The sequence below is a fragment of the Hippocampus bargibanti genome, linkage group LG11 (genome assembly GCF_051943395.1).
Source record: "Hippocampus bargibanti isolate YZ-2025 linkage group LG11, ASM5194339v1, whole genome shotgun sequence".
NCBI lineage: Eukaryota > Metazoa > Chordata > Actinopteri > Syngnathiformes > Syngnathidae > Hippocampus > Hippocampus bargibanti.
The window spans coordinates 23,446,128-23,504,993 of record NC_142744.1 but is presented as its reverse complement, the minus strand read 5'-3'; the positions used below and the strand labels follow the sequence as shown (position 1 = coordinate 23,504,993).

General features: G+C 43.7%; 3 protein-coding genes across 4 annotated transcripts; 2 read left to right on the top strand and 1 right to left on the bottom strand.

Moving 5' to 3' along the window:
* The first annotated feature begins 21,905 nt into the window (after window positions 1–21,905).
* LOC148891969 (transcription factor JunD-like) lies at window positions 21,906–24,496 on the top strand. The gene has a single exon (XM_089007903.1). It carries the CDS (start codon window positions 22,179–22,181, stop codon window positions 23,043–23,045), a length of 867 nt encoding a protein of 288 aa, XP_088864029.1. The 5' UTR covers window positions 21,906–22,178; the 3' UTR covers window positions 23,046–24,496.
* Window positions 24,497–31,290: 6,794 nt separating this feature from the next.
* LOC148891968 (ras-related protein Rab-3A-like) lies at window positions 31,291–42,825 on the bottom strand. 2 transcript variants are annotated; one of them, XM_089007906.1, is made up of 5 exons: window positions 42,234–42,699; window positions 39,857–40,081; window positions 37,602–37,720; window positions 35,913–36,037; window positions 31,291–32,792 (listed from the first exon to the last, which is right to left on the bottom strand). In XM_089007906.1, the coding sequence occupies exons 2-5, from the start codon at window positions 40,079–40,081 to the stop codon at window positions 32,602–32,604; spliced, it is 660 nt and encodes a 219-aa protein (XP_088864032.1). In that variant the 5' UTR covers window positions 42,234–42,699; the 3' UTR covers window positions 31,291–32,601. The 2 variants fall into 2 exon arrangements, with proteins under 2 accessions (XP_088864032.1, XP_088864033.1); XM_089007907.1 differs by lacking the exon at window positions 31,291–32,792 and adding an exon at window positions 33,671–35,485 and having other exon boundaries at window positions 42,234–42,825.
* A 6,664-nt stretch (window positions 42,826–49,489) lies between these two features.
* LOC148891967 (beta-1,3-galactosyltransferase 1-like) lies at window positions 49,490–53,248 on the top strand. The gene has a single exon (XM_089007902.1). It carries the CDS (start codon window positions 49,903–49,905, stop codon window positions 51,004–51,006), a length of 1,104 nt encoding a protein of 367 aa, XP_088864028.1. The 5' UTR covers window positions 49,490–49,902; the 3' UTR covers window positions 51,007–53,248.
* The last annotated feature ends 5,618 nt before the right edge of the window (window positions 53,249–58,866 follow it).

Genomic DNA, 58,866 nt, shown 5'->3' with positions numbered 1-58,866 from the left:
GTCATAGTTGTTCATGTAGCTCTAGGTCCGATGTGCATATGATTCCTATTCTGGTTATTCATCATTTTGTGCATTTGTGAATCGGGTATGTCTAATTTCGTTTTGGATTGGATTTAACTTAATTAGTCTCGCAGTGGAGCAATTTACATTTTACAGCAGCAAAGTTATGAAAGGAAGATGACAAAAACTACTTCTTTCTTTCCTTTAAAAAAACAATATGACAACACACTGCAATAGATGGACCAATTTGTAGACCCTTGTTTGTCTTTTTCTTCTCATCTTTGTGCTAGTGCTTTTAGTTTTCGTGTAGTTTGTATTTCCTGGTCCTTATTTGATCAGTGCTTTAAATTGATTTTTGTCTGTGCGGATTCACGTACCAGATTAAATGTTATTGTTCGGTCTGCCTGTCTCCGTCTGCTGTTTTGGGATCCAGCTACTTACTTTGTCTCCAAACGAAGCAAGATTTCTCTTCTTGAACTGCAGGGGGTGGTTGGGATATGTGCCTTTCCCACTGCGTTGTACCGGGGACCTGGATACAGGATTGTCGTGGGTGGAGCTGGCTGGTCACCCAGTCGTGTCCAGGTATTATCTGGATCGGCGAGTGGCAACGAGACTGTAGGAGTGGGATGACATGAGATAACTTTTATTTGTCTTATATCAGGACCACTCCCGGATTTGGCGGCACCAGCTGTATCAATGAAAGCTAGAGACTCTGGTTTTCCAGGACTAAAGATTATTGTGTCCATCTGCAGCTCAGCATTGCAGCTATGGTATAGTGTGGAGATTATCTGCTTCAGCTCAGAAATCTTCTCAGCAAGGCAAGTGCAGCTCCTGCAGCCACACAGAGGCAAGAGGAGGCATGCATAGAGTGTGGCGTCGGTCGACTGGTGGTTTGGTTAGTAGCAAGTACTGTACTTTGGCTAGCAGCGGGTCATTTGGCTTGCAGCAGGTCATTTGGCGAGCAGCGGGTCATTTGGTTTCCACCGCTCAGCCTCATTTGCTGGTTCTGTCACGGTTTGCAAGGTGGTGATGGCGGGTGCGGATCCCAAAAAGCAGGCAGGAGGGAGCAGCAGGTTGTTTGACAAATTGTATTAAAATAAAGTCAGCAGGAACAAAATGTAAAACATCAAAATGATCTGAATGGAAAAAATACAAAGTAGCAAAAGAAGACCAAAAGTAAAAGCCCGCCAAGGTTAAACAAACACGTACACAATGCATGCAGCAACCAAGCAGCAAACAAACAGTGAATTGGCACCGGATGGTCGTGCCGGGTGTCCTTTTAAGTGTCATTGATTATAACGACCAACACCTGCGAGGCTGCAGGCAGGGCTGACGTCGCTACCCGCTGGTCGCCAATCTGATCGGGACGACCAGCACCTGTGAGGTGTAGGCGGGGGCGACAGCGCCCCCCGTTGGTCGTCAACCAGATCATGACAGTACCCCCCCCTTCAAGGGGCTGCTTCCAGAAGTCCCAACAGTCTCCCAAAAAGGTCCACTCGCCAGGGAACGGTCAGTGGAGAGGGCAACCGCTGCCTCTCCAGCACACGACGGGCGGCGGCCTGATGGGAACGGGACTCGGCCTGGGGTGGACGAAGACGCGGCACGGATCGTCGTGGGCGTGAGTGCGATCCCTCTCGCACGTTCACGCGACGGCGCATGGCTCTGCGTGGACGTCGAACTGCCAGGCGAAGAATGGCACCCCGTACGGCCGTATGGGACCAGGTCTCGGCCGGACGCCGACGTGGGCGTGAACTGCCCGGCTCCGGTGGAACGAGACCAGTCCAGAGCCGCTCCAGGATCCAGCGGTGAGTGGGGTCTCGGACTGACGTTGACGCGGACGTTGCACGGCTCGTCGTGGATGAGACTCAATTCGTCATGCACGACGGCAGCGTGGCTGGACGTGGGCGTGCAATGCCAGTCACCCAGGGTCACCCTGGACGGCCACCTGGAAGGAGGTCTCGGCCGGACGTTTACGTGGACGTCGCGGCTCGTCGAGTGACGCGATTCAAACGCGACGAGGCTTGCGCTAACGTGGACGTAGCATTGCCAGGCACAGGGTGGAAATGAGACGGGTCCGATGTACCTGCGGGATCCGATAGTGGGCCGATTCATTCTGTCGCGATTTTGCGAGGTGGTGATGGCGGGTTCGGATCCCAAAAAGCAGCAGGAGGGAGCAGGAGGTTGTTTGACAAATTGTATTAAAATAAAGTCAGCAGGAACAAAATGTAAAACATCAAAATGATCTGAATGGAAAAAATACAAAGTAGCAAAAGACCAAAAGTAAAAGCCCGCCAAGGTTAAACAAACACGTACACGATGCATGCTGCAACCAAGCAGCAAACAAACAATGAATCGGCAACGGATGGTCGTGCCGGGTGTTCTTTTAAATGTCAATGATTAAACGACCAACACCTGCGAGGCTGCATGCAGGGCTGACGTCGCTACCCGCTGGTCGCCAATCTGATCGGGACGACCAGCACCTGTGAGGTGTAGGCGGGGGCGACAGCGCCCCCCGTTGGTCGCCAACCAGATCATGACAGGTTCATGTACTTGCTGTTAAAATGTTTTTTTTCCTCTATGAAATTAAGATTAAACTACCATAATCCTTTGTAATGTGGTTAAAAATAAACAACAAAAATATCATTTTATTTCAAATGTCAGAACATTTCTAAGTAACTTAAAACCTTTGAAAGGCAGCACATGTCTTGTATTGCTGATGGGTATGCTATTGTCAAACCTTTTGTTTACAACTCTCTCAAATAATTAATCAGCCCATCCACTGTGTTTGTGACTCAGATAAATTGGCTCACACCTTATTCAATACAACAGAAAGACAATTCAACAAGTAAAACACAAACCGGCAAATAAGACCTTTACTGTATTGCCACCAAGCTGGAGTTCCGAGCACGTTCTTCAGACAGCCGTAAGCCTGACAAACAAAGAATACTTACTAAATGTCTATTTTTTGTTGACCACACCATTAGATACAAAAGATTCAGGGGGACATAATATGAAAAATGATCTGGTCAATGTCTTGTACAAAAATAGCTTTGTGTCTTGAGCACGGACCATGTGTTAAGTGGGGGACGGGGGTTTGAAGTAAAATGGATCAAAGAAAGCATTCATCCCAGGCATGTATCCTATATCCATCCATTTTCCGGAGCGCTTATTCCTCATTAGGGTCGCGGGGGGTGCTGGAGCCTATCTCGGCTACCTTCGGGCACGAGGCGGGGGACATCCTGAATTGGTTGCCAGCCAATCGCAGAATTGAGACAATACAAAAAGTAAATAACAGTTCTTCTTCCTAAAATAAATAAGTTGCATTTTATGCCTTTTATAGAGTAGTGATCATAACATCATCTAAATTGCCACTTGTACTGAAAATGCTACTTATTCTGACAAATAATATTGCCAGTGTAGTCGTTCATTATGTGAAATTCTTCATTTATTACAATATCATTGTTTTTTTGCCCAATCTCATGGGCTGTTGCTATTGAATTTTAGAGAATAGGGTGCGAAGACCAGCGCCAGTTTTGGGGATCATCCACATGGCAGTGAACTTTCAATAACGCACTAAATGAGAAAAAGCTGAGTTGCATGTGCCTTTACTGCCATCCATTGCATCGGGATACGCACTACAACAAACGGTGCTGAAAAAGCAACTCAAAAATCACTGCTCAGGCGTGAGAATCCAGGGTGGGGAGGGGGAAGGGGTTCCAAAACAACAAGGGGTTACCTGTGACAGCACATCGGTCTATGCCAGGGGTGGCCAGCCCGTGACTCGCAAGCCGGATGCGGCTCTTTGGCTGGTTCAATGCAGCACACAACCAAACAAATTGGTGATGGCGCTTCCATTCAAACAACGGTGCTTAACCCTCATATTGTGTCAAGGGGCCAATTTTACATGTTTCAATTTCTGTCTTTACTAAAGCATTGGATATCCTTTCCTTTTCCTTTCTTCAAAACAGTTCTAGAGTTAGGATAGTCTCTCTTTTCAAGTATAATAACAACAATAATAATAAAAAATAATAATAATAATAATACATTACATTATAAGCGCCTTTCAAAGCTCTCAAGACACTTTACAGTCACAGACAAGCATAGATGCTATAATAAATAAAATACAATCACAAAATAGAACACAATAAATAAAATAGAATTATAAATAGAAACAAGAGAAAGAGCTACACAGAAAATGCTATTTTAAATACGTGGCTTTTGAGATGTTTATAACATCTCAGAAACAGTTGTTGCTGATGACACCTATTTGACTGTTTTATGTGGATTTTTATATATGGGTAAAAATGATCTACTTTTTCAACATATCAGGGTTGTTAAGAAAGTTATATTGTATCCTCATTTTGTGAAATGCTGTAATATTGAGCGGATCTGGCAACCCAGCCAAAACGCGACATCACGTGGTTTGACAGCAATCAAAGCCAGTATGTGTGTGTGTGTGTGTGTGTGTGTGTGTGTGTGTGTGTGTGTGTGTGTGTGTGTGTGTGTGTGTGTGTGTGTGTGTGTGAGTGACTTCTTGTACGACGGTGAGAGTAGCGGCTGCTCTCTGTGCTCCGGCAAATAAACATCCTACTTGTACGACCTAAACAAGAAGGACCATCTCGAGTCTTTATTCTCCCAAATGCATCGCAAACACGCTGCAGATCTCAACAAGTGTTAATGCACACAATGAAACACATCAGCCTATCAGCAAACCCGGACAGCCAACCAGATGATTGGATCACTGCTCATGCACAGACATCGGCTCAATGGTCATACTAAAATAGTCAGTCTGTGCAAGCTCTCAGTCGGACAGGAGTGCTCCATCGATGAAAAGGTTTCTTCAGCCGTCATCTGTACTTCTTTGAAGGTGTCGGACGTTTCGCTTCTTATCCAATGGTAGTTTTGCCCATATACAGTAAAGTCTCGTTATATCGATATCGGATATATCGGATATATCGATTCCAAACATTCCACTACGTTCCGACGAGTCAGCTGCCGTCACTCTCGCTCGGAACGTGACAGCTACGGATGACTCGGCTACAGGATGTTCTTTTCTCTTAAAAGATCTATCCAATGACACTTGCTCTCACGCCTACAGTCACATCACTAGATTTCACAGCCTCCTTATTCTTTAATATCGTACTGATCGTAGATTTCGCCATGCTGCATTCCCTTGCCAGATCAGACACTCACACACCTCCTTCATATTATGCGATTATTTCTTTCTTAAATGCAATAGTTGTACGCACTACTTTTCTTTTGTCACTTTAAGCAGTACTTACTTTCTTTGGCACGTCCGCTAGCGACAACAGTTGGTCATGAACAGAGCGATACACCCATGCGCCGCTCAGCTCCCTACCCTCGCGTACGCACTCACGCGTCGTATTGGCGTTCAAACACTGATTGATGTTCGAACGCCTAAGCAAGAATATCTCGAATATTTTGTTTGAACACCGATTTGTTCGAACAGTGAGGCGTTCGAGAACCGAGGTACCACTGTGTGTATATATATATATATATATATATATATATATATATATATATATATATATATATATATATATATATATATATATATATATATATATATATATATATATATATATATATATATATATATACACACACACACACATATATATATATTATGTAATGAGAGGCTCGCTCTCAGCGGGACAGGACAAGGAGTGCAATGGGCGACAGGTTTGAATGCAAACAAAGGTTTTAATAAAGGGTTTCAGGGGGAATTCACAAGCAACAAAGGTTTGAATAGTGTCTCTTCCAATACTGATCAAAATAAAGTCTCTTCTGCTACTTAAATCCAATTAAAGTCTCTTCTGCTCCTTAAATCCAAATAAAGTCTCTTCTGAGGTAAAAACTGAAGACGGGGTTCTTTACAAGAGTCTCTAGGCCTCACCCCTCTTGACGTCCTCGTCATGTAGCCTAGCCACCTTCGCTAGGTTCAAATCCAGTGTCCAGTCGTGTGGTCCCAACTGGCAATGACTTCCACGCAGCAATCAACTTCTCCACAGAGCACAGCAATCGAGCTTGTCTTTCCCCAAGCTGCACACTCAGAGGCTCTCTGCCTTAAGAGCCCTGCTTTCCAATCAAGCCCTGATCAGCTGCAGGTGTGTGGTTTGAATTGCTGTCTTCCACCAGCGGGAGCCAAGACTCTCTCTGGGTGGAGCCATCTTAGGGGGATGTATTTCCCCTCCAGGACACAGCCTCTCGTGACATCACTATATATATATATATATATATATATATATATATATATATATATATATATATATATATATATATATATATATATATATATATATATATATATATATATATATAATCTACTGTCCAGGCATATCATAGTAGGGGATGAGTAGGGATGTATATAGGCCCGATACTACCAGTAAGACTACTTCCCTGAAGAAGCCTCTTGGATAAGATGCGAAACGTATGACACATTCAAAGGACAGATGACGGCTGAAGAAACCTTTTCATCGATAAAATAGTCTGTGATATTTTAAGACCAAGCACCCGCCTTAAAAAAGCTCATGTATTTTGTTTTTCTATTTTCATTCCTTTCAGAACTTTGCTGCTGTGAAATGTAAATTTCTCCACTGGAGACTAATAAAGGCAAATCCAAACCAATCCAATCCAATACGTCGATCGCAATCGAGCAAGAGCCAGCATGCTGGTGCCAAGTCGACTACGAGCGGTGCGAGGATCAAATGGGGGTGGGGGTATTTTTATGTTTGTGATTTTAGGTTTCATTTATGTTCGGGCGCTCAGGTGGATGCGCGCGAGTGTGTGCGTGTGCACATGTGTGCGTGAAGTGTTTCGCTAGTCATTCTGGCAGCAGTCCTAGCGTTTTAATAGTAACCAAAATGGTAACTCTTCGTAGCGATTGAAAGTACTCACGAGAGAAAAATGATGCACAGCGGTGTCAATCATTGGTCTGGGAACTCGACAAACATTTTATTCTGCGCATGCGCTTAAAAAGGCTTTACAATTTCCGGGTATCACATAATCAGCTCGTTTCGCAGGTGATATCAATCATGAAATTTCCTCAATGGTGTCTTTGCCTCACACGCACATCCACACACGCACGCTCAACACTCCCACTCAGAAATTTTCATGCAGCAAACAAAAGGAAAAACACGAAAAACATTGAAACAAGAAATACATTGTTGTAAAAATAAAAACATTCCACATACTTGCAACACTCTACAAGCTTCAAAAATATTATAATATTCAAACAAATATCTCTTGAATCTTTCAAGTTTCACTTTTGTCACCGCCTTAGTAAAAACATCCGCAACCATGTTTTCTGTTGGACAATATTTTATAGATATTTTCCCCTGAGTGTGCGCAGACCGTACAGAATGATATTTAATATCTACATGTTTTCTTCTCTTCCCTACACACTGGATTTTTGGACAAAGCCATTGCGCCCTGATTGTCCTCATATATTTTTACTGGTACGGGACAGTTACTGCTGTCTATCCCTTTTGATAATTGGACATGGTACATGCTTCACAGGTTGATAAAGCCACAGTTGGCTGTTTTCTACTCTTCCGCGATATAGCTTGACGTTCCTTAGTTAGGCTAAAACAATACCGGTTGTGCTCCTCATGTCATTCCTTTCTGAAATTAAGTTATTGATCTGTAGTACCTTTTAAATCTTATAGTAAGTGTCTAACTGCAGTCCAATGCTGCTGTTTTGGTTCAGCTCGGTGTTGTGAGAGTTTGCTAACAACCCATCTTCAATCAGGTCTGGTACATTTCATTATGTATATTAAGATGCCCACTATCTCTCTGTACCCTGATGAGTTGATAACTTCACCTTCACTGTGAAAGTCCAATTTCTGTTCACACGGGGTGCTTCTTACTTTGCACTCGGCCATTCCAAATTTTCTCAACATTCTCTCAATGTATTTCTTTGGAGTTATTTTGATCTCTTTACTTTGTTTGAAATTGATACCAAGGAAGTGTCGAAGTGGACCCATATCTTTCATTTTGAACCTTCTTTTTAGCATTTCTTTTACTTCAATGAGTAGGGTATCTTTACTCGCCGCGATGATTAAGTCAACCACCCACACTAACAAAATGACCTTTTCATTTTCAGATTCTCTGCAGTAAACAGCATCATTTTGTAAAAAAAACACCATTCTTTATGAGGTGATTGTTTAGTAACATGTTCCAGTTACGCACCGACAGCTTTAAGCCATACAGTGATTTGTTGAGCTTACATACCAAACGTTCTCCTGTTTGTGACGTGGTCTCAAAACCTTCAGGTTGCTCCACATATAATTCACAGTCCATTGGGGCATGGAGATATGCAGTCTTGACGTCCATTTGGTGTAGGGTGAGATCTTCTTGCACAGCCACCTGCATCAGTGCTCGAATGGAATTCGTATTAGCTGCCGGCGAAAATGTCTCTCTGTAGTCAATTCCTTCCACTGGACCAAATCCTTTTGCCACCAATCTGGCTTTATAAGTCTCAGATCCATCTGGGTTTTCTTTCACCGTATACACCCAGCGACCTCCCACTGCTTGTTTGCCCTTCGGTAGCGGGGTCAGAGTGAAAGTCTCGTTTTCTTTCAGGGATTCCATCTCCTCTTCCATTGCAGTAGCCCACATTTTTGACTTTTCAGATTGCATAGCCTCTTTAAAAGTCCTAGGTACACCATATGTCACTTTGTAGAAATAGTCAATATTTTTGGCTTTGTCATCATCACACGTAGTTTTACATATGTACTCCTTTAAATATTCTGGAGCACTTTTTTGTGTTCTAGGAAACCTCCTTCCCTGTTCAGTCTGAATATTGCCTGTTTCTACTGTGTCTTCAGCACTCTGTTCTTTGCTTTTCTCAAGTTGATCTTGACTCTTGTCTGATTTCCTTTTGGGGTACTTTACTGTAGCTCTGAATATCGTCCCACAATCACAACCCGTTTGAGTTTGACCATCTATCCGCGTTGTTTTTCATTACAAATTTCACCAGTCTATGTCTCAGGACTTTTCTTGTCTCGGGGTAGTACACATTATAGGCTGGACTATACTTATCATAGCCTACGAAACTCCCCTTCTCACATCTGGAATCTAACTTCTTTTTGTCCTGTTTATACACATAACATTCACAGCCAAATATTTGCATATTAGAAAGGTTGGGTACCTTTCCTGCAAAAGCCTGGTAAGGTGTCTGCTGTAGTCGCTTATTGTAGCATCTGTTGCGAATTTGAGCGGCCGTTTGTACACCATATGTCCATAGTTGCTTGGGAAGGTTACCTTCCAACAGCATGCATCTAGACATCTCAAATAGTGTTCGCCAACCTCTCTCGGCAGTACCGTTCTGAGGGTGCACTCGTCTTATGCCTTATCCCATTCTTTCTTAGTAAAGATTGAAACTTTTGCCTAGTGAACTCTGTGCCGATGTTGGATCGGATGCATTTTATTTTTCCATATTTGCCTTAATAAAATGTGGAAAAATCATCCCACTGTAGTTATCAGTGAATCCTATTGAGTACCTGTAGCCATTCCCATCTGTCGGTTCTATAGGACCGCACAGGTCTGTGTGCACTAGCTGTAGCACAGTTGCAGCTTTAGCATCTGCATGTCTGTTCCTGCTCTGCGTCAGCTTGCCCTGTGTGCATATTTCACAGTTTTGATTAGGCTCGTGTTTCCCTCTAATAGACATTCCTTTAACCACTTTTTCTAATTTAGCAACATCTTCGAAGCTACAATGACCCAGTATTTTGTGCCAAGTTTGGATATCATAACGACCATACGCTTCGTCAACATTTTTCTCTTCTATTGTGTTTAGGTAATACATTCTACCAAATACAGTAAAGTCTCGTTATATCGATATCGTTTATATTGATAGTACTGCTTATTACGACACTATTTTCATTTCCCGTGCACATTTCTAGTCTTTTTATGTATAATTAGTTCCGTTTAGTACGATTCGTGGTTTTTACGATAATCCGACAGCCCCTCCCACCCCCTCCTGCCCATCCTGACAGCTCTGGGTAGCTCCTTTAGCCAGAGACTATTACACCCGCGCTGCAAGAAGGAGAGGTACCGCCGCTCGTTCCTACCGACTGCTGTCAGGCTTCACAATTCCCAATGGCACATTTCTAGTCTTTTTATGTATAATTAGTTCCGTTTAGTACGATTTGTGGTTTTTACGATAATCCAGTTACTACGGTGCTCTTTTTCATCTCCCGCCGGCCATTTTGCTATGTTTATATCGAAACAAAAGATATTTAAGATGAATCGATATTTGCTTAGGGGTTTCTATACAGTACCACCTTTATCGAAATCTGTATCGGTCGTGCCATTGGTCGATTCGGTCACGTGACTTGGTTACGTGAGTTTGTTACGTGACCAGCTCCCGTGTAGCAGAGCCATTTTCATTTTCAGACGCTAGCTCGTGTGTAGCAGACGAGTTTGAAGTGTTTGTGTTAAAAGGTAAAAATGAGAAGCAGAAGAAGATTGATGACTTTTTTAAATTGCATACATAATACAGTAAGATGTAAGCCAGTTGCGTCCAAACTACGGCCCGCAGGCCAACTGCGGCCCGCAGTCCATTTTTAATTGGCCCGCAAGAAATTTTATAAACAGAATGGAATATGGCCCGCACTTCAAATTTTGCCCGCACTTCTAAATTTTAACACCAGGGGGAGCTACTGTTGATCAAGGCAGTTGCTCCACCAAAAAGGCCAATCCCAGAAGAAATTTACCCGTTACTAAACATAGCGAAAGGTAGAAAGTGAGTGCACAAAATTTCAGACACGGTGGGAGAGTGAATATTTCTTCAAAGAATTCAAAGTCAAAGTCAGCTTTATTGTCAAATATGCTAATATGCATGACATACAGCACAGATGAAATTAATGTCCTCTCGGACCCAGCATGCAAGACACTAATAGTTGGCTAACGTGGCTAAAAAAGACATACAATTGACAACAGACTATACATGTAATTTCTGAATGTAAAGTGAGGTAGTGTTGTATGTAAAGTGAGGTAGTGACGTATGTAAAGTGAGGTAGTGACATATATAAAGTGACGTAATGTAGTAATGCAAAAACAAACAAGAAGAAAGGGTTGAAGTGAGGTCTTGCAGAAAAAAATGAGAAAGAACAAAAAATAGAGTTCAGGATGATAGTACAGCATGTAGCGTGTACTCAGAGTTCGGTGAGTGTGGCAGTGGGAATGGGCAGGGTGGGCAGGGCTGGGAGGGAGTTGAGTCTCCGGACTGCCTGGTGGCAGAAACTATCCTTGAGCCAGCTGGTCTTGGCTCGGAGACTCCGCAGTCTCCTACCCGATGGCAGCAGGCTGAAGAGGCTGTGGGAGGGGTGGGTGGAATGGCTCTGCGGGTGAGAGAGACACCGATGATCTTCTCAGCTGTCCTCACGAGAGTTTGTAGAGCGCGCGGTCAGGACAAACCGTCCATGATTTTGCGGAATTTAACACCAGTAGGTATTATTGAGCTTGAATATTTCGTTGTGGAATAATATGTTTTGAATGTTGAAAGTGATTCCATTTTTCAATAAATGTTGATTTCTTTAACTTTGCCCCTTCGATGGAAACTTATTAAAAACAGACGCAATCTTGATAAATCACAGTGCATTAATCTATTTCCATTTCCTCCTCCAAGTATCGGCGAAATAGTCTGTAAACGCCATATCTTGCATATTCAGAATCAGAATCAGAATACCTTTATTCGTCCCACAATGGGGAAATTTGCAGTCCACAGCAGCAATTGAAAAGGGATGGGGTAGGGGTGGGGGTGAACGGATAGAAAACAAGATATTCTAAGCATAACAAAATAAAGTGTCAACTGTATACTGTGCAGATGTAAATGTGCAAAACCGTTCCATAAGAAAAACTGTACATAGTGCAGAATCAAGAAATGCATTTTGATATATTGCAACAACCCATATTTACAAGTGTCCAGTTTTTTTTATTTTTTCACATGTAATCATTGAGAATTGTGAAGCCTGACAGCAGTCGGTAGGAACGAGCGGCGGTACCTCTCCTTCTTGCAGCGCGGGTGTAATAGTCTCTGGCTAAAGGAGCTACCCAGTGCTGTCAGGGTAGGCAGGAGGGGGTGGGAGGGGCTGTCAATCATAGCTTTTAGTTTAGCTAGCGTCCGTCTGTTGCCCACCTCCTCCAGAGAGTCCAGCGAGCAGCCCAGGACAGAACTGGCTCTCTTGACAAGACGCTCCAGTCTTTTTCTGTCCCGGGTGGTGATGCTGCCTGACCAGCAGACAATGCCATAGTGGATGGCTGATGCCACCACAGAGTCATAGAAAGTCTTTAGGAGTGACCCCTGAACTCCAAAATACCTCAGTTTCCTGAGTAGGAAGAGGCGACTCTGTCCCTTTTTGATTAGGGCATCCGTGTTTGTTGACCAATAGCTGAGTCGTCAGAGAACTTCTGAAGGTGGCAGGTTGGGGTGTTGTAGTTGAAGTCCGAGGTGTAGAGGGTGAAGAGGAATAGAGCCAGGAATATTCCCTGCGGCGCTCCGGTGCTGCAGAGAAGCCTGCCCGACTCACAGTTCTTTACCCTCACGTACTGTGGCCTGTTTGTGAGGTAATCTGTAATCCAGGATGTGAGGTGATGGTCGACTCCGGCATGCCGCAGCTTGTCCCCCAGTAGATTTGGCTGGATGGTGTTGAAGGCACTGGAGAAATCGAAGAACGTGATCCTCACCGTGCTCCCAGCATTCTCCAGGTGCAGCAACGCCGTATGGAGGAGGTAGATGATGGCATCCTCCACACCGATGCTGGGCTGGTAGGACAACTGTAGCGGCTCCAGCGATGAGCTTGCCAGCGGTCGCAGGTGGGCGAGGACGAGTCTCTCCAGCGTCTTCATCAGGTGAGACGTCAGCGCCACCGGTCTGTAGCTGTTGAGCTCTTTGGGGTTGGCAATCTTGGGCACTGGGACCAGGCATGACGTTTTCCACAGCTGTGGAACTCTACCCAGCTTCAGGCTCAGGTTGAACAGGTGCTGGACAATGACACACAGCTGGTCGGAGCAGGTCTTGAGGAGTCGGGAACTGATATAATCCGGACCTGCTGCCTTCCTCACCTGCATCCTCCTCAGTTGGTTCCTCACCTGCGCAGTTGTGACAGACAGGCAGGAACCAGGAGGCAGAGTGGCGGCTGAGGGTGTGGCAACGGTTGGGAGGGCAGATGTTGGTTGTGGAAAGCTGGTCGTGAGAGGGGGCAGGGAGGGTAAGGCCACAGTGAGAGTTGGTGCAGGAGCAGCTACAGGTGAAGTTGACGGTGGGCCGGGGGCGGCTGGCGTCTTGTCAAACAGATTGAAAAAGCGGTTGAGTTCATTTTCTTTCAATGTCACTGGGCTTTTGAGGCCTGAGGTGTTTTTCAGGCCCTTCCAGACACCAGAGACATTGCTGGCTTGCAGCTGCTCCTCCATTTTCATCCTGTAGGCCTTCTTCCCCTCTCTGATCTTCCTCCTCAGTTGGATCTGCACGGCCTTCAGTTCCTCTCTGTTGCCCGACACAAAAGCCCTTTTCTTCTCCTTCAGGAGGACTTTTATGTCGGGATTAATCCATGGTTTGTTGTTGGCAAAACACCGCACAGTCCTGGTGGGTACGGTGTTTTGTTCACAAAAGTTAATGTAGTCTGTGATGGTGTTGGTGAGTGAGTCAATGTCTTCCCCATGAATCTCAGTAAAGAGCTCCCACCTGGTTGAATCAAAACAGTCCCGCAGAGCTTCTTCAGCTTCTGTGGACCATCTTTTGATCGTGCGGGTCACAGCTGGTTGCCTCTGGACAAGGGGTTTGTACACAGGCTGGAGATAAACCATATTGTGGTCTGCTCTTCCGAGAGGGGAGAGGGGGGAGGGTTTGTATGCATCCTTGGCGTTTGAATAAAATAGGTCCAATATGTTATTGTCTCTGGTGGCACAAGTTACATACTGTGTGAATGTTGGGAGGGAGAATTTCAGGGAAATGTGATTGAAGTCCCCTGAGATGATAAACAAGGCGTTGGGGGACTGGGTTTGCAGCTTGTTTACAACAGTCATGAGGGCATCGGAGGCAGCGCCGCCATTTGCCGTAGGGGGAATGTACGTCGTCACGGCTATGACGTGTGAGAATTCCCGTGGCAGGTAATGCGGCCGGAGGCTAACGGCTAGCAGCTCGATATCCTGAGTGCAAAGTTTTTCCTTCACCGTAATGTGCCCAGGATTGCACCATTTGTCATTCACAAATACAGCAATCCCCCCTCCTTTCTGCTTACCGCTGCCTTCATTTCTGTCCGCTCGTACGAGTTGGAAGCCCTCCAACTCTGCGTGGGCGTCCGGAGTGATTGCCGAAAGCCATGTCTCCGTGACGAGTAGCAAGCTGGCATCCCGGTACTCCCTCTGGTGCCGCGTTAGCGCCGCCAGCTCGTCCATTTTATTCGGGAGCGATCTCACATTCCCCATGATGACGGACGGGAGAACGTGTCGGTATTTCCTCGTTCTTTTGCGGCGATCTTTCCCGGCCCGACGTCCTCGTTTCCTCCTCTTCGGTTCACCGGGGATGTCTGGTGCGGTGGCCGCTATTAGCCCGCCATGCTAGTAGCTGGTCTCGACTGTAAACAATGGGATTCCGCGTGCGAGTGGATTCCCCGTTAACAGGAACGGTGAAAAAGTAAAAAATAACGGCGATGAGCAAAAGAAAAGATGCCCATCTCCTCTCCGTAGGTTTATGGAGCGAAATTAGGCAAAGCAAAAACGGAAAAGTAAAAAAGTGAAAAAGTAGACAAGAAAGGGAAGGAGCTGCTGTGGAGGCAGCCACACAGGGGGGCGCCATTTTGGACAGAATATGTGAGACAAATTTATTAACTGATCAGGGATATTTTTCACATTTGAAAGACAGTTAATAAATTGGGTTCTTACTGTGCTATGAGGTTTGTACACACTACATTTAAAGGACAACCGGCACCATTTTTTTTTTGTTTCCCACTGACATCAGAAAAACGTTTTATAGCATCTAAAATACCCAAAACAGGCAGGCTGATATTTTTAGTTAAATGAAAACCACCAATAAAAATGACTTCAAAATGAATCCGGAAATGGCCAGTTTCAGAAGGTCCCACCCCCTTGTTCGTGACGTCACGCCAAGACGTCTTGCCTTGCTCGAGAATCAAAACAATGGCTTCAGATTCGGAGAAGATGCTTTCTTGTTACTCATCCAGTTATGAATATGATTCAAATAGTTCTGAAGAGGAAAGCATAAATGTTTGCAATTGATTCAAGGAGTCCTCCCATATCAATTCGAGCCGTCAATGACAGCAATGTAGCACACAGAAAATGCAGAAGATGGCGCCCACGCTCCGTTGGAAATAGGCTGATTTGTCAGCGAATATCAAATAGTTGTCTTGGTGCAACACACAACGATTCACCATCGCATTATTTATGTGTTTTCCTTCTAATTTCGCCATCAACACGGATCAACACGAAGTTTTCAGACCAAACAAAGTATACCGCAAAATGCATTGTGTGTCGCTTTCTCGGTAAGGGGCGGTCCAAACGTGACGTCACATGGGGATCGTCATCAACTCGAAAACAAGACTTCATGAATATTCAGCGCATGTCTTAAAACGTGAACTATAGCTATATGCTGTGGAATCTTTGTAAAATACGCTCAGTCGAAGTCATTTGAAGTGATTTTATAAATTATGGACATAACTTGTTCGGAGTATTTCCGGCCCAAACACTCCCTCCAAATGCTCCTGGCCCGGCCCCTCTGTCAAATTTTAGAACCCAATGCGGCCAGTGAGTCAAAAAGTTTGCCCACCCCTGATGTAAGCGTTGCAGTTTCCCTGTTGTGTTATGTACATGCCCACTGTACTGTATATGAATGCAATCGTTTTTTTGCAACAATGTTTCTTGTTTTGTCTGCTGAAGCGTGATTTTGAAAATTACTGTACATTCCATACTGTGTATTAAAGGACAACCGATGTCACTTTTTATTCAAATGCAAATAAAAATGACTTCACGCCAAGACGTCTTGCATTGCTTGTGAATCCAAACAATGGCTTCAGATTCGGATAATATGCTTTCTTGTTACACATCCAGTTATGAATATGATTCTAATAATAATAATAATACATAGTTCTGAAGAGGAAAGCATACATGTTTGCAATCGATTAAAGAATTATATGTGCTATTTTGAGGCAACATTGGGGGAACATCTCTCACCCAAAAAATAAAAAGAGGCACAAAATGGCGAGCTCAAGGCCAGCTCCGTTTCTTATATGGCGCTTGGATGCCCTCTTTTGGCGGCTTTTGTTAATGCAGTTCGGCGCAGGACGGATATATCGACAGTACGGTTATATCGACATTTTTTTCTAACTCCAGAGAATATCGATATAACGAGACTTTACTGTACCTCCATTTAGTCCCATCCCTGTGGACTAACCAGTTGCTGCTTTGACGGAGAAGATGTTCTGCGGAAATGCTGGGATGTAGAGCGCTTGCTTGAGTCACGTCTTCACCCGTCGTCCCTCGCTGTCCAGCAAGTAGACCTCAGCCTCTCCTCTCATCTTTGCCATTCAGCTCACCTTGGTTCCGTCTACGAGCTCAATGATGCGGTCCTCGGGTTTGAAGCTCTTGTCTACTGTTTTGAACTTGGTGGCGTCGTTGACCATGTGTGCTGTGGCGCCACTGTTGACCATAAAGCCTTAGTTGTTTCCACTTGTCGGATGGTCACTTAGATTGAAGAAGAATGTGTGCTCTGACTTGATCTGGTCAGCAGCTCCCTTCATAATGTCGCGGGCTCGTCCTCGATGTGGCGTGTCCCACCTTCTTTCCTCTCTTCTCGACTGGGAAGTGCAAGGACATGTCCTGGCCATGTGCCCTCTCTTACCGCAGGTGTAGCACTCGATATTAGCCAGGTCCATTTTCCTTCCTCTCCCTTTCCCATGCGGTCTTGTAGTCCCGCTGGTCTTCATTACGGATCTTCGTTGGCACTCTGGTCAACTTTTCCATACTTTTCGGTATTCTCAAAACTTCTTAGCTTAATTTTGAATTTGACAAAAGTCATGCTGTCGTTAGATTGGGTGACGTGCACAACCAACGGTTTGTAAGAGTCAGGAAGCCCTTTTAGCACAATGGCTATCTGAAGCCCGTCGCTACTGTGCTCTTTTGCTCTGCTTAATGAGGTGAATACAGTCTCTGATCGGATGGCGTAGTCTGTGACTGTCTCATAGCTGCCTTTTTGGAGTGAGGAAAGTTCGCAATACAAACTCACCACCCGTGGTTTGTCCTCTCCGGCATAATGCTCACGGAGAATCTCCAGTGCTCTTCTCCCGTCATGTTTTGCATCTTTCATGACCAGCGATAGGCTCTTATTGTCCAGACGTTGCACCAACTCTGCATATGCCTCTCCATTCTTCGCCTTGTCTTCGGCAAGAGCTTCTTCGCTGTCTTCCTCAATGTTCAGGACGCCCAAAATAACGTCTCTGAGGCCTCGCAACTCCATGTGCGCCAGGAACCTCGTCTCCCAGAGCTCATAGTTTTTCTCATCGCCATCAAACAAAAGTCTAAACCATCTTTGACCTGTGGTACTGGGCCCATAACCTGTTGCACTAGTCATTCTGGCAGCAGTCCTAGCGTTTGAACAGTAACCAAAATGGTCACTTTTCTTCGCGATTGAAAGCACTCACGAGAGAAATGATGCACAGCAAGGTCAATCATTGGTCTGGGAACTTGACAAACATTTTATTCTGCGCATGCTCTGAAAAAGGCTTCACAATTTCCGGGTATCACATGATCAGCTCGTTTCGCAGGTGATATCAATCATGAAATTTCCTCAATCGTGTCTTTGCCTCACACACACATCCACACACGCACACTCAACAGAAAGAATGGCTCTTCGTCTCTGACTGGTTGACCTTAGTGCTTATATGATAGATGAGAAGGTTTCTTCAGCCGTCATCTGTAAAAATGTGAAGGTTTCAGACGTTTCGCCTCCTATCCAAGAGGCTTCGTCAGCGAACTAAAGTCTGACTGGGTAAAAGAAAAAAGAAGCGATTCAACAACAAAATCCTTCATTAAAGCGGTCTGGTGGGGTGAGGTTCAATTTGGATTGTTCATACAATAGCTTGCTTAGGCAAAACAGGTTAGGCAACATTCGTAATGCTGATGAGATGATACCGGTGGGAGTGGGGGAAATAGGCCAGTCGTTAGTCAGAAATGTAGGAACAATCAGTGGGGCCACAGGGAGTGGTCCTCTGCTCCCCCCAACCTGAGAGTAGGGACCTATCATACCTATGTCCGGCGCCGCCATGGCTGGACTTTAGGGATATATAAATAGGGCCGATACGACCAGTCAGACTTTAGTTCGCTGACGAAGCCTCTTGGATAGGAGGCGAAACGTCCGAAACCTTCACTTTTGTACAGATGACGGCTGAAGAAACCTTCTCATCGATGGACCACTCCTGTACGACTGAGAGCTTACACAGACGTGCTTATATGATACATAACGTAATAGAGACAAGGGAGGAGGCTCCAAAGAGGGAAGTCTGACATGGTTGAGCATGGGCGTGAGTTGTGGCTGACAACAATTCCTGTATGTACGTGACAAGTGCGACATTTTTGTTCATTATACCAGCGACTGTATGGGTCATATGTGACGTTGAGGGGCATTACAATACAAACACGCACACAGATACCGTTGTGATGCATTTTGTGTTTGTGTGGAGAGAGAGATAGAGAGACAGAGACAGAGAGAGGGGGGGAGAGACCTAGAGAGAGAGGGGGGGGGGGCGAGAGAGGGAGAGACCTAGAGAGGGAGAGAGAGAGAAGGGGGGGGTGGCGTGAGAGGGAGAGAGACTGCATTGGCCTCCTGAAAAGTGATGAGAGAGGAAATGTGTGCGTCACACAAAGTCTTCAGCGTTGTACCATTTTGAGAAGAAATCTGCTCAGTTTGTTGCCATTAAACATTTTGGACAGGAAGGTTTTTTTGTTATTTGCCACCCCTCCTTCCTCCCACTTTCAGTGCAATCCACACCCATTTGTTTGCGAAATGACTCACCCTGGACACTGAGCCATTGTGGGGATAATATGCTTCGTATAGCATGGAGAAGTGTCTTTTTTTGTCCTTTTCTCCTGAATACGCAGGATAAACAGGGATCAATTCAAATGTATTCCTCAAATGTTCCAAAAAACAACCCTGATTCATATTTGTGAATGACAGCGCTCTCACTCCCCCACAAAAACACGTCCCATCCGCCGCCTACACCAGCTGCAATGCAGAACCCGTTCACCTTTCTCGCTCTTCTCTGCGTCACTTGCCATAGCACGGTTTCCGTGGAAACTAATGATGCCCTACCTGCTCACTTGTACTGATGCAGACATTGTCGGCGAATCCTATTCGCCTTATATGGGCACAATCACAACATGCTCAAGTGCAGGTTGGACTTTATGGCCCATGTGATCGTCCGAACAATTTAGCCTGCCCCCCCCCCTCCAAGAATGGTCTATCCTGACATTCAGTTAACATTTTTGATCTCGATTATTTACTTTCTTTCCTCTTTTGATTCTAAAGAAAAAATATCTAAAATTACAGATAATAATAATCCATTTCATTTCTAAGATATTACCTGCGGTGCTTCTCCTTTTCTAATTTAAAACAGATTCTTTTCTGACAGACAGTGTATTGTCGGTGTTCAAATACCTGACATGTTTCGGCGTCTACTTCTGCCTTTGTTGTTGAACTTAATACAACTGATTCTCCCGTCTGCATTTAATATTTTCCTCAGATGGGGCCTATTTAAAATGTCCCTATTTTGGAATGTGACAAAAATGAGCAGGAACAACGATGATGCAAGATGTTTTGTGTTTCTCAGCTCGAAGAATTGATAGCGGCAAACACTTGACATCTCGTGCCAGCCTAAAGCAAACATTGGCATTTTTTTGTTGATTTAATTACCTTTTTTAAATACCTTGGCTTACGAACTTAATTGGTTTCCAGAAAGTGTGTGTAAGGTGAAAAGTGTGTATTCCAAACATTAATTTACCACAGGAAACCATTAAAATGAGAATAATCTGTTCCCAGGTCCCCATAAAACATAATTTTCAACTAAATAAACCTTAAAACTACACCATATATACCTTATTTTATGTATAATAAATGTGCTATGGTATTGTAATCAGAGAAATAAACTGTATTGTATAATAAAGTCGTTTTATCGACCTTTGTGATGGTCGTTGATGGCTTGATGGAATGGATAGCTTTTTGCATAAGGTGTCTCAAGGAGCTCTGGGTTGGACATCTTAGAAGTTGTGATATTGCAAAAGCAGCAGATGCAGGCAGACACACTAGAAATTTCATTAATAGCTGTTCAATTGCTTGTGTGTTCTCTTCAAATTGTACAGATGGGTTGTGCGGGTTATTTGTGGAGCCTGATTGATGGGATATTTTAACCTTGCAGTCTACATTCTGCCTTTGAATTATCAATAAAGTTGAAACGAGTCCAAAATTTACGGTGTTTTCTATCCCTTTTTTCACCATTCCACTTTTTTTTTTTTTTTTTTCAAGCTATTTCGTCTCCCTTTCATGTGTGTGTGTGTATATGTTTCTGTTTCTGTAACCCCTCCCCGCGCTCACTGCTGCATGTGTCTCCTCCCTCACGGATCTTGACCAATCACGTACGCCTTTAACCGAAGACTGGAGACGGGGAATAGAGGAAAATTAAAGCCGGCTGCCATTTCAGGAGCTCCAAGAACCGGCTCGTTCGCAAACAACACATCCGTGCTCCGTGTGTTTCCCGAAAAATTGTTTGTATGCAAAGATGATATTCTCGCAAATTTGACTTTTTCTTGATTCTGATTTTTCAAACATTTGAAGGCGGGCTTATAGTTAGTTGTTCGTCGCGAGGTTAAAAAGCCCCATGGCCACATATTCAAGCCACCTGGTGATTTACATCATGCATGTCAGAAAGATGCTTCATCAAATAACGTCCAGTCCAATTTTGTTCAAATTTGGAGTGAAATTATTTGAAAATGCAATTTGGAAAGCGAGAAAATTCTCACGCCTCATTTTACATACAAACAATTTCATCTCATCTAATCTGATTTTCCGTAGCACTTCTTCCTCATTAGGGTCGCGGGGGTTGCTGGAGCCTATCTCGGCTGTCTTCGGGCACGAGGCGGGGGACACCCTGAATTGGTTGCCAGCCAATCGCAGGGCACACAAAGACATACAACAGTCACTCTCACACTCACACCTAGGGACAATTTGGAGTGGTCAATCTGCCTGCCATGCATGTTTTTGGAGTGTGGGAGGAAACCGGAGGACCCGGAGAAAACCCACGCGGGTCCGGAGAGAACATGCAACATTTTTTTTAATCATTTGAATTTGGCAGGGCTCTTAACAACACTTGCCGATGGTCTATCAAATTCACAACACATGTATTTTTTGGACTTTAGGTATGGGTAGAATCTTCATTGTTTAACAAGTTTGAGTACCTTTCCACAGCCAGGGTAAAAATGTCATCCAAATAAAATGGATTGACTTTTGAAATGTAAAAAATTGCAAAAGCCACCGTACAAAAAGTGTGCTTGTGCACAGCAACGTTTTTACTTGAAATCTTTTTGGTATTAGGTCGTTTTCCAAAGGTAGCTCATGGTTGTTCCAAACCAACGCCTTTCACACCTTCCCTGCCAATGCAGTCAGGCTCTCTCTCTGTCTCACGCACACACACGCGCGCGCGCACACGTACACGCACGCGCACTCACTGACGCTTTTTTTTACTGCAATGACATCAAACCACAATGCATTGCACTGTTTTGGAGTTTACCTAGAGTCTCCTTGGCAACAAAGGCGGGCCCGGCCCCTTTTTCGAATCTAACCGGAAACGGACGTCATTTTGGGCCAATCTGAGCGCTCTGGGGTGACATAACGGAATTTTTACGGCTCGAAAGCGAGCGGGGCATAGCAGACGTGCCACAAGGAAGAGACAACGACTAGAGGTGGAGCACCGACGTCTGATGAACCCCTCCAAGGAAAGAGGGTGGTTTACACTAAAGATCCGCCGCTTTCCCGCGATGTTTTGGAGAGTGCGCGCCCTCGTATGAGGGCGTAGAATGGACACGAGCCGAACTCTCGGCACTGTGCTCTCAAATCTCCGAGAGGAACCGGCACCATCTCTTCCCACACCAAAATGATGAAGAAGGACGTAAATCTCAATGTGGACACGCAGACTTCCGAGGACAAGGCCAATCCGCTACGCGAGGCTGACGTGCTGCTCAACTCGCCGGACTTGGGGCTCCTCAAGTTAGCCTCCCCCGACCTGGAGCGTCTCATCATTCAGTCCAACGGGCTGGTGGGCGCCGTCAACCCGGCGTCGCAGTTCTTCTACCCAAAGTCGGCCAGCGACGAGCAGGAGTTCGCGGAAGGCTTCGTCAAGGCTCTGGAGGATTTGCACAAGCAGAACCAGCTGAGCGAAGCGGGCTGCGTCTCCGTGGACAGGCTGGAGGTCCTCGGAGCCGCCAACGCGGTGGCCTCGTCCGCGCTCCAGACATCGGACTTTCCCGTGTACACCACGCTGAACGGCTACGCCGCCAGCCCGTCGGGCGCCGCCGCAATGAATTACTCCACCGACTCAATCCCTTTCCCGCCGCCCCCTTCCCACCTCAGCCCGCAACACCAGCAGCAATCCGCCGCGGCGGCGCTCGCCCGACTCCAGTCCGATGGTGGAGCTGTGAAGGACGAGCCGCAGACGGTTCCGGACGTGCAGAGCCTCGGGGACAGCCCGCCTCTTTCCCCGATTGACATGGACAACCAGGAGCGAATTAAGGCGGAGAGGAAAAAGCTGCGCAACCGGATAGCTGCATCCAAGTGCCGCAAGCGGAAGCTGGAGCGGATCTCTCGGCTGGAGGACAAGGTGAAGAGCCTGAAGACACAGAACACCGAACTGGCGTCCACGGCCAGCGTGCTCCGGGAGCAGGTGGCTCAGCTCAAGCAGAAGGTGATGAACCACGTCAGCAGCGGATGCCAACTTTTACCGAACCAGGTCCAAGCTTACTAATTTTCAGCCACGCTGAATGACTCGGAGGCATAGTTGGTCAATGCAGTGTGGAAGCGAAGGTTCGTTGACAGAGGGTGTGAGTCACAAGCCTGCTGCTTTGTGGCCAGCAATTGAAGCAGCTTGTTGATACTAAACAACCACGTAGTAAAGTGCCACGCAGCACCTTGAGTGTACGCGCAGACACAAGTGTACACTCAATTTTGTCTGTGACGGATTTCCCCTCACGGCGCTGTTCTGAAAGTATATGCAGTCTTCTTTTCCTTTCGCCTTTTCCCTTCAAGGGGTGGCCACAGCGAATCAGTGTCCTCCCAGAGGTTCGTTCGATTTGCATGTTCGTTTTGGCCAAGATTTTATGTCAGATGCCCTTCCTGACATAAGCCTCTGTATTTATCCGGGCTTGGGAGCGGCACAATAAGACACTGGCTTGTGTCCCCTTGTGGCGACAGAACAAGCCACTCTATGAATTTACAAGTAAAATTACCTCGTCGAATTATAAGCTAAACTTTGTCGAATTACTTGTTTTAAAAACAATTTAACGGACCTTTATATTTCCACAGCCAAGACCACGGCTCGCCTCCCCCCGCCCGTTTTATCACGTGACGATTGCTATGCTCGTCCATGGGCACAGACGTCAATTTCAGTCGACAAAGGGGAGTCGGAACATCATTAAAAAGTCCGCCTTCTTGGAACGCTGAAAACGGGCAGATAATTTTCTTCATTCAAATTCCACAACAAAATCTTATTTCGACTTCTGTGTTGATTGAAATCGTTAATTATATCAATCCAGGCCCGCCAAAACATGAACCTGTTTTCAAACAAGTAAAATGACACCACATTGTATGAAACAAAGTGAGCATTAAGAAATAAAATGTCTCACTGTAAGCAAGCATGCGGTACATCCTTGCCACCTCATGTGATAGAGACATTAAAAGTGCAAACAATATGCAATTCCGCTGGTACAGTTTTGAGGATGAAGTAGATACACAATTTGATTTATTGGGCATATAAAATACGGCGGGCCATATTCGGCCGCCAGGCCTTGAGTTTGCCACATCGGTACAGGATAGTATCGATAGAAAATCATCCCAACAGCCAAATGTGTCATGAAGTGCTGCCACCCAATTGTACCTATATACTGCCTTACTTGTTTACAAGCACTTAGCTCAAACAAATGTCATTTTTTTATTTATCCACTTATTTACTTGTTTTTCAAAAATGAACACTGCATGTTTTGCTGCCAGTAAACCATTGTATTTCATTGTGTTTGTCTCCTTGGTGGTTGCTTGGAATACTTGAAGTACCAAACCTCCATGAATGTAAGTGTATGTATTGGGAAGTCTCAGTTGTGCACGATGCAGCTCTCATCTCTTTGACATTTATTACATTCTGTATAGCTAAAGTGTTTGTGCTTGCATTGTCAATTAAAAAAATCTAATTTTCTTACCATTTAACCGTGATCTTGTCTTGCACTGTCTGACTGCACAAACACTCGGTTACGGTCTGGCACCAATAGCCCATGGGCATGTAACAATGTTACATGTGTGTTAATAGTTCCCATAAATGTGAAACGGCCCTCTGGCGACTTCATCAAAACGGGTCTTTCAGGGAGGGTGTCCTCACCCCGCGACAAGGTTCCAAACTGACATTTCTCCAACGATTGATGTGTTGTGATAGGCCGCCCTCTATTGGTCATTAGATGAACAAATAGTCCACGTCATGACACACATTGTTTAAATTACTGTACAGTACTGTACCAACATTTTGGAGTAATTGTAGCTGTCCAACAACTTTCAGCTGCTAGCATGTATTTATTGATCCCTTGTTGAGCAAATCTGGCACCACAAAAATTACAGCAAAATTCACACAACTAGTACCAGAACTGCTCTCATTAATTTATGACAGGGAGGGACACACACACACATATATATATATATATATATATATATATATATATATATATATATATACACACACACACACACACACACACACACACACACACACACACACACACACACATATATATATATATATATATATATATATATATATATATATATATATATATATATATATATATATATATATATATATATATGACCGAACAGCACCAGAGGTGAAGTTAGCAACAGTCCTTATGGAAGGTGACTCTCCTTATCTCTCTCTCTCTGTCTTTCTCTCTCTCTCTCTATAGACATCTCTCTCTATAGCTCTCTCACTACTATCTATCTTGACATCTCTCTCTATAGCTCTCTCACTACTGACGATGGCACACTACAGACGATGTGTGTCACACCACACACACACATATATATATATGTGTGTGTGTGTGTGGTGTGTGTGTGTGTGGATATATATATATATATATATATATATATATGTGTGTGTGTGTGTGTGTGTCCCTCCCTGTCATAAATTAATGAGAGCAGTTCTGGTACTAGTTGTGTGAATTTTGCTGTAATTTTTGTGGTGCCAGATTTGCTCAACAAGGGATCAATAAATACATACAATAAATACATATATATATATATATATATATATATATATATACATATATATACACATATACAGATACATATATATATGTGTATATATATCCATAAATATATATATATATATGTGTATATATATATATATATATATATATATATATATATATATATATATATATATATATATATATATATATAAATATATATATATATATGTGTATATATATATATATATATATATATATATATATATATATATATATATATATATAGCGGCTGGATAGCTCAGTTGATAATGCATCAGTTTGGCATATGGGAGACGAGGGTTCGAATCCCACTTGTGGCAGAGAAAATGAGCACAATGACATCATCCAGTGTGGGTCCTTGGGCAAGACCCTTCACGCTAATGCCTACCTCATACAATGATGAGAGACAATAAATGGAATGACATGCCGGCTCAGACGTCGCCCGGCCAAACAAGGTCTGCGTCAGGTGCTGGGGAACCAGAGCACCCTGATGAAAAATGGGCTACTGGAACAAAGCGGAGATGGACGAGATGCGATAACATGGCTCTGTTGGAATGCTACTACTCAAGCAACCCTAGTCAGAGGGGTTACATGCATACTTCGAAACCCACAGTCACGGTTGACCACGAAACAACTAGTAGCTCAGTGTTCCAATATCCACAAACGGCAATTGCTATCACAACTTGAGATTGATGAGGTACAACACAAATTCCGAGGTGAAGGGCCCCAGGCTGCCACATCACAGGAAGAGGTTCAACCAGAGATTGGGAGGCAAGCCCCAATGAATAATGAGATTGGGAAGCCAGCCCCAATAAATGAAATGCTGAGCGAGGCAGCAAATGAGCTGAGAGATAAGATCTTGGCAAGAATGAAAACTGGGCAACGAAGGCACCGATTACAACGGCTATGTGAAGTACCACCTGAAAGTCTCATGGAAACTGTGAATGCAGCACTGAGAACGATCCCGACCGGAACGATCACGGAAACCAATGAGCTGATATACACCTCAGCATCAGTGATCCTAGACATGCTTGGCTACAAGAGCAACCATGAGAGCCACGAGATTCATTACCCACCATGGAAAAGACGGTTGGAGGCCAAGATCAAGGCGGCTCGGAAAGATGTGAGTCAATTGACGGAGACCCAGAGAGGTGTGAATAAAAGGCCAATACCCAAGAGGTACATGCAGATAACCATACCTGAAGCACTCAAAACTGCCAAACAAAGGCTCCAGGCCTTGTCCAGTCGCCTAAAGAGGTACACGAAAGAGAATGAGGCCAGAAGTATAAACAGGCTGTTCGCAACACAACCTGCGAAAGTGTACGCTCAGTGGCAGGGTTCTAACAGCAGAGCAGACCCTCCAAGGCTGGAAACTGAAAGATACTGGAAAGGCATATGGGAGAAGGAGGTCGCACATAACAGCAGTGCACAATGGCTGGTGACTCTGAAAGAGGAGCACAGCAACCTCCCTGAACAGAACCCAGTTACCATCACAGCGGCAGATATACAAGGAAGAGTCTCAGGTATGAAAAACTGGACGGCACCAGGCCCGGATATGGTCCACACCTACTGGCTAAAGAAACACAGCTCTCCACGAGCGCCTAGCAGCACAAATGAACCAGCTGCTGATGGATGGGACTCAACCAGGATGGCTAACCGAAGGGCGAACAATCCTGATCATGAAGGATTCCTCAAAGGGTGCAGTTCCTTCCAACTATCGGCCAATAACCTGTCTCTCCACAACATGGAAGCTCATGTCAGGCTAAGATAAGTGGACACATGGATCAATACATGAGCAAAGCACAGAAAGGCATTAGTAGAGATACTAGAGGTGCCAAACATCAGCGACTGGTTGACAGAACAGTCGCTCAAGACTGCAGGTCCCGACATACCAACCTGTGCACAGCCTGGATTGATTACAAGAAAGAATATGACTCGATGCCACACACATGGATCAATGAATGCTTGGAGTTGTATAAGGTCAACAGGACCCTGAGAGCCTTCGTTGCAAACTCGATGAGGATGTGGAAAACCACACTTGAAGCCAATGGCAAGCCATTAACGCAAGTGTCCATCAAATGTGGCATATACCAAGGTGATGCACTCTCCCCACTGCTGTTCTGCATAGGACTGAACCCCCTCAGCCAGATAATCGCCAAGACAGGCTATGGATACCGCCTCAGCTACGATCAGTCACCTCCTCTACATGGATGACATCAAGCTGTATGCTAAGAGCGAAAGGGACATAGACTCCCTGATCCACACAACCAGGATCTACAGCAGTGATATCGGAATGTCATTCGGGCTGGAGAAATGTAGTCGGATGGTGACTAAGAGGGGCAAGGTAGTTCACACTGAAGGGGTCTCACTCCCTGAAGGAACAATAGCAGACATTGAAAACAGCTACAAGTACCTCGGTATACCACAGGCCAATGGCAACCTCGAATTAGCAACAAGGAAAGCGGCTACGACCAAATACCTCCAGCGGGTGAGGCAAGTCCTCAGAAGCCAGCTCAATGGCAAGAACAAGACCCGGGCAATAAACAGCTATGCCCTGCCAGTGATCAGATACCCTGCAGGAATAATAAGGTGGCCAAAGGAAGAGATTCAGACCACGGATGTTAAGACCCGAAAACTCCTCACCATGCATGGAGGGTTCCATCCCAAGTCCAGCACCCTGAGACTGTACACAAGCCGTAAGGAAGGAGGCCGGGGACTAGTGAGTGTGAGAGCCACTGTCCAGGATGAAACATCCAAGCTCCATGAATACATCAAAGAGAAGGCTCCAACGGATGATGTACTCAGAGAATGTCTCAGTCAATGGGGAACAGAGGATGAGGTGCTGGAAGAGGGACAATCATGGGAGGAAAAGCCCCTACACGGGATGTACCACCGAACCATAGCAGAAGTGGCTGATCTCAAGAAGTCCTATCAGTGGCTAGAGAGGGCTGGCCTAAAGGACAGCACAGAGGCACTCATCCTGGCTGCCCAAGAGCAGGCCCTGAACACCAGAGCCATAGAGGCAGGGATATACCACACCAGACAAGACCCAAGGTGTAGGTTGTGCAAAGAGGCACCTGAGACAATCCAACACGTAACTGCAGGGTGTAAGATGCTGGCAGGGAAAGCCTACATGGAGCGCCATAACCAGGTGGCTGGCATAGTCTACCGAAACATCTGTGCGGAGTATGGACTGGAAACCCCAAGGTCAAAATGGGAAACACCTCCCAAGGTGGTGGAGAATGACCGAGCAAAAATCCTGTGGGACTTCCAGATACAGACTGACAAGATGGTAATGGCCAACCAACCAGATATCGTGGTCATAGATAAAGGGGAAAGGAAAGCCGTTGTCGTGGATGTAGCGGTCCCGAGTGATGGGAACATCAGAAAGAAGGAACATGAGAAAATCGAGAAATACCAAGGGCTCAGAGAGGAGCTGGAGAGAGCCTGGAAGGTAAAGGTGACAGTCGTGCCTGTGGTGGTTGGAGCACTCGGGGCAGTGACCCCCAAACTCGACGAGTGGTTGCAACAGATCCCGGGAACAACATCGGATATCTCGGTCCAGAAAAGCGCAGTGCTGGGAACAGCACGGATACTGCGCAGAACCCTCAAGCTTCCTGGCCTCTGGTAGAGGACCCGAGCTAAAATGGGGACAGACACCACCCATGGTGGGTGAGACGAGGATTTATATATATATAAAATTTCATAATACACACCCACCACGGCTGGCGGAGCACACGACCGAACAGCACCAGAGGTGAAGTTAGCAACAGTCCTTATGGAAGGTGACTCTCCTTATCTCTCTCTCTATCTGTCTTTCTCTCTCTCTCTATCTATCTTGACATCTCTCTCTATAGCTCTCTCACTACTGACGATGGCACACTACAGACGATGTGTGTCATCTACGATGTCCCAAATTCACAACCTCCCATCCCTGATGCACAGCTCCCACACCACTCTCAACATCAAGGCTAATCTCATGTGAGGACCATCCATTGGCACAAATGGACAGAATAACATCACGTCCAGTGTTTCATGATTCCATTCTTTAATTACAGTCCTCGTGTAATGTGCCTCTCTTTCCAAACAGCAATTTCCTTTGACCTTCGACCTCCAACACCATTCCATCAAGCCATCAATGACCATCACAAATGTAAATAAAGTGACTTTATGATACAATGCAATGTATTTCTTTCATTACAATACAATAGCACATTTCTTATACATAGAATAAGGTATGTTGTGTGTAGTTTTAAGGCTTATTGAGTTGAAAAGTATATTTTATGGAAAACCGGGAACGGATTATTCCCATTTTAATGGTTTCCTATGGGATTTTTTTTTTTAGATACACACTTTTCACCTTACACACTATCTGGGAACCAATTAAGTTCGGAAGTTGAGGTCTCACTATATACATATACAGTGAGATTTTGGCTTACAAACTTAATTGGTTCCCAGACAGTGTGTAAGGCGAACAGTGTGTATCCCAATTTTCCCCATAGGAAAGCATTAAAATGAGAATAATCCGTTCCCAGGACTCCAGAAAATATAATTTTAAACTAAATAAGCCTTAAAGGGCAACCAACGTCAATTTTTTTGCTTTTTAATTGACATTAGAAAAATGTTTTATAGCATCTAAAATACCCAAAACACGCAGTATGATATTTTTATTCAAATCCAAAACGCCAATAAAAATGACTTAAAGTGTCCAAAATCTGCAAAAAAATTGAGCTGCGAATTGGGCATTTTCAGTAAGTCCCGCCCCCATTTCGTGAAGTCACGCCAAGACGTCTTGCATTGCTTGTGAATCAATTCTCCTCTATTACTCCAAGTTCCAGCATCTTCCTTAGCTCCTCCCTTACGGGTCTCCGGCACACGGTATGGACGTTGGTGGACTGTTTTTCCAGGTGTGGTGCGTATCTCGTGTTGCACCACGTCCGTGTGTCCAGGTATGGAGGAGAAGACATCTTGGTTACGCTTAACCAATTTGAGGGTCAGCTGGCGTTGGTGGGGGGACAAACTTGTACCCATCTGAACTTCTTCTCTGGCGGGTTCCTTGGCCTTGCTGGGGGGGAGACAACTAAACAGCACCTCTCTGGCATGCCATTTCTTTATGAGGTTAACGTGATAAATCTGCTCAGATTTCCTCTTACCAGGTTGCCTCACCTTGTAGTTTACCTCCCCCATGCGTTCGATGACCCCAAAGGGCCCCTGCCAGGATGCCAGGAAATTGCACTCCACACCACACCAATTGCACCAAGACCAGCACTCTGTCCCCTGGCTTGAACTCTCGAGGCTGGGCAGGTGTATATATATATATATATATATATATATATATATATATATATATATATATACACACACACACACACACACACACACACACACACATATATATATATATACATATATATGTCCCCCCGCCTCGTGCCCAAAGACAGCTGAGATAGGCTCCAGCAACCCCTGCGACCCTAATGAGGAATAAGCGGTACGGAAAATGAGATGAGATATATATATATATATATATATATATATATATATATATATATATATATAGTGTATATACGAGATTATGATCACGGTTATGAGACCATCAGTATATGCTACAAGCCCATACCTATTACAGTGACTTCTTGTTAACTTTCGAAAAAGACTCCTAAATTCCACGAGATTAAGTCTGCCCTCAGGTGCTGTAGCATGAAAAACAAACAAACAGATGCTGCAGTCCACTTTGAATCACAAGTGTTTAATTTTATTTAAGTTAAAAAAACTAACAAGGTTCAACACAAATCCGAGATTATATCTCGACTTTGCCAGTTGATATACAGGATTCAACGAATCAGCATTTAAATACAAGTTTAAAGGACAACCGACGCCTCCCCACAAGTTGTGTCCATAATTTGTAAAATTGCTTCAAATGACTTCTACTGAACTTATTTGACAAAGATTCCACGGCATATAGCTAGATTTTATCTTTTCAGATTCACGCTGAATATTCAGGAAGTCTTGTGTCTTGTGGAGTTTGTGACCATTGCTGACGTGACGTCATGTCAGGAAGGCCCCTGAGAGAAAGCGACACACAATGCATTTTGCGGTACTTTTGTTTGGTCTGAAAACTCCATGTTGATCCGTGTTGATGATGAAATTAGAAGGAAAACACATAAATAACGCAATGGTGAATCGTTGTGTGTTGCACCAAGACAACTATTTGATACGAGTTGACACAAATCCCCAGCAGACAAATCAGACCATTTCCAACAGAGCTTGAGCGCCATCTTCTGCATGTTCTGGGTGCTACACATCACCTGATGCCTCAAAATGACCCGGAAATACTTCTTTCATTGATTGCAAACATTTATGCTTTCCTCTTCAGAACTATTTGAATCCTATTCATAACTGGATGAGTAAAAAGAAAGCATATTCTCCGAATCTGAAGCCAATTTTGTGATTCTCGAGCAAGGCAAGACGTCTTGGCGTGACATCAGGAACAAGGTGGCGGGACCATCTGAAACTGACCACTTCCGGGTTCAATTTGAAGTAGTTTTTGGACACTAAGTCATTTTTGCACTACAAATATCATCCTGCCTTTTTCGTTCTTAAGAGGAGTATGGCGACAAATCAACTGCTTTGTATTCATTCGGACTTGAGGCGTTCATGTCAATTGCAGGATGCAACATTAACAAATTATAGACAACAATGAGGGCTGGCTCTCGTATCGAGTTTGCACACATTATCTCCATATATTGGGGAGGAGAGGACATGGAAATGTTTGCATGTTGAAGAGCACTTCGCCCCTGACTCAATTCGGAATATGCTGTGGGTATGTTATGGATTAAAAAGAGCAAATCTGTGGCAATCAATTCTTCACGATGAAGACGTAGCATTGCTTGTGTTTGACAGTGGGCAATCATTCTGGGCAGGTTAACAGATATGAGACGGGAAAAGGGAGTGGAAATGGGTTCATGAACAGCAAATGCATATGTCTGTGAGAGAGAGAGAAACAGAGAGAGAGAGTGTGAGAGAGAATGAGAGACGTATTTAGCAAGCACAGTCCTGATGGGACCTCTGTGGCTGCTCTGTGAGCTGTGGGCCTTGTTTTGCTCCGGTGACTGTGGGGTCGTTGTTGTCCAGAGTCTCGGACATCCTCTCGCAGATGATGTCCACCAGCCTCTCAAACGTCTGCTTCACGTTGATGTTGTCCTTTGCGCTTGCTTCAAAGTGCTCGAAACCTGCCATCCCACAGAGGGCAGCAGAGACTTCAATGAGACCATTTTTTCAATGATTTCTTTCCCATGACCAAAGCATCTTTTCAACCCTTCTCAATACGTTTTGGCCAATGACAGGGAGGAGAATTTTCCGCTGATCGGTGGATTTCCGACTTTTTCAGACCAAAATGACCAGATCAAACTAAATATGTATTCTTGCTTGTTCGTTGTTCATTTCCTGCTTTGGCTTGTGTTGGCGGAAAGCGTAATTTTGATTGGATGATACCGACGCCGGTTGGCAAAAAGCACCATTTTGATTGGATGATCTTGACTTAGGTGCCGTTGATGTCGAAACAGGTAAACACCCCCTTTTGAATAAGCGGACGAGTAAAAAAAATCAGTTTGAATGGTCAGAAGGATTCGCTTTTGTGGAGAAAAAAGGTTATGCCGTGATTTGCAATGAAACAATACCATGGAAGAAACAGTTGTATGTCAGTGGCCCTATGACAAGCTCCATGCTAACGTTAGCATCAATATACTTCTGTGAGAGGCAGCAGAAAGCAAACGTACAAGCTAATGACCTTGCGCATGTACCTGGCAAGTTGACTTTCCGATATATATATATATATATATATATATATATATATATATATATATATATATATATATATATATAAAATATACATATATATACATATACACATATATATATATATATATACATATACACATATATATACACACACACATATACATATATATACATTAATATATATATATATATATATATATATATATATATATATATATAAAATATACATATATATACATATACACATATATATATATATACATATACACATATATATACACACACATATATATATTATACACACACACACACACACACACACACACACACACACACACACACACACACACACACACACACACACATACATGTATATACACATCATCATCATCTCATCTCATCCCGTGGCCTAGAAGGCCGTAGGGGTGCCATGATGGACGTTTGGGCAGTCAGAGATCTCCAGCGCTCTCGGTCTTCAGCAGTTCGTAGCAGGGTGTGGAAGCTGCAGCCTGTCCATTCCTTAATGTTGTCCATCCAGCACTTCCTCTGTCTTCCTCTTCTCCGCTTCCCTTCCACTGTCCCCTCCAGGATGGTTTTGGATAGTGAGGTATGCCTTATAACGTGGCCAAACCAGGCCATTTTACGACGTTTCACCATTGAGAGTACAGGCTCTTGTTCTCCTGTGTGTGTGTGTGTATATATATATATATATATGCCGCCACAGAGGTGAAAGATACTTTAAAGGAGAACCAACGTCACTTTTTTGTTTTTTAACTGACACCAGAAAAACGTTTTATAGCATCTAAAATACCCAAAACATGCAGTATGATATTTTTAGTCAAATGCAAAACACCAATAAAAATGACTTTAAGTGTCCAAAATCTGCAAAAAATTGAGCTGCGAATTGGGCATTTTCAGAAAGTCCCGCCCCCATTTCGTGAAGTCACGCCAAGACGTCTTGCATTGCTTGTGAATCAAAACAATGGCTTCAGATTGGGAGAATATGCTTTCTTGTTACACATCCAGTTATGAATATGATTAAAATAGTCCTGATGAGCAAAACATACATGTTTGCAATCGATTAAAGAATTTATTTGGGCCATTTTGAGGCAAACGGGTGGGCGGGAATGTCTCACCAAAAAAGAGGCAGAAAATGGCGACCAGCTCCGGTGAGCAATGAATCAGCCTGTTTCCACAGGCGGATACATTCTTTCCATGGAGTTTGCCTCCCTCTGCTGGCAGCTTTTGGGTGTAAGACATGGTTTAAAAAAAACAGTACAGCAAAATACATTGATGTGATGGAAAGACGCTACAATGCGTCTTTTTTACGGTGAGGAGGCAGTCCTTTTCTGACATCACGTACAGACTCGTCACCAACTCAAAAACAAGACTTCCTGAATGTTCAGCGTGAGTCTTAAAACGTAAAATATAGCTATATGCGGTGTAATCTTATTAAAATACGCCCAGTCATTTGAAGCCATTTTAAAGGAGTCCAAGATGGCGCCCGAGTAGGCAGCCGTCAGCAAGTGCTCTGATGAGCCTTGCTTTTGTTGTTGTTTTTGTGTTTTCTTTTGTCACTTTGTGTTGTTGTGCGTCGTGTGGAACGGATACGGATTGTTTTTCATCATTTTTGACCAGGACATTCATCAAGGAGGAGACAGTGCTGAGCGGTTGCGCCTTTTCAGCAGCATGAATATGCCAGTTCTGTTTTTGAATGGGAGGAATGTCGCTGCCATTCGACTGACATCGCTGGACACCAAAGGGGCCATTGTGCTTTTTTGCGCCTGTCATGGGCAGCATCTTCACAGCCCCGCTTTGTTCAGCGGAAGGTCGGTGCTGTTTGACAGTCTGCGGCTGGATGGATAAATGGCTTGAGGAACCCGCGATAAGAAGGAAGGAGCGTCAGCGCAGAGCGCCGATGCGTATATGGAACTGTTGCGGGATGGAATTGAAGCTGATTTATGGGGGACAGGAGATGTGAGACAATCTCTTTTCGTCAATGGATGCTACAGCTGCGTGTTTGCTTTCAACATTTAGCTTGTAGTTGACGTGCACATTCCACCATGATGTCCCTGATCCACTGGTGAAGAGATGCTTTGATCCTCTCCTCTTTCATCTGGAACTGCTTCATGTAACATAGAGGGTTTTATGTAACAAATAGGGTACAAAAAGTGCTTAAGAATGAATGACTCTCTGCGTCTTTGTGATGTCATGTTATTTGTTATTTCGTTTTTTTTTGTTCTTTTGACTTCCAGACGGCGCCGCGAGAGTGGCTGCCTTTCCAGCAGCTCCTGTGTTTTGCTTTTTCTCCTTTTATTTCTTTCATAACTTTGCTGCTGTGAAATGTAAATTTCTCTGCTGCGAGACTAATAAAGGCAAATCCAATCCAATTTTACAAATTATGGACACAACTTGTCTGGAGACGTCGGTTGTCCTTTAAGTATACGGTAACTTGATCTAAAAAAATGTCCAAATGGACTTTATCGCAATGTTATGTGACAGTAGAATGATTGAACTCCAACAGGACGAAGTCAACGGACGCATGCGCTTACCAAGCTGTTCTGACAGGTGCCGGCCGCTTTCTGTGGCCACCACTCGCTCATCTTCCATATCAACCTTGTTCCCCACCAGGAGCACCTGAGCATTGTCCCATGAATAGGTCTTGATCTGCGTGGACCTGTTCGGGGCACAAACACACTAACATTGACTAAATTGACCATGCACAAACAAACAAACAAACAAACAAACAAACCACCAAAGCATTATTGAGGCCCGGTGTTCTATTGGGCTTCATGTCTGCCTCCCAATACGGAGGTGCAGGGGTTGATTCGGGCTCCTGTGTGTTAACATGTTCTACCTGTTCCAGTGAGGATTTCCTCCCACATTCCACAACCATTCAGGGCAGACTGATTGAGAAGCCAAAGTTCTCCCTTGGTAGCCAGCATCCTACCTTTCCTGTTCCATTTTTTTTTGTGTCGCTGTCGTCGAGCAAATTGACGATTAGCAGTGTTTGAAAAAGCGTCTGCCCAGTTGCCCGGGGCGTACAACTTTTACGTCGGGCGTACAACTTCCAAAACTTCTCGGCCCGGGTGGCCGACAACTTCAAGAAAAAAAAACGGATTTTTTTCAAATCAAACGTTTATTTTATTCAAGAAAGCAAAAGGTACAAACAAAACGCTACAGGCCACATGTACTCGTTCTCAGCAGCTTTCAAAACTCTCAAGTACACTTTTCAGTCAGGGGGTAGTCCGAAGCACGACACAAGCTTCTGATTGGCTGCCGGTGCAGAGTATGCAAATTGTCAAACGAACGTTCGTTTGGCAATTTGCATACAAAAAAACTAAATCACAAATAACGTGACAACACAAAGACAGAGAGTCATTCATTCTTAAGCAGTTCCAGATAGCGAATAGCCATTAGCCAGCAAATCCTCTATCTATTTGAGTTACTTCCGGGTTGAGTGAACGCTGGCGCTTGTATCCTGTGACTGTAAAGTGACCTTGAGAGTTTTGAAAGGCGCTTAGAAATGAAATGATGATGATGATTATTATTATTATTATGAGGGTGAGTGTGGATGGTTGTTCATCTATGTGCGCCCTGCGATTAGCTGGCAACTAGTTGAAAGTGTAAAGCGCCTCCTACCAGAAGATGCCTGGGATGGGCTCCAGCACGCCCACATCCCTTGAGCGGATTACTAAATGGATGGAAGGATACCGAAGTATTATGGCTTGGGATTCCCCTCCCTCCCTTTTTTATAAATACATCATGAAATGGTGTGGGACAACTACCTTTTGACAATGGGGCTGGAAGTTGACTATGTTGGTCACATAAACACTGCCATAAATGAGGGATCACATTAAAAATGTCAGCAGCATGTTAGACGTCCACCCTACAGAAAACATTCTTTCGAAAGGCAAAACTGTAATTATTGTTGTTAGATTTGTTTGTTGAGGTGGAGTTAATGTTCCAGTGTCTAAGTGAAGTGTCAATGAGGCGACCAGACAGGTTTCAAGCAAATATTGAACTGAATTCTCTGAGAAGTCTGAATGTTCAAATAAAAACCAGTCAATTCAACTCACTGGTTCCATGATTATCTTTGAATGCCGCTGTCAGGACATTGATTGGCCTTGTCAACAGCTAATCGAGTATGGGATGAGCACAGTAGAGAAAAAACAAAACCAAAACGAAAGGGATACTGGGCAAGAACAGTGAAAACACATGAGGGTCAAGCATCCACTCACCAGTCTTGCACGGCATGAAAGGACTCCTCATTGGTGATGTCATACATGAGGATGAAGCCCATGGCTCCTCTGTAATAGGCTGTGGTGATGGTCCTGTACCGCTCCTGCCCGGCCGTGTCCTGCATCAACACATGAGTAAAATGCCACGCTTTTCTCTCCATGAGAAAAATCCTAATCTGACATCCTGAAAACTAAAAGCCTGCAAGTGTGCAGCTAACGGATATTTTTAGAACACAAATGTTTGAACAATCCTCTCACTAAGTGACCTGATACATCATTTGTTTGAATCATTTTTGCTGTTGTATTGTTTGACTTTATCTACCAGCTGTAGCCAGGTGAGCATTGCAAATGAAAACCTGCCCTCCACTGCCTTACCTGGACAAATACATGTTCAATAAATAAAGATCGATTTTGCAAATATTATTTTGGTCCACCGGGGGTCTCCCGTCCTGTTCTTCTATCGTCTCTGTGGCTATGAGGGTGCATTAATTGATAAAGGCGGTCGTGGGCAAAACTAATACAATAAAATACATATTGCTTTATATAGCGCTTTAACAACAGCTGAAGCTGTAATAAAGTGCTTAACATGGACAATTATCATATACAGTCAATAAAGAAGTCACAAAGAAAGCGGAACGCACCAGGGAATAATGGATTACTCATTTTCAAATCAGTCAAAGAGAATAGCTAAATAATGGCAACATCAAATGTCTTATTTATTCCACATGACAATTAGACATTGTGGCACACATTTTAGCAGGGACCATACAATGACACACATGCACAATGTAGTACCTAAGTCCTAACTCAAGGATCGGGAACCTATGGCTCGCGCGCCATATATATATATGGCTCTTTTGATGATTGCATCTGGCTCGCAGATGAAACTAAATACGTATGCTTACTTTTTCGCCGTTCGTTTCCTGTTTGGGCTGCAGTTGGGTGAAAGCGCAATTTGATTGGATGATAATGACCTAGGGCGGCCCGGTAGTTCAGTGGTTAGCACAACGGCTTCACAGTGCTGAGGTCACCGGTTCGCGTCCCGGTCCTGCCTCCCTGTGTGGAGTTTGCATGTTCTCCCCGGACCCGCGTGGGTTTTCTCCGGGTCCTCCGGTTTCCTCCCACACTCCAAAAACATGCATGGCAGGCAGATTGACCACTCCAAATTGTCCCTAGGTGTGAGTGTGAGAGGTGTGAGTCTTTGTGTGCCCTGCGATTGGCTGGCAACCAATTCAGGGTGTCCCCCGCCTCGTGCCCGAAGACAGCTGAGATAGGCTCCAGCACCCCCCGCGGTACGGAAAATGGATGGATGGATAATGGCCTAGGTTGGCGGAAAGCACAATTTTGATTGATGTCGAAACAGGTAAACGCCCCCTTTTAAATAAGCCTGACGAGTATCGTACACTTCAGATTGACTGGACCGAAGGATTCGCCTTTGTGGAGAGAAAAGGTCCTGATTCTAATTTGCAATGAAGCAATACCATAGATGAAACAGTCGAATGTCGGTGGCACTTTGACAAGCCCCATGCTAACATTAGCATCAATAATCTTCTGTGAGATACAGTAAAGGAAGTGTGGAAGCTAATGAGCCGTATGCAGGCAAGCTAGCAGTAACTTTGCATATGGACGTGGCAAGTTGACTTTCATTCCGATCGTTTGGCTGGATTTTCACCAATTACGAGGAACGGAAAACCAATCATCTTAATGCTGAGTAGTATCACCGTTATTTTAAATAATGCATTGACATTTTGTTGAAAAGTGACCGCGCCTGTGTGTGTGTGTGTGTGCGGCTCTCACTGAAAAACATTTCTAAATATTTTACTTTTATGCCTCTCTCAGTCAAAGGTTCCCGACCCCTGACCTAACTATAACACGCAATAATCACAAGTGTCCTTGGTTGTCTGTGTTGGCTATTTATTATTCTATTTGTTTCTTTTGTTGCAGTTCAGTTTTGCGGCCTTTATTTTTAGTGTGTTTTCAATGCGTTGTGGTTGAAAGAAAATATATCTCATCTGTGCTGCATGTTGTACATAGAGCGTATTTGACAATAAAGCTGACTTGACATAACATGATTTGCTTCCACGTCAAGTGATGTGGCAGGCTGGATCTGGAGGTTGACACCTGTGCATTAAATGATAGACTGAAAAAGTTCTCCTTGAAGGCAGCGAAGAAACAGAACAATCACAATGATGGCACTGCTGTCGCAATTTGAGGAAGGGAATATCCCTGGACAGCGAAAAGATCCCCTCCCTCACCCAAATCTGCAGCTTTATCCTCTTGTCGTTCCTGTAGATGGTCTTGACCTTGAAGTCGATGCCCACCGTGCTGACGAAGGCTGGCGTGTACGAGTCGTCCGCATAGCGGAAGAGGAAGGACGTCTTACCCACGCTGCTGTTGCCGATGATGAGGATTTTAAACATGTAGTCAAAGTTCTGGTCCGATGACTCCTTTTGACCATAAGTGGCATTTGCAGACGCCATCTACTCCGGGCATTGAAACACATGCACACACGCAACAAAGCAAAAATTAGAAAAAACTAAACTAATTGTAAGCAGGGAGTTGTCTGAGAAGAGAGGATGATCTTATGTACAAAGAGTGGATCACGACATTTCATTTTTGAGAAGCAATCTCAATAAAATTAAAACAGATGTCGACCACAGAAGAAGTGATCTGATGCGAAACACATTGTGGCACAGCAGTCGGGGCAAACAACCCACATCATTTGACATTATTTTAGACGCTGGCATGAGGTTTGTCGTTTTTTTTTCGCACTATTCAACAACAAAGCGCACATGCAAAGTGTTCCCATTCTTACATTCAGTTGCATCGAGGTGACGCAATGCGTTAGGCTTTCAAAGCCGCAGCAGGGATACTTCCTTGCCCTCCAGCTCTCTACCTTTGACAGGCATTCAACAATGAAGTCATTTCTAAAATGGCTGAGAGTATTTTATTTTTTGGGGGGGCGGCACAGTAGTCCACGACGACTTCACAGTGCAGTTTGTGAGTTCAAGACCCAGTCCGGTCTCCCTATGTGTGTATGTTCTATCCAGGCCCGCAATGGTTTTTTTTTTCCAGATCCTCTGGTTTCCTTCCACGTTCCAAAAACATGCATGGCAGGCTGATTGAATACTCCAAATCGTCCCTCGGTATGAGTGTGAGTGCAGATGGTTGTTTGTCTATGTGTGGCCCGCCTCGTGCACGAAGATGGCTGGGATAGGCTCCAGCACCACACTCGACCCGAATGAGGATAAAGTGGTCTGGAAAATGGATGGATTTTTTTATGAAACCTTCAAACTAGTGAAGTATATCAAAATTTCATTCTGAAAAATATTTACATTTGCCTTTGTGATGGACCCTCGTATGCAAACACGGCTCACAAAAAGGTCAGAGCTTTTAAAGCAGGAAAATGATCTTCATCTTTTGAATCAGGTGTTGGCAAACAGGCTAGAGCCTCTTTGATGACCAAGCTTCAACACCCGTGCTTAGCCTATGATAAACTTTGCAATTGATTGGCTTTGTTCATGCACCAACCAGTCGGGTGAAATGATATGACCAAAGTACAGTATCCAGTTAAGACGCCACACACTGCCGACCCTTCGCACTGCAAATACGATTTAGATTATCATGTACCCATGTATCTTTTTAAAGAGACCGGTCAGTACATCATATGTCAAATAACAATTATGCGAGCAAATCTGTTACTTTAGCATTTCCACTGCAGGGCTGAGGAGATCATGCAAACTCCACACAGTGAATGTGGAACTGAACCCGGTAACTCAGTACTGTGAGGTTGATGCGCTCACCACTGGGCCGCTATTTGGGTTCAGCCCTCGTTTGAGGGTGCCACAAATTGGGGATGACGACGAGATAAATGGGTGACGCCGAGAATAGATAAGGTTTAACTCACAGGAAATCACACTGTCCCGATGCACAACACAACCGATTTGTCATGGAGCCATTATAACGAGGAATGCATCCAAACAAAGCAGCTAAAACATCTCTGCACAGTCAACCCATCCGAAGAACAACCCCGCATGATGACAAACGGAACTATTGGGGCTTAGCAAGGCTAAGCTACAGATCAACTGGCTGACTGGAAACAAGCAAGCTCCAAAGGGAGGCTGGGCAACTGGGTTAGACAAATGCAGACAGCCATATGGTTGGCGAGACCCCCTTATCCCAGCACGTCACAGACCAAAACAAATGAAGGTGAAATAAGACAAAAGGCATCGACAAAACAGACCTTTACTTTCGAGCCGTTTTCGAGACATTATCACATCACATCACAGCAGATTACACCAAATTAGCAAGGTAGTAAAAACGATTGAACCTATTACCACCGGGGAAGTGGGGACGTTTTCTGTCAAACGACACACGACAGACGGATTGCGAGCGTGTCACGTTTATTTGATACGTCGCTTTACGGTGGATAATAAATGCGACATACAGGCTCGTTGTTGCCATTTATCTATCAGTAGCAGGAGGCGCTAGCTAAGCATCCTTGGCTATGTCAATTGAAGGTTACGCTTGCTTATTTAGGCTACAAAAAAAACAGTCGAAACAGACGCAAACGAAAAGCGCTACATTAAATCCAGACAGTGTAAGACGATAACATATGGTGGTGTAGTTTACCGTGAAATGCTTCTTGTCGGCTTCGCTGCAGTCGTTTTAGCCCGCAGCCTGCCCAGTTTTGCACCTGCAGTCAGTCGCTCGTGAGCCCTTTGATTGACAGGCCCCGGCCCAGGTGGGTTGGGCCAAAGAAGCTAAGAATGATTGACAGGAGCCTGCAGCAATCGGAGAGTAAATCATAAGAAGGCAATGAAAAACAACTTTGAGATCATGTTTTTTCTTTGAAGGAGAATGTCAAACTCAGGTCGGTAGGGCGGGCCAATTTTGGACAGCCCGACAATTATATTTGGCTTGCGAGATGATTTCTAATCTGTATTACATCTGGCCCGCCGGCCCAAGATACAGCGCACCAGTGACGTGCGGTGAGGTTCATGGCTGGTGAGGCACTGACGTCATCAATAGTCAGATTTACAAACATATGAACTACAGAGTAGTTTATTCGCCATTTGATTGGCAACAGTTAACGTATTTTGTTTAAAATTTCATGTCAGCATTCTTGATATATACAAACTGTAGCATAGAAAAAAATAATTAAAAAAACGTTTTTATCGTGTTACCTTTACTTGTAAATGAGGTCCATGCGCCGCTCCTTCTGAAGAAAGGCATCAATAACTTCTTTGTAGAAGCCTTCCTTATCTTTCTTCAGTTTTAAAAGTCTCTCTGTCTCAACGGAGATCACTGCCAGTGAAGAAAGTCGTCCTTGATCGGTCCTGTTCCGACTATGTTTTCAGTGCTGAGAATGACAATCTCGTCTACTTCTCCAGCAACAAATGGGGCTGCACCGATCTCCTTTTTAATGTCATTTCTAATGACATCACCAACTGCTTCAATTAAATCGTTCTGTATTCTGTTTCACAGGCTAGAAAATATAGTGGATGTCCCAAAATGACTCGCTAGCCTGTCATCTTTCTCAGCGAAAGCATGTAATAGTTCAACATAGTTGTCACGATGAGCAGAGCCTTTACTTTCGTCATTTCCACGAAAAGCCAGCTGTTGTTTGGCAAGGAAGCAGGTGGCATTGATGAGATCTTTTAAAATCTCACGCTTCTCCTTTACCTTAGCATTGTGGATGCTGATGTTGAGTCTTCGCTCATTTTTGATGAGGCTTCGTTGTAAAATTTTTAGGTCGCAATATCCCATTTGAGTCCAGACATTGTCACAAGTTGAGAACAGAAGGCAGGAAAAGCAGAAAAGGCGCTTTCTTGCTGGACATCCACACAGCCAGCCTTTTCGTGTGTACCAGTCCGTCTGAAAAGAGCGAGTATTCTGTCCCGTTGTCTGAAGCAAACCTTTTAGCTCCGGTGTTCGTCTTCCTTTAATTATTACCTCCTGCTTCGATTGAAAGTCCAGTTTAGAAAATTCTTTCACTTTCGATATGTAATCCTCCATTCTGAAAGTGAGGCCAAGCAACAAAAAATGACTGCAGGGTTGCACTTTACTTGCTAACTGTTTACTGTAGTTTTCTGTCTCTAATTCTATTATTCTGCAGATGTGGAGTCGGAAGTATCTCTGGAATCACAAGCGCCCCCTGCCTGTCATGAGGCGGGAGAACTGTGTGCCTCACCTACGCACAGCGTTTTGATAAAAATAAAACAAAATAAACACTGTAGTGCAGTGTTTATAATGTACAATGACTCTACATTATATACACCAGCTAAACTGTAGAATTTTAGTGCATATACTAAACGTGTTTGAACGCTTTAATAGCGATATGCAGAAGGACAGCAATGCGGTCTCACTGCAGAGCAAGCCAGCACAGTAAGCACAGTGATTGCGCAATCCATGGTGAGGCTCAGCCGGCTGCTGCCTCACCGCTCGTCTCTACTTAGTATTTGAACGGTAAATGTGAAAATTCAGCGATTTTGAAAAAAACCCTAAAACGGTGAAGTTAAATGGACAACAACTTTAAAGTACAAATCACTAAATACATATAACTGTTTAATTTATTTTTTCATTTGATATTTCCATGACAGCAAGCCATGAAGACAGGTGAGGCACTGCCTCCCCTGCCTCCACTGACTGCACGTCACTGAGTCCTAGACATTTACAGCACGACTTGCTTGTTCTGTAGCCACTAGTGGACATACACCAGTGTCTTCTTGTGCCGGTCCCAAGCTCGGATAAATACAGAGGGTGGTGTCAGGAAGGGCATCCGACGACGACGAAACTTGGCCAAAACAAACATGCGCGTCGAAATTATGAAGATGGATGACACCGATTCGCTGCGGCGAGCCCTTGGAGGGAAAAGAAGAAGAAATGTACTGTACTGTATTTTAGCACAAAAGACGACGAATAATAACAATCACCGATCCCGAAAAGGCCACTGGACTGCTCCCGGCTTCCTTACACGAAGAAGCGACGAGTCCTCGCGCGACGTTGATTGACAACTGACTTCTTTTGTTTAAATGTAGATCTACTTTTGGTTATTCAGCAGTCCTTAGTCTCTATTTCTGTTTCAATAGAGACTGTGCTTCACCAAACCTTTGGTGTGAGCACTTTATGTTTGAAGTGATCCCGTGGATTGCTTTTTTGAGTTTTCTATATTTCGTTCTTATTTAAAAAATAAATTGTATTTTCTTTTATATTTTACTTTTCCTAGCTTAATTTTTCACTTCTTCTATCTTCCTTGTCTATTTCTTACCGTTGTCATCCCTATGTCCCTTTCCCTTCTCTCCCTAAATGCCAGCAGGGGTTTAAGGAACACCTTGAAACGCAAAGCTGTATTTTTCTTTCTCAGAAAATTGAAGTGTGATTTCTTGTTTTTGCAAGAAGCTCATAGGACAACAAATGATGTCAGTCTCAGGAAAAGCAATGGGGAAGAGACTTATGGGGAGCGCACAGGTCGGAAAGAGCAGGCGGTGTCACAGTTCTAAAAGATAATTTCTCTGGGGAAATTATTGGTCATGACAGTGACCCGGAAGGAAGGTCACTATATCATACTTATGTTGGCAATCTCTGATAAAAATGTTATCATGATTAATATACAGTAAAGTCTCGTTATATCGGAATCGGATATATCGATAGTCCCGGTTATATCGATACTATTTCTATGCACGCACGGAGAAAATTACATGCGCGCAGGGTCGGATATATCGATAGTCCCGGTTATTATTATTATTTTTTCGGACTCCCTTGGATATCGATATAACGAGACTTTACTGTACATTTCATTTCTAAACGCCTTTCAAAACTCTCAAGGTCACTTTACAGTCAAAGAATACGTTTTTTCTGTGGGTGAGCAGCCGAAGCCACACGCGCCAGTGTTCACTCAACCCGGAAGTAACTCAAATAGAAAGAAAGCTTGCTAGCTAGCTAATACATAGCTAATAGATAGCCAGCTAGCCTGATAGATAGCTAATAAATAGCCAGCTAGATAGCTAGCTAGCTAATAGACAGCTAATATAATAATACTAATAATAGTAATAATAATAATAATAATAATACATTTTATTTATAAGCGCCTTTCAAAATGAGATAGTCAGTTGGCTAGCAAGATAGCTAATAGATAGCTAATAGATAGCCAGTTAGCTAGCTAACTAATAGATAACTAATAGCTAGCCAGTTAGCTAGCTAATAGATAGCTAATAGCTAGCCAGTTAGCTAGCTAATATATAGCTAATAGATTGCCAGTTAGCTAGCTAATAGATATCCAGTTAGCTAGCTAACAGATAGCTAATAGATTGCCAGTTAGCTAGCTAATAGATAGCTAATACATAGCCAGTTAGCTAGAAAGCTAGCTCATAAATTGTCTGTTAGCTAGCTAGCTAATCGATAGCTAATAGAGAGCATAATTGCTTGATTTGGGAACGCCCAACGGTTGCTCTCCATGCAGCACCTGATTGGGCAAGGCCAGCTGATGCTGTCCAAGGTGGAGCGTGGGGAGCGCAAAGACGGACGGGTGAGGCGTGGCGTGGCGTTGACGTCCCGGCGCCCCAACGGAGAAGAAGCCGCTAAAGAATCCGCCCTGCTTGTGCACCGCCGGAGCCTTCTTGGCGGCCATCTTCTGGCCCGAGGGCAGTACCTGCGCTCAGACCAAGCGCCTGTCACTTCAAATGGGAGCACATGAGCTCAGATTCCGGTGCTCAGAAACAAACAAACAAACAAACAAACAAAATTTACCTTTCTCTGTGTTTGTTTGGTTTTTTTTTTCCATCGGTGCTGTATGTCGTGCATATTAGCATATTTGACAAGAAAGCTGACTTTGACCTTGGACTTTGACTTTTTTTTTTGCCCACAATAATAATAATAATAATAATAATAATCATCATCATCATCATCATCACCATCATCATAATAATAGTAATAATAATAATAATAATTATTATTATTATTATTATTATTATTGTTACGCTACATAGTGAGCAAGATAGATAACTAGCTAGCTAGCTAGCTGCTACATAGATTTGACAGCTAGCTAGCTGATATATAGCTACATAGCGAGCGAGGTAGATAGAATCGATAGGTAGCTAACTAGCTAGCTGACAGATATAGATTTGACAGCTAGCTAACAACAACAACAATAATAATAATAATAATAATAATAATAATAATAATAATAATAATAATAATAATACATTTGATTTCTAAGCGCCTTTCAAAACTCTTAAGGTCACTTTACAGTCACAGTTTTTCTATGGGTGAGCAGCGGCAGCCACACGCGCCAGCATTCACTCAACCCTAAGTAACTCAAATAGATAGCAAGCTAGCTAATAGACAGCTAATAGCCAGCTAGCTAGACAGCTCATAGATAGCGATCTAGCAAGATAGATAGTGAATAGATATCAAATAGATGCCCAAAGTTGAATTGATTACCTTCCCCTCCAACCCCCCTTGAATTTGTTTCATCATCACCATATGTTTCCAACATGCTCTCCATAAAACATCTTTCTACCCCTGCACCAATAACAATAATACATTTAATTTCTAAGCGCCTTTCCAAACTCTCAAGGTCACTTTACAAGATAAGTTTTTCTGTGGCTGCTTAGAATATCTTGTTTAGCTGACCCCTCCCCTCCGCCACCCCATCCCTTTTCAATTGCTGCTGTGGACTGCAAATGTCCCCATTGTGGGACGAATAAAGCTTTGCTGATTCTGATTTCCTGATTCTGAACCCGAAAGAAAGCTAGCTCGCTAGATAATAGATAGCTAAATAAAGTACTAATGTTTATATAATTATATGATGTGTATGTATATTAAATACAGTACATTGTATGAATACATTAATCGATTATCTGCGAATCTCCTGAACAGAAAAAGCACGATGGTTAAATGGATCAAGAACACTAAATAAATAGACTGGTGCATGTGAATTCATTCCCCAGTGAGCCATTGCGGAACAGATTAAATGGCAACAAAGACATCAATGTTTCAAAATGCGGCCATGTCTATCGCTTTTGTTCAAATAGAGAGAAAGATGGAAGCTGTGTCTTGCCCATCTTGTAAGGGCGTTATCGGGCTAAACCGGTTGACCCGTCTTGCCTGGAAAAACCTTCTCTTTTTACTCGACCTCTTAAAGGACAACCGACATCACCTGGAGCAACTCTACGACCTCCCTCGTCTGAGCATTAAACTTTACCGAGCCTGGAGGAGGGACGCAAGGACTACCGATACGGTTTAAAGGACGACCGACGTCACTTTTTTGTTTCCTAACTGACATCAGAAAAACGTTTTCTAGCATCTAAAATACCCAAAACACGCACTATGATATTTTGAGTCAAATGCGAAACACCAATCAAAATGAAGTGTCAAGTGTCTAAAAAGTACTTGAATTTGAAACCGGAAGTTGCCCGTTTCAGAAGGTCCCGCCCCCTTATTGGTGGTGTCACCCCAAGACGTCTTGCCTTGCCGGAGAATCAAAACAATGGCTTCAGATTCAGAGAAGATGCTTTCTTGTTACTCATCCAGTTATGAATAGGATTCAAATAGTTCCGAAGAGGAAAGCATACATGTTTGCAATCGATAAACAAATTTATTCCGTGCCATTTTGAGGCAGGCAATAGGGGGGCGGCAAATGTAGCACCAAAAGAGGCAGAAAATGGCGACAAAGCTCCGTGTAAGGAATTCCTGATGAATTCCTTACATGGAGCTTTGTTGCCCTCTTCTGCCTCTGCAACACAAAGTTTTCAGACCAAACAAGTACAGCAAAATGCATTGACGTGATGGAAGGACTGCTAGAATGTGTCCTTTTTTCGGTCAGGGGCGTTCCTTCAGTGACGTAACGTGAGGCCTAGTCACCAACTCAAAAACAAGACTTCCGGAATATTCAGCGCCAGTCTTAAAAGGGTAAAATATAGCTATACACGGTGGAATCTTTGTCAGATACGCTCAGTAGAAGTCATTTGAAGCCGTTTTACAAATTATGGACACAACTTGTCCGCAGACGTCGGTTGTCCTTAAAATATATCAAAGTCAGCTTTATTGTCAAAGATGCTAATATGCGTGACATACAGCACAGATGAAATGACGGTCCTCTCGGACCCAGCATGCAATGCACTAAGAATGACTTGAACAAACATGAAAACGCCAATTTCCCGGGAGAGCGTGTTATTATTATCATATTAGCTGTCTATTAGCTATCTAGCTCTCTAGCTGGCTATTTATTAGCTGTCAATATAGCTAGCTGGCTATCTATTAGCTATGTATTAGCTAGCTAGCTACCTTTCAATCTATTTGAGTTACTTCCGGGTTGAGTGAAGGCTGGCGCGTGTGGCTGTCGCGGGGGACACCCTGAACTGGTTGCCAGCCAATCGCAGCAGTCACTGAAAAAAAACAACAACAACGCCAGACGTGGCGGTGCTGGACTCTGCTATGAAATCAAATGTATATTATTATTACAGTAAAGTCTCGTTATATCCATATTCTCGGCAGTCGGAAAAAATATCGATATAACCGGACTATAGATATATCCGATCCTGCGCGCATGTAATTTTCTCCTTGCGTTCATAGAAATAGTATCGATATAACCGGGACTATCGATATATCCGATATCGATATAACGAGACTTTACTGTATATATATATACACACACACACACACATATCCGGGGTCATTTTGAAGTAGTTTTGGGACACTTGAAGTCATTTTTATTGGTGTTTTGCATTTGACTAAAAATATCATCCTGTGTGTTTTGAAACCAAGAGGTGGACTTTTTTTCCTTTCCGAGACTGTACTGTATATATATATATATATATATATATATATATATATAATGACGTCCCTGATCCACTGCTGAAATGGATGCTTTGATCCTCTCCTCTTTCATCTAGAACTGCTTCATGTCATCACAAAGAGGGTACGGGAAGTCCTAAAGAATGAATGACTCTCTGTGTCTTTGTGTTGTCATATTATTTGGCATTTTCATGTTTGTTAAAGTCATTATAAGTGCCTTGTATGCTGGGTCCGAGACTACAGTAATTTCATCTGTGCTGTATGTATGTATGAGATATATATATATATATAATGGCCTGACACAAAAATGATCCTCCTCCGATGTCATAAAATGTTTTTTTTCTTGCTAACAACCAAAGTAATGTGTTTTCAACCTGATCATTGATTGCTTTTTGTTTTGGTATTCTTTTTGACAAGTACTCAACAACTTTTGGCAGGTATTCTTTTTGTTGAAAATGTTGGCACATGGGGTTGTCGAATGTGATACTTTGTTGTCGTATGTGGAATGAAGTTTGAAAGTTGTCTCTCTCATCTCTCAGGCAGGCAACGTTGGAGGTCACGCAACATGAACAAACGGTGCATAACTACACGAGCCCTCCGCTTCCTCTGTATTGCGGCACTGGCACTAGTGTGGCTTTATTTCTGCAACCAGCTAGTTAACAGAGCAAGTGACCAGAGATCTGGAGGGCTGCTACATAATGCACCAAAATGGAGGAGCGAGCAGAAAAGTCCTGGAATTGGCAAGCCTTCTCTCACTGGACCTCTCGCTGGCCAAAGCCCGTACGTTGTGGCTTACCCCTCGACGTACCACTTTCTTATGAATGAGCCCCAAAAATGTGACGAGCAGAAACCTTTTGTGGTCCTGCTGGTTCCCGTGGCACCGCACAACAGACGTCATCGAGACAATATTCGCAGCACCTGGGGTGGTGAAAGAGTGGTTTTGGGCAAAGTGGTCAGCGTCTTCTTTCTGATGGGGCTGCCGGGCGCTCAAGCTGCCGAAGGCCTGGATGAACAGTTGCGGCAAGAGAGCAAGGACCATGGCGACTTGATCCAAAGTAATTTTTTGGACAGCTACAACAACCTGACCATCAAAACCATGGTGATGCTGGAGTGGCTCGACTCCTACTGCTCCGGTGCCTCTTATGCCCTGAAGATTGATTCCGACATCTACCTGAATGTGCCAAATCTCATTTCCTTGTTATTGAGTGCGCCAGCCAAAAACTACTTGACTGGATTTGTGACCACGGGTGCAAGTGTGATAAGAGATCCCACCTCCAAATGGTATCTACCGGTGGAAATTTACCCCAAATTGTTGTATCCACGTTATGCTATGGGCATGGCTTATATTCTGTCTTTGGACCTGCCTAAGAAGCTTGTGGCAGCTTCCAGACACGTTCAAGCCATCTACCTTGAAGACCTCTACGTGGGGATGTGCATGGAATACCTGCACATTCCCATCACAAACCCACCTCGGCGGAATGACTTCCATTACTTTCCAGTCAAATACAATCGCTGTGTGTATTCCAAAATTGTTGCCACCACCTTGGCTGAAGATATGGATGTCATCGAGATTTGGAAAGATGTACATCAATCAGGGGGGGCCTGCTAAGTTGTCAAAGCGCAATTTGCACGCGTGGTGGGCTATCCCCCGCGTATGCTTTGCTGTAGTCCTTTTTCAACTTCCCATGACCTCTCGACGCGCTTCCCACGAGCACTTGAAACCGCTACGTATTTCCTATCCATTCCTATTTGCCAAAAAAAGAGATGAGGTATAGGATGTTCTTTGCACTTTTTTATAGTTTAAAGCCTTTAATCGTCCCACGACGGGGACATTTGCAATCTTTTAAAAGGCAGGCAATACGTATTTGTTTTCTTTTTCATCAAAATGTATTGAAGGGCATTCCTCCCACGCGCAGACCAACCTCGGGGGAGTTAACTTCCATCTCATTCCGGTGCCGTACAATCGCAAAGTACGGTGTTGTACTTGGTCATATTTTCATCTTTTAAAATGCAGTCATTTATTTTCTGCACGACCTTTTTTTTTAATGGAAGTTTATTGAAGTCAGAATGTCAAGCGGCGTACGGGCGTTGGGGGAGTGAACACGAGAAGCTGCACCGTTGCCATCTTGCATTTCATCATCTCGTTCGTGTATTTCCAAAACCATCAATGTTTCTTTCATATTTGGATCCGTTTGATCTCTGCTGTGTAATAAATAGTGATGGATGTTTCTAAACGTCTTGAAATGTATCGCTTGATCTCGGTCAAGTAGCGTTCGAGTGTTTGTGAGTATGCACCAATCTCTACAATAAAAGAACCTCATTGAACCAAGTTCACCTCCTTTGGAATGACTCGTGTGTCCGTGACTTCAAGCCGTAATAGCTTGCACGTGTGATTCAAAATACTCTGTGTGTTTTCACTTGTCTTCAACTTGACGAAGTAAGGCAGGCGACAGACATCATGTCATGAATTGTCAGCGTTTTGTAGCCACCAAAGAGAAAGCAGCTATGGTCCCTCTGAGCACATGACACATTCCGTATTGATCCCCCACCCTTCCTGCAAAAAAAAAATCCAATTCCAACCCAAACCCAAATCCAATTGGACAATCTCAGAAGTGTACGAATGAATATGTTGGCCATTTCTATCAGCATCTGCGCGCTGCGTAATGTGGCGTAACCATCAAGATGTGCATGCATGTTTTGCGTGCATAACCAGCACAGCTATGATGATGGAGTGAAGGGCTCATCGTCTGGCACGTAAGGTGACTGTCACGGTTTGCAAGGTGATGATGGCAGTAGTGCATTCCAATAAGCAGGCAGGAGGGAGCAGCGGGTTGTATTGGAGAAATTGTCTTCAAATAAAGTCAACAGGAACAACATCTAAAACGTTAAAATCATTTGAACAGAAAAACACAAAGTATCAAACCAAGAGTAAAAGTCTGCCAAGATGGAACAAACGCATGCGCACGCCGCATACAATGCATACACAATGCACAATGCATACAATTGCATTCAAAGCATACAACAATGACCCGACAGCGAATGGTCGTGCCGGGAGTCCTTTGGACTGCCACTGATTGCACCTGTGAGGCGGCAGACGGGACTGAGAGCGCTACCCGTTGGTCGCCAATCCGAACGTGGCAGTCCGCCACTGATCGGGACGACCGGCACCTGTGCAGGTGCCGGCTGGGCCGACAGCGCCGCCCGTTGGTCGCCAACCAGATCATGACAGTGACCTTCTCCACTTTGTCACGAAGACGCCTCCTTATATGCTGTGATTCTGTGCAACATCACACTTTCATTATCGATATCGATACTCTGCATGTTTTTCCAAATGTTTTTCATGAGGTAAATCTGCAAGGAATGCACTTTTCAAGAGAAATATGCAAGTATTTCAGACAGAGTTGCAAGCATATTTGTATGTAGTATGTCTAGCATATTTGACAATAATAATGACTTTGACTTATTTGAGAAAAAAAATCCCAATATTCCTTTCAACTTGTCTAGGACTTTATTGAGATTTTTTTTTAAAGGAGAAGGATACTTCTACCCTAATTATATTATTGTTATTTTTTGATTCTGTCCTTTGGATTCTTTATGTCTGCTTTTATTTTGGTGAGTCATGCTGTATCGTTCACATCCATTGAAATACTGCCCCAAGAATGTCAATTCACAAAGTTTCATTTTTTGAGGGATTTTCCAAATCACGGCATAATTATTGAATCGATTCAAACTTAAAAACACGATTAAATGAACCCAAATGAACGAGTTGTGTCATCTTCTAAACAGCAGACAGTTCCATTTGTTGTCGCTTATAAATGAAATGTATGATTATTATTTTGAGAATCGGTACAGAAAATGAATGAATGGATGGATGGGAAAAAATGGAAACGGTTCATCTGCAACAGCAAATGCTCACCTATAGAGGTCGCTACTATTCAGTTGTTTTTCATGTGCGGCCCATGAAAAAAATGAGGAGGCGTGTGACGTCATATGCTGTGACATTTTAAATGTGAAAACTAAATTAAATTACCATACATTGAAGTTTAATCATGATTATATAATAATTTATAATAATAATAATCATAATAATAGTATGTGGGTTTATGACCTAATTTAAAAAAAACACCTTTTTAAAATGTTTTTTTTTCACAGCTCTCAGTGGTACAGGAGTGGTCCATCGATGAGAAGGTTTCTTCAGCCGTCATCTGTACAAATTTGAAGGTGCCGGACGTTTCGCTTCTTATCCAAGAGGCTTCGTCAGCTAACTAAAATTTGCTGGTAGTTTTGGCCCTATATACGTATATATATCCCTACTGTCCAGACGTGACGGTGCCAGACTATGCTCTAAGGTTGGGGGGGAGCAGAGGACCATTCCCTGAGGCTACACTGATTACTTCTATTGTCCTGCCTGATTATGGGGTCTACGACTGGCCTGATCTCCCCGTTTGCCCTGGTATCACCTCATCAGCATAACTAAGCCTATGTTGCCTAATAAGTCTGTTGTGCGAACGATCCAAATTGAACCTCACTCACGCCACCATGGCGATTTAGTGAAGGCTTTTGCTGTTTGATGAAAATAGCTTCTTTGACCGCATCCCCCTTTCAAAGCATCTCTTTTCTTTGGCGAAGATTTTAACCTCATTGTCGTCAAATGAGTGGTTGCTAGCTTTTACTGCAGTTCCTGCGATGCAATTTGCTCTGTCTGACATTTTGAATTCTGTTCCTTGACTATAATCATCTTGACGAGAAGAAGCAGAAGTTGATAGTTCCCCCACCTTCAAATGCCACGTGTCTCGAAGTGAACAGGTGTAATCAGGTCGAATCAGTTGAAAAGAAAAAAAACCCTTTTGAACCTTGTGCTTTGAACTCAGATGACAGGGAAATGGTGTCACGTCATCTCTGTAGCCCATTTAGGAGGGGGGGGGCGGGAAATCCCACCGTGAGTGAGTTTTTGAAAAACAAGAAAGCAAACAACCAACATCTTTGCTGAGTGATCGAACCTCCGTGGTGAATTTCCATATCGCAGGGGCGCCTCCTACCTTTGATTTGTCAACTCTCAAAATCCCCACCAGGGGACAACCCCTCACTGAGATTTTACGGCATTTGACACAATTAAATGTGTAAGTGTGTAGCGTTTAGCTTTGCATTATTTAGACTTCAAGGACAGCCGACACCATTTTTTTTGGTTTGCTAACTGATATCAGAAAAACGTTTGATAGCATCTAAAATACCCAAAACACGCAGGCTGATATTTTTTGTCAAATGCAAAACGCCAATAAAAAGGCGTCCCAAAATGGTCACAAAATAAGCTCAGAAAGTCCCGCCCCCTTGTTCGTGACGTCACTTCGGGTCACAAACTGCCTTGCTCAAGAATCAAAATAATGGCTTCAAGAGAGTTCAGATTCGGAGAAGATGCTTTCTTGTGACTCATCCAGTTATGAATAGGATTCAAATGGGTGTGTACACAATTTAGTGTATTTCAATATAGCTGCCTAACTAGCTAGCTATCTATTTGCTATTTATTAGCTGTCTATCTAGCTAGCTATCTATTAGTCATCTATTAGCTAGCTAGCTAACTTGATCTATTTGAGTTATTCCCAATTGAACGGTGTCACCGCTGCTGGCTACCTAGCTAGCTATCTATTTGCTATCTATTAGCTGTCTAACTAGCTAACTATCTAGTCATCTATTAGCTAGCTAGCTAACTTGATCTATTTGAGTTATTCCCCGTTGAACGGGGTCACCATTGCTGGCAGAGACGCCGGCGTAGGAGGGGCAAGCGAGCCGGCGCGCTCGTCAAGCTACGGCAGCGTGGATTTCGAACGCCGCTCCCATCGATCCACCTCGCTAATCTACGCTCACTACCAAACAAGATGGACGAACTTCTGCTTCTCACAAAGACCAATAAAACATTTGCCCGCTCTGCTGCGCTGTGCTCAGTGACCGCCACCAGGATTCCGCGCTACACCTAACCCGGATTTCGTCTCCTCAGAGCCGACCGCGACACGGAGCAATCAGAAATCCAAAGGCGACGGAATATGCTTCTACATCAACGAAGAATGGTGCACCGACGCACACTGCAGCCCTGGCTTGGAATCGCCGTCTCTCAACTGCAAGCCATTCTACTCGCCACGTGAGTTGGCTTCCTTTATTCTCGTCGCCGTGTACATCGCGCCACAAGCTAATGCTAACGCGTGTATACAAACGCTAGCGGACCATGTAAACAAACTCGAACTAAAACATCCAGAGTCACCCCTGATCATTTTGGCCGATTTTAGTCAAACGCGTAGTAAACCGCGAACTTCCTAAATATAAGCAGCATATTGACTGTTTCACCAGAGGAGAAAACATTCTAGATGATTGTTACACAGCACTCAAAGAGTCATACCGATCTGTTGCGCGTGCAGCTTTGGGTCTTTCTGACCACTATTTAATCCACTTAATTCCCACATAGAGACAGAAACTCAAATGTGTAAAACCGGTAGTCAAGACAGTAAAAAAATGGACAGATGAAGCAAAGTTAGCGCTACAAGAATGCTTAGACTGCACTGATTGGAGCGTCTTTGAAACGTCAACGGGCACATTGGATGAATACACACACACACACACACACACACACACACACACACACACACACACTGTATGTAACATCATCCATCAGTTTCTGTGAGGACATGTGTGTACCAAAAAAGTCCTTCCGCTCATTCAACAACATTGTTGGGGTGGGCACTCCTGGTGCTGGAGGGCCACCCTCCTGCATGTTTTCCAAGTCTCTTTGTTGCAACACACCTGATTCAAATGAGCAGGTTCAATGTAAGGCTTCCGCAGAGCTTGGTGATTATCTGATTATTTGATTATCAGGTGTATTGTAACAGGGAGACTTGGAAAGCATGCAGGAGGGTGGCCCTCCAGGACCAGGAGTGCCCACCCCTGAACAACAACAAGCCATGGTTCACTCCCAAACTCAGGCAGCTTAGGAAAGAGAAAGAGTCCGCATTTAAAAGCGGCGGCGATCGAGCCGTTTACAAACTCACCCGAGACAGGCTGACGAAGGAAATTAACATCGCAAAGAAAAGTTATGCGGAAGGAGGTGAGGTCTGGTTTGAGAAGGTCGTTGGAGGGGGCTTGGACAACGTCTTGACTGCAGGAAGCTCATCGTCGTCCTCGTCCGTCGCTGCTTGAGACGGTCCACTTGCCGTGTTGGCTGGCCTCAGACATACCTACGCACACTTCTCTAAAACGCACACTAAAAAAACCTCAACGTATTTTTGAGTGTATTTGTCTCTAATATAAGTACAGTGATACCTCGGTTTACGAACCCCTAGGCTTACGAACTTTCCGGTTTACGAATTTTACATTGATGAAAATTTTACCTTGGCGTACAAACTATTTTTCGGGATACACACGGAGCTGCCACAATGAGTGAGGTGTCGTTCGCAAACGAGCCTGTTCTCCGAACAACAAAACGGCAGCCGGCTTGTTTTGGTCCTCTATTCCCCACCCCCAGTCTTCAGTTAAAGCCACGTGATTGGTCAAGAACGCAGCGGTGAGGGGAGGTGGTTTAAACATTAAAGGGACAGGCAGACGACAGAGAGAGAGGGACAAAATGGATAGAAAACAGTGAGATTTGCCCTCGTTTCAACTTTGATAGTTCAAAGGCAGAGTGTAGACTGCAAGGTTAAAAGTCCCATCAATCAGCCTCCACAAATAACCCGCACAAGCCATCTGTACACTTGATGCAAAAAGCTATCAACCCAGCAAAATAGAACACAATTGATGAGGAACTAGGTAAAATTATCGCAGAGAAAGCACCTACAAGGGATCATTTCTCAAGATGGTGAAAGAAGAAGGCTCCGTTCCTCATCAAGTTTTTAACGTTGATGAACGCGGCCACTCCATTCCATCAAGCCATCAACGACCATCACAAAGGTCAATAAAATGACTTTATTATACAGTACAATTTATTTATTTCATTATAATACCATAGCACATTTTTTATACACAAAATAAAATATATTTTGTGTAGTTTTAAAGCTTAGAAAATTAGAAAGTAGAAAACTATGTTTTATGGGGACCGAGGAACGGGTTATTCTCATTATAATGGTTTCCTATGTGAAATTATTTTTTGGGATACACACTTTTCGCCTGACACACTGTCTGGGAACCAATTAAGTTTGTAAGCCAAGGTATCACTGTACTACTAATTTGTAATAAACACTACACGGTACATATCCTAAATACTAAACAATGAAGCAAAATATGACAAAAAATAAGTTATTACAGTATAGAATTATGATTAAAATAATCTAATCAGGAAAATAACCCTTTCCATTGTGCATGCAAACTCTCATAAAATGACGATCAATGGTGAAAACAGATACGAGCGATAAAATTACTACATTTATGTTGATGTTTTACCTGAAAGTCACGCTGCTGATGTGGAGTTAACAATGTGGCGGGTGTAGATATGTATTTCAAAATCAAATAACTTCCATGACAGAGGAGCATAGGGAGAGAGTAGTAGAGAGTAAAATATATATATCCGGGTAGAAACTCAGAATAGAGAATAGAGATTCACAATATAAATGAGCAAATATCAACGATCGAATGCAGGCAGATTTTCGTCAGAAATCCAAAATGGCTGTCACTGAATACGAGGAAATATCATTACAAACTCTAGAAATATACATGCTAATACTACTTCTTCTTCTATGCTTGAAAGTTGGCAGTTATGGAGAAAAATATCTATTCTACCACTTCTATGAGTTATAAAAATACAACCTACTCATCTTTATAAACTGTAGTGTTAGCAAAAAGAGCGTAAACTTCAATCAGTTCCCACCCCCACCCCCCGTTTCTCGTTGCCTTATTCGGAAATTTCAAGAACCAGCATGAACGGAAACGTGTGTACTACGTCATCATAAACTGCATATCTTGGAAAATCCCACGAAAAACGATTACTTATAGCAACTTCTACTGATCTACCCTGTTTCTATTTCAACAAATACATACATTATTTAAATATATTAATATTTCTAGATAGACAAAACGTTTTTTGTTTTTCTAGCAAAGCCCGTCAAATTAATCAGATGTCTGTTTCAAACATTTCCAAGTTTGCCACTGGACGAGCGCGACATTTCCCTTTTTTTACCGCCAGGTGGGAACAGTGAGCTATGTGGTAGACAAACCAAACCACGAAGAAGCACTGCCGTCATCTCCACGCTCCTCTTGCCGCGCAGTGTGGCGACCTTGTCTGGTTTCCATTTCATTGCTATTATAGCACACCATGGCGTTAAACCTGATGATCAACACGAGCAACCCGCCTTTAGGTGAGTGGCAATTCATGGTGAAAATTTTAAAGAATAATTGACACCAGGAACCACTGGCTAGGCTGCTAAATTGCTATTAGCACGGGTACGTGTCCATCGATGGGATCAAAACACATTGTCATCAGTAGCCATTTACCCTA

What these genes read in the sequence shown, in the direction of transcription:
- LOC148891969 (XM_089007903.1), top strand. Translation starts at nt 22,179, where the DNA reads ATGATGAAGAAGGACGTAAATCTCAATGTGGACACGCAGACTTCCGAG.
- LOC148891968 (XM_089007906.1), bottom strand. Translation starts at nt 40,081, where the DNA reads ATGGCGTCTGCAAATGCCACTTATGGTCAAAAGGAGTCATCGGACCAG. An exon ending in GGATAAAGCTGCAGATTTGG is followed by an intron (nt 37,721 to 39,856) that starts GTGAGGGAGGGG and finishes GTGTTGATGCAG; the next exon opens with GACACGGCCGGGCAGGAGCG. An exon ending in TTTCATGCCGTGCAAGACTG is followed by an intron (nt 36,038 to 37,601) that starts GTGAGTGGATGC and finishes TGCCCCGAACAG; the next exon opens with GTCCACGCAGATCAAGACCT.
- LOC148891967 (XM_089007902.1), top strand. Translation starts at nt 49,903, where the DNA reads ATGAAGTTTGAAAGTTGTCTCTCTCATCTCTCAGGCAGGCAACGTTGG.